Genomic DNA, 71622 nt, shown 5'->3' on the forward strand with positions numbered 1-71622 from the left:
ACTGGCCGCAGGGTATCCAAGAGACGGCGTCGATGTGTTTCCGCCCCACTCGGTGTTCTACGTCGAACTGCCATCTGGCTGTCTGCCCCTCTGGCTCTTTGAAACGACGGCCACTTGCCACAGGACACCCCACAGGACGCGTTCCGTCAGACGCTCAAAGGTGGCCGGAGCGTTACAGAGCCCGAATGGCATCACGGTAAACTGGTAGAGGCTGTTCTGTGTCCCGAAAGCCGTCTTCTCCTTATCATCCTCCGCCATGCAGACCTGCCAGTACCCGCTGGCCAAGTCTAGGGTGCTGAACCACCTGGCTCCCTCGAGTGCGTCTAAGTCATCCTCTATCCGAGGGATGGGATAGGATCGATTACCCCATCTCCAGCAATCTGGTCCTCCTGCCTCTGGGCCTCCAACAGTTTGTGGATCGGAAGCTGCCGAGGAGGTTGCCGGATGGGTGGCGTCGTCCCTGTGTTGATTGGGTGATGGACCCAGTTGGTTTGGCCGAGCTTGCAGTCCGGCCCAGTGAAGGCACCCTGGAACTCTACCAGCAGGCTCCCAGCCGTTCACGTTCGTTGCCGTCCAGATGGGCCGCTTCCTGGTCCAGAAGGTCTTGCAGGTGGGCGGGCACACTATTGCCCAAGAAGAGCCTCCCTGGCAACCGTGGTCCGCCAGGCTGCCCTTGGGGCTCCAAACGGAACCTTTGGCCGGGCAGGGCTCTGAAATCACCTCTTGAGAACTCTCCTCGAAGTCGATCACTGCGCCTTCTTCCACGGGGGCAAACATGGCCAGACGACTCCCCTATAGACTGTAACCGGGTCTCCCGTCGGGTTGAATACTCGCACCGGTAGGGCCCCCTAGCTGGCATGCACGAGGCCCGTCGTGACGGCCACCTGGTAATGGTCCGTGGCCGCCAGGCTAGGGTACACCATCCCCACTCCGCGGGCACGATCTCCACAGACTTTCCCAGACAGACAGATCGCCTCGGGCCCAGCGGAAATTACCACGCTCTTGGCCACCTGGACCCGTGCCACTACCTGCTTGCAGCTCGGCTCCTCCAGAAAGAGTGGGGATCTGCCTCGTGAGTTTGTACGCAGCTCCAAGGGGGATCCGCCTCATACAGATGCGAGCGGATCCCCGGGTGGGGATCCGCCTAATTAGTTTGTCTGCGGATCCGAGGGGGATCCGCCTCGATTGCGCCACCTGTCGCAGTTTCGCCTCTTGGGGACGCCTGCATCTCACTGTTTATCTCACAAACTCCAGCTAGCCCGTCTCAATTCCCCTCCTGACGACTGTGGCCGCGGCCTCGCTGCACTGCTGGCAGTACGCCATACCAGCCACGTCCCCGGCTCGCGAGGGTGCCCCGAAACCTGTCACGCGTCCGCTACCTCCCAGCAACACGCATTGGGGCCCCACCCCTGCGGCTACTGCCACGGCCCGGCCGCGCTCCGAGTGGGACGCTTCCTGAGCCACCGCAGCGCCCCAAGAGGGCGCCCCTATACTATTGCTAGTATTACAAGCTTTAGCTACCTCGCAGCGTGGCTCCAACCCCGCGGCAGCCGGGGTTGGAGCATTCTCTCGACCACAACAGCACTGCGAGAGGGCGCCCCAACGCTAACACAAGACATGAATGAACTTCCAACCGGCCCCCGCCAGGACCCCACTAGCCGCAGACCCACCCTGAGGGCGCTCCGACTGGAACGCCTCTCCCAGTGCGTCGCCGCTGCCAGAGGGCTCCCAAGGAACACCGGCGATGGGTGCACTAGTGATGGGTTGGGAAGATGTCGCCTGCCGATGCCCCGCCCCCTCCCCAGCGACTCGGGCGAAATGGTCGTGCTCCAAATGGAACTGCACCTTTCTCGCCCCATCGACTTGGGAAGGGGGAAGTCGCCTGGGGACTACGCAGACTTGGGTGCATTCTCCAGGGGACCTAACCCAAGATCCCCCACGCCGCGCACTCGATACCCTCCAGTTTCCGCCCCCTGCTCCTGGATAACTGTTCCACATTCTCCGCAAGGAACGCCTGCAGCTCGCCCGCCAAACGAGGTGAGTTCCACATCGCCTTCGCCGTCTGGGCCCCCGAACACGAGGCCCTGAGCTGGCCTGTGCTGCCCTGTCCAGCGAGTCCAGCACCCGACCCAAATCATCCACCAATTCCATGACACAGAAAAGGCAAAGAGTTTACCTGTTTTTTACGGTTATCCAGAGTCTCGCCGCTTTCACCAGTTGTAGCGTGTCCTACGGATTGGGCTCCGACGCTAATATAGACACACACAGCCACAGATCGCCGTTCTGGTCAAGAAACCTCTGTTTTATTTCTCTAGCGTTACCAACACTGTGTTTTAGATAAGCTTTAGGCCGGCGCTACAATACACATATAGACAAGATACTAAGAATTAACGTGAAGAAATCTTTCAAACATCGATTGTTTTTTCGATGCATGACGGATCACGTACATGAACGGTCGCAGTACTCCATCACGCATATTCTTACATTGGTGCGGCGTGGCAGGAACCAACGCCTTGCGTTCGTGTTTTTACCACAGCGACAACGAAATGCGAAAAAATCTTTTATTTCTAACTTGTCAATACAAATTGTAGGGTCTCAACGAAAAAATTGGGTTCAGCGGTCGGGAAATTGGAATCATTTTTTTGCCTTTGAAAGTTGGATTATCCGATCGTTATTGGGGTACTCAAACGTCGATGTTTTTACTTGTTGCATCTAGGCTTATGCCACTATTGCTGAGGAACAGAATGAACGATAATCAATGCGGCGAAGTGGTAATGGGGCGAAGTGACCAACACCCCACTTTAGCATTAGTGTACAAAGTCTATGGGGAGTGAAGAGAATTTTCAAAGTATTTCCCAATGACATTAGTAAATGTTTATCAGTCCAGAATTCGTGTTTTCCAGCATTTCTGTAATGACTGACTTTTATCGAGATGATATAGGCTTATGATGAGAAAAGTGGATTCGGGATGCAACATTTTTCCTTGCAAGATGCATCGTATTGCAGTATGAATTAATCACCACAATGCTGACAATTACAAATTAAAATTCCAAGTGCTAGTAATTTCGACTCGCCTGAAAATTATTGTTCTGATTGTGCCAACCTTATTTTCACCTTTGGTGATAGCCATTGGCTTGGGAAAACTGGATAACATGAAAAAACGCTACAAATTACGGCCCTGTTGTCGACATATTCGCACATTGTTGTTACTACATAATATCCGAAAATGATGTTTTTTCAGGAAAATGTCCACACATTGTTAAATGCATGAAAAGTAACTTGAGATCCAGGACAATTCATGTATTACCTCTGTCATGAAGATGATGTTTGATGAATGAAGAATACCCCGTCGCGACCACAGCCCGGCCATCTTGTCCTGAGAAAATACATAGCGGTTCGAATGCGCATGCGTGAGAACTAAATGATCGGCCGGCACATACCTGATAAAAGTATGTTGATATGACAGTATTCTTTACAATGGGAGTCAACTGTATAAGATTTTTCAATAAATATGCAATATTTCGGACCAGTCTCAGAGGGATTGTACACGCACTGTTATTACGGTTGTGTAAAATTTTACACAAGTTGTGTAAAATTTTACACAACTGCTGTTTACTATATGAACCTAGCAACAGTTGTGTAAACACTTCACACAACCCTGGTTGTGTAATTTTTAAACAACAGTTGTGTACTATTTCTTTACAATAATTGTGTAAAATAAACTTACACAACAGTTGTGTACTATTTCTTCACAATAATTGTGTAAAATAAACTTACACAACTGATGTTGAAATGATTTACACAACAAATGGTTAAATTTTTACACAAACGTTGTGTATTTCTAACTGAATTGGGAATGGCTAGTCGATATACACATGTACAAACAAAATGGCAATACAGAATTGGTTCAGATTTAAATCTTGTTAATTTTATTGACAATAACAGAGAAAATGCATACATTACCACATGACAAATCCCTTTGCTAGTTTTTCACAAACAGCAGTAAACAAATACTGTAACAGTGACTCTTCTTGTTTGCATATGTTGTTTTGACGAAAAGTTTAAGCTTTGAAAATTATTTTTTAAATCAGGTTTTGGTTTGGTGAAATTTGATCATCAAAACCAATGTAACAGGCCACCACATCAGTGTATTTTATGGCAATCCTGGAATGTGGTGTATCTATAAAAACCGAGTCTTTACATTTGCAAGTAAGCTGCTTCTAATATTACACTGGAATGCTGATCTATTTGAAATCTCATTTTAACAGTATGTACCTGCTGGATGGAGGGAAAAGGGCTCTCTTTAATAATACAACACTTTGAGTTAGGAGTGACTGTGCATCATGTAGTGCAGCCAGACAGTGTAATACTTTGGGAGAAAAGCACTTTTTATGGTCCCATGACGAAGCACTGTCAACACAGTTACCTCCAGCTCCCTGTGAGAAAAACGATTTTACTGTATAACTCTTCAAAACATGTAATGAAATTTAAAATACTGGTTCTGCAGTTACTACTCAAAATCACCTTTCCAAAAATTGAGTAACACTGTTTTTTTTTTTTCATGAACTCCACTTTTTTTATCAACTCCATCAAGTCAGTGATAATGGTGTCTCAAAACAACTGGCTTAACACATGTCTTTGCATCACCTTTCACCAATGCTGGCACTATCAAGGAAAAATCACAATTTCAACCTCATACTATCAAAATGCATGTGGTTGCACTGGTGGAAAACACTATAATGGGCTGTAATAAGGGTAGGCTTACATTCTGTTAACCTCAGTGATTTCAACAGGGGCAACACTTTTACCAACATGAATTTGGCCCCATTGTTCAGTTACACTTGTTCAAATGTAGTCTCCACAGTAGCCTGTCATGCTCTACCTTAAATGTATCCAGTATGTAAAATGACTAATGTATCAGGGCTTCTGATCAACAAAACCAATCTCACAATTTTACAGAGGTCTGACACACCTAAAAGTTTGATGACCTTTAACAGTGCATATCAGTAGCAGGCCGCATATTTGAAGATAATTTTGGGTTAGGGTTCCCAGAGTAATTTTTTTGGAGTCAAAAATACTCAACCAAATGGAAATTTCAGATAAATAAAATCTTGGTTATTTAAAGGCTGGTAACCAAGAAAAAATTTCACTCTTTTTTGTGAGCAGCTAATTGATATGACAGATGAAACAACATGGCGTACTGCAAAGTCTCAAATGGTGACTTCACCTAAGCACAGAGAACATGCACCATCCAAGGATGAGATTATGAATTAGACGAAAAATGAACACAGTTACTGAATAAAAATTGGCTTTCGAAACTGAGAGTACTGCAAACTTAAGGAAAATAGCATTCACAGTCCCTATATCCAGGACCCTAGCTAATCCTCGGTCAAATGTTTTGGCCATGTTCGAAAGTTAATCAGTGACACACCAGTGAGGGTACCAGGTGGCAATCCATAGACGACGTGCTGTAGCAGCTTCCACACAGCACTACACTGAGGCTGATAGTCTACATCCAGCACGTAGATCATCTTCATGCATGTGACAACTGCCTGAAGTACAGAGGAGCAAGCCACAGCCTTTCTCTCAACAACCATAAACACCTGGTTCGGCTTGAAGCGGGTTCCTCCGAGAAGCAAAATGAAAGGTTGTGGACGTTCTTTGGCAGGAATGGTCGCCATGAAGTGCTGGATATCTGTACCTTCCTGTTTAATAAGAAATAAATGTATAACAAAAATATTCATAATCATTACACAATGCCCAAAACACTTTTTTGTACAAAAGTATATACTTAATGTGCCTTTTTGGAAAAACAGCTTTAAAAATTGGTGATAAAATGGGCTATTTATGACTTCATCAACCAATCACAACACCATTTGTACGGGACTGAGTTTTATGAAACATCATGGTACAAATGTTCGTGACAATAGCTTTAAAAAAAACAAGTTTGCCAAGTTATGACTTTCAAGGAAAAACAAAGAATGACCATATGACAAATGCAAGTCATAATATACAATGGAGCAGCTTTTGGGCAAAAATTTCCAGACATGCCACCATTTTGTTTTCACAATTTAACTTCCTCTTTGTGACAGTGAAATTAAAATGTCTTACTGGTTTCATATCTATAAATGATCTCAGTGATTCTGCAGGGGTGCATCGTCCTTTCATTCCCTTGCTCCTCCCCACGAAAAGTAATGGTAGAACGCTCATGGCCAGTTCTTGACGGTCCTCTGATGAAAGAAATAGACAAACATAAACTAGACTTATGGCTTATTAATGCATTACATGTAGTATTGCCTTCTAAGTCATCCATTTATTTAATAATTCTTTGAACTAGATTTTAGCTCACTCTCTGTCAATTTCTCTATGTCAGTCCCTCCAAGGTCTAGTTGATCTTGCCACTGGATCTTCAGCACTTGGTTGTTGTATTGATAGATCTTCTGCGAAAGGGAAGGCCACTTGGCATACAACTGATTAGTTTCCTCAGAAATGGCGAGACGGAAGTCTTGTTCAATCTGAAAATGGTCCAAATAAAAGCACTCATTAATTAAACTATAAAAGATGGTCTTCCATGACAGGTGAGCTTTAATTATAACTATGTCAAACACACAACCCTCACTTTTTAGAAAAAAGGATATCCTTCATGCCTCATATTGACACATGTATAGCTCCCCTCACAATTGAAATGAGGTCATTAGGTATCTTGAAGATGAATTTTTCCCCAAAACTTGTCTTTTGAATAACTTGAATGTTTCCGGTTAAAACCAACAGTAATTTTCAAATTATTTTTATTTTCAATGGAAAAGTGTCAAGCACATGTCTTTAAAAAATATTTTTAATATAAGGACTCTAAAGGTCACTCACACTGTTTTAACACTGCAGTGTTGCCAATAGTCGACTCAATCATCCCTCTGCAACATTAACAAAGACCGTTAAATATGCAGCTTACGATTCCCGGATCCAGTAACCGAGGATACATCTCCAAAGTCTCAGCTGTGGTTGGGGTCTCTTTCTTAATCCAGTCTTGACGTCGTTTACAGGTCTTGGCCATATATTCAAATACTCTTGCCTTTGGCTCCACATTGTGCTTCATCCAAGATATGGCCTCTTTTACTGAAAATTAAGAAGTCACCAAGGGTGAGACTTGGTACCTGCCTGTTTATGTTGCGCTTCCCTTAGCCACCATTGGTGCTGTTTTGGTGTTAATTTGGTGCCATTTTAGTGCAGGCATTTTGAAGAAATTAGTGTACACTAAAACTACACCAGAGCTCTGCTATTATAGTGCACTTCTAGTGCATCCCTGCAAAACTCAACAGCATTTTTGCACTGGTTAGTGTAGTTTTAGTGTAGTCCCAATTATTTAAATTAGCGCCAAAAGAGCACCAGTAGTGCACTTTTAGTGCCAAAAATATTGGTGCAGTATTAGTGCACATTTAGTGTAGTTTTAGTGTACACATGCATAGTACGTGAACATGCCAAAAATATTGGTGTAGTATTGGTGTACATCTTTTTAATGTGGTTTCGATGTACATGTACTAACACTATGCTATTTTATTTTTCCCAAGCTCACATGTTGTACCAATTGACCTACATGCAATATGTGGCGGTGTTTGGCTACAAATAACTTTTTGGATACTGAAAAATGTTGAAACATGTCATTTAGATGTAAAATTTGAAAAAAAAAACAAATACATGAAATCACTGGTCTTGCACAGAAACCAAGTAAATGAACAACAAGTTGCACCATCCCTTTTCATAAAACCCAATTTTCTGCTAGCAGAAGTTTGGATTTTACTTTGCCGACGGCGGGGTGGTCCAAAAGTGGACAACTTGAAAATTGAAACGACCGTAGTGCTCCCTACTCTCAATTGAACTTTGGGTCAGTTCATGTTCGAGCCGTCCTCAGGTTTATCCTCGGATGCTTTGGGTTTACGCACGGTCCATGACCCGGATGAAGAAGTCGAGGTGTATGTGGTCAACCCCACGGACCACAATGTACGACTTAGGCATGGGCGGAAGTTGGGGAGGGCTGAGGATGTAGTAGATGTACAGGAAGTCCCGGTCTCTGTAGAGGAAGGAGCAGGACTAGGAGCCGAGGGGCATCTTCCAGAGTACTTGCGTGATCTGTTTACCAGATCTGCAGGGGAGCTGGATGAGGGGTAGAAAGAGGAGCTGAAGTCTCTGTTGAGAGAGTTTCAGGGCGTCTTTGCTGTCAATGAATACGACCTTGGAAATTTCACCGCCATAGAGTTGATACCTGCAACAGCGCGCCTATTAAACACAAGATGAGGAGGACGTCCATGAACTTCGCCAGTGAAGAAAAGGCTCAACTTGATCGGATGCAGGAAGGGGGGGTCATCAAGCCGTGCATGTGCATCCTACCCCTCCTCCCATACAAATGGCTGCAGTGTGCCTCTACCATACCCCCCCCAAAAAAGGGCAAATGCTGATAAAACTTTTTAAAGAAATTCTTTGCGGCCATTTTAGAATCATTACTTTGAACATATGTAATTTAATTTTCATGCCAACATCCATTTGTCCCCATTAACAAAAACACAGTTTTCACACATTATTATAATTTACATTGACAGGAATGTGACACCCGGAATGTGACACCCTAGAGGTTTAAACCTCCCCCCAACTTTGGAACAGTACCCAACCCCAACTTAAAAAGAAAGCTCTTTATCTTAATTTGCATTAGGAAGAATTTATTCTTATGTACTTGCAAATTTATCATCTCCACACCCAGACATAAACTTTAAGAGCTTTGGTGCGTAGTAAGGTCGCCATTTGATGAGCAGGTTGCTCCCACTTCCACGATGAAGCAGTTCAAACTCAGTGTTGATCTGAAACATCACAGAGAATGTAACAAATTGCATAGTAGGCTTTGGACTGCATGAAAACTTGTTTCCAGTTGCATTTATGAACCATGTGCATGAAGAGTCTTTTTTTGTTGACTGACTCTCACGTCTTCCACTTAACACTACTTGTCAAGTTGGGGTCATTGAAGATAACCGTGCACACTTTTTTAAAATTTTGTTGAAATTTTTAACAATTCTTAAACCTTCTGATTTTCCATGATGCCTTCATTTAAAAAGCTTGGAGGGAAGTAACTTCCTCAAGGTCACAAGTAGCCTCCAGTTTGATTCAAATTTTCCATGGGCCATGTTCACAAGTCACAAGCAATAACGATTTACCTACAGGCCTCAAAATGTTTCTTGACTGGCAAATTTTTGCAATTTGGGTGAATTCACCCTCAAAGCTCAAGAAACATTTCTTTTTTGCACTCCCTTGCACCTACTTTTAAAACCACATTTTAACCATAAGTTATGCTATTGCATGCAATACTCACTAGCTCAGGTGTGTCCCTGAATCTGGGGATGGTGTTGATGATGCTGGTTATTGATGGGCTGTCTTGGTCTATCAGTGCTCTACGGTAAGCAAAGGTCTCCTTCAGGTATTTGATGATGGTTCATATTTTCCCTGGTTGGTGGATGGTACTTCAGCCACTCCATCTGGAAATACAAGTTCATTGTAAAGCAGCATAAGTATAATTTGAATACAATGCCTATCATGTTCAAGCCAAATTGAATCCTCAGTTCTGATTTGTCAATCCATGCATGGAGTTACCAGTGTGTCTAATTTATTTTGTATTCTGCGCACTGCCTATAGCTCCTTAAACTCGATCTTTACTGGGTATACTTGCAGCTGTTACTGCAGTTATACAAATGTGATACAATTTCCAATTCTCATGCTTCATTGAGAAAATTTTAAGATATTAAGTACTAAATTGCAGTTTCCCTGGATACTGATGTAATGTTGACATAGAAGACTATGAAAGAAAGACCCAACATTTTGAAAACACTAATGGTGGCAGCAAACCAACCGTTCCCTTTTACTAGCTAGTTCTTAGCAGGCACGCAGTTCTGAGCATGCCCAAGACTGTCAACAAGGACCAATATATGTCTGCTGCCAGCAGTGTTTCAAAGTGTTCCATTCTTTTCTTCAGCTGTTGATGCTGCAGGTAGTGTTGCTTCTGTCATATGCTACTAAAACTCTATTATCCCACCTGCTCTAGCACTTCAGTTGTTGGGTTAATGCCACTGCTCTGCTGCATTTTTGGCTTCTTCCTGACAGGATCTTTCTGCTCCACTGACGAACTGGCTCTGTGGTTACCAAGGCTGACTCGAATTGTCTTGAGACGGTATTCTATAAAGACTTTCCCATTGCTGTAGTAAAGCTCCTTAATTCATGAACAGAATGATTAACACCTTATTCGCGTTTGACAGTGACAAGAGTGATATGTGATAGCAATATAACATGTCTAATGAGGGAGTTTGTACTTTTAGCTGTTTTCACCCAAAAGGGAGAAAAAAAGGGCTAAATCACAAACCATAGTCAATTCCTGAATATGCAACTTTTTGTCTTACAGTCTAGCTGTTTTCACAATTTTTCTGAGAGAGATATACAAGCAGTCTTACAACACTGCGATTAGCTGAAAATTAGCATTTATGAGTGTGTCAAAAATGATCAAAAATACTCAACAAGGTGCAACTGAATGAATAATTTTTAAAAAGTGGAAAAAAATGTGATTAATATGAAAAGAAAATGCTCCTCTTTTGGTCTTTAATTATTTTCCACTTAGAACTTTCTGATATAAAAAAATGAAATGAAAAAACGTCTGGTTGCCCCAAAATCCATAAATAGATAAAAACCTGAAATGACAACAGTGCTTAATATCTCACAATGAAAATGCAACAGTGCAGTTAATAAATGCATACTTACATGGCCTTCACTACCAGATGTTACATGGCCTTCACTACCAGATGTTAGGTCCTTGAGACTTGGATATTGTGTGGTGAGTGCTCTTGCTAAAGCCTCTTTTTGAGAACTGCGTGGATAGCTGTTAAAAATTTAAAAAGCCAAGCGTAGAAAAGCAGATTGTTGAAAATTTAAAAGAAAGACCTCAAACAGTTAAAAACAGTAGTAGGAAACTGAGAGTTCTGGAGCACACGCCCCTTTTTGCCCGGTTTTTGCTCAAAACCCTTAGTTTGCTCAAAACCCGTAGTACATCGACCTAAAAAACCGTCAAAACATTTTTGGTGGGGAAAAATGGGAAAAAATGGGAAAACCCAGAAATGACGTGAGCCCCGGTTTTTGATCAAAACCCTTGGGTAGTACATTGACCCAAAAATCTCGGGGATTTCCGCTCAACTTTTGACCCGGCGCCGCTCGCTCGCTCGCTGGCTAAACAACTCGTGACTGGCAATCACTCGCAAACAAGTCGAGACTTGTCCGTTATAAAAACGAAAAAATAAATAAACAAACAATAATAAAAATACATAAAAATAAATGGTAGATCAAACTACAAACGTGAATTGTTATTTTTGCAAAGACACGAGTAATTCGGTTGACTTGATAGATTCGTACGATTGCTCTCGTTGTTTTAATTCAAAAAGTTTACGCAAATGCATCGGTTGTAAAGAATGTCGCAATTGTCACGAATGTCAAGACTGCGTCAGATGTAAGTACTGCTTCACCAGCGACGATTGCGGTAGATGTATAAATTGCGTGGCTTGTTTTAATTCATACGACTGCAGAAATTCGAATGCCTTGGACAGTTGCGAGGACTGTTACGACTGTGTCAATTGTATCGAGTGTTTTGGTTGTACGTACTGCACCTGCTGCGTGAATTGTGACGAGTTGGAAGGAATGGATCACGTGGTGCTCGTAGACGGCAAGCATAGAAAGCTGAGGCACGCGCGAGAGAACGAGTCACTGCCCGATTCATCGACTAAACTCGACGCGGACTTAAACAAAATTTGATTAATTATTGAATACAACGCTGACGTCAAAATTCCGCCTGAATAGAAATGAAAAAAATTTTAGGAACTTACTAATAAATAGAACATGTCAACTCAAATATATATCGTCTCAAATGACCACGAACGTCTAAATGCCGGCAACAAAAACCCAAAAATTACCTATGGCCCCTCTGACTCTGAAAATTTAGTCATTTTAAGACCTACAAAGTGTTCTTCTAAGATCGCTTATCACCACAAGGGACAAAACAAACGACTGTTGATTATTAGGCTCGAAGATCCTTGTTACGGAGTCGACCCAGTTTATAAATATGGTACTAAGGAACCTACTGGAAAAAGATCAAATTTGTTATCAGGTGTCTCCCGAGACCGAGTCGTTGCTATTACGTGTAAATGATAAAGTTTATAATTATTTTGAAAAATTAACAGATAAGATGCTGGAAGATCTCCCCGTGATTACGCGTAACTCTTTTAAGGTGTCTCAAAAACTAGACGACATATCCGATAGGATCAATTATTTAGTTAAACCGGCTTATACCGATAAAAATAGGATGTACGTTAAGATCGGCTATGATGCCACATTGGTGGATTAAACATTGTAAAGAAATCGATTGCGCTCTTTTTGCGAACAAAAAATGCCAGGCGATCTCTTTGATCTCTCCTTAAGATATATAATATGGCGCCCACGGTTCACTTTCTTGCGGAGCGAGCGTTAGATATCGAGTCACGTCAGCTATGCTCACGGTTGAAGAAAAACCTTGCTTTTGGGAAGCGTTTGATTAAAAGCGAGTAGTTAGTGAAAATCAATTTAACCTCGGTTATCCCGGGGTTAAATTTTTTTTTACTTTAAATAAATAAACCCTTATATAAAATGACTGATGCGGAACTTTGCCACTTGTTGAATAGAAAGGAAGTACACATAATTGGGGCAACGAGAAATGTCCAACTGAGACCGCCTTGCGATCACCAAATAGTTGAAATAGATGAAAGATATGCGTGTACATATTGTGGCCAAATTCTTGGGTGGGTTTCCTCGTACACTCCCGCAGAAATGGGAGATCGGTACTTTAATCATCACGTTTGGAGGAAACCTAAGCCGCCAAAATCGAGAAAAACCCTACAAAAATATAACATTTGTTTTAAAAACGGCGAAGCGGGTGAAATATAATACAAGTTGAACCAAGTTTTAAACGGTAAAATCTCTCGAGGTAAACCGTTGGAGGCTTTAATTGCAGTCTGTTATCAAGACGTCACTGGGGAAATCGAATCTGAAGTTAAAGAACTTTTTCAAGTCTCGGATAAGCACTGGAAAAACGCTATGGAGAAGTTTAACCTTGCAAAACAAGACGTATAAAACGTATATAATAAAATGGAGACGCACACTTTTCACTTGACCGAGAACCCACAGACGTTTAAATTAAAAAACGAGATCAACAACACCAAAGGCGACAAAGTCCTCCGAGTAAAGAATATTCAGTTTGAAGCTGGATATTTTAACGTAACAAACGCCACTGAAATTGAGTGGGATACAAACTTGGACGGTAGGCCAGCGGGGGTACTTGGCGAACGACCGCCCGGTGTGCCCTCAGTGGAAAGAACGGATTCATCTCCCAATCCAGAATTAGTACAAACAGCTAAAAACAGATTGATCCAAGCAAATAAAAGAGGCGAGTTAGCGGAAGAAATCAGAATCATCGCTGATGAAATTGAGCAGCTAAACCAAGAAATCGCAGCTTTAGAAGATCAGTTAAACCAAAGACAACCATCAGAAACGCGAGTTCGTTTAGCTTTTGATCTCGACGATAAAAAAATTAAATCAGCTTCACTGCTCGAGGGGCAAAGACAAGCCGTAGATGAAATCTACGAAGGGAATCCACCAACTCGACCTACCACCACCACCAACTCCCCCAGGAGACCCAGAAGAGAATTAACTAAAAGACTGTTTTTGACGGGGCTAACTGGACCTATATACGACAGACTTTATTCGCGAAGCTCATCCGAACCATTACGTCAGGGTCAAAGAGGAAGCATCGTGGTATCTCCCGGTTATTACGGCATAGACTGGTCTCACTTTTTGTTAAACTTGATACCGGGCGTTTCTTTTAAGGTTCACTCGGAATCTAAACGGGTGACTTTGGCCATTACGGACCCCAATCTCAAGTTGCGACTAAACAAAGAAGTGTCCAAGCTCTTAAACTTACCCAAAATAAAACTTTTACCCAACGTTATTTACGAAGGCAAGTACGATTTAAACCCATTGAAACTCGCGTTTATTCATTGCAAACAATTATATACATTTGACAACTTTTATAACGGGCGGACTTTAGACTTGCTGTACGTGATAGCTACCGAGCCTCGCACCCGTAATCACTGTGAAACGCCTACAAAGTTAATCGACAGGAGCATCAGTGAATTGACTTTTTCTGTTAAAAACTACAGAGGTGAGCTCTTGAATAACATCGGCAAAATTTTAATCGAGTTAGAAATTTTTTAAAACGCGTAATTATAAAAGTAATAGATGACGACTAACATATACCCGGAGTTTTACTTTAAACTCGGCTGAACAAGCAGAAACAAAGGTTTACAGACTCAGAAAGATTGAAGAAACTAAATCTCAAATCCAAAGAGAACGCGACGCGAGGGAAAATAGCTACAAAAAGATAAAACGACGTTTAACCGCGCTCGGATACGTGGAATATGGAGTAGAAGCACTGGGGCGCCACATCGGCAGCCGTAGGCATTTCCGCCATTTTGGGAGTGATCACCGGTCCCGTTGGACTTGTGATGGAAGGAATCGCTATCGGTGCGTTTGGCGCTTACGCGATTCTAAAGTACGCCTCCCGTAGACTCACCCACAAAACTAAAAAACACGATCAAATTCGAATTTTGGCAGACGCTAAATTAAATACCATCGAAGAATACGTATCTCACGCGATTGAAGACGGTGACATATCCCAGGAAGAATTTGTCCTTATTTTATCCGAGCTGAAAAAGTTTCACGAGATGAAAAAAAGATTAGATCGCATACGTCTACAAAATTGGAAGAAAATAAAGAAAGCTCGCGAAGCAAGCAAGAATTTGAACGTCAAGTCAACGAAAGAGCAGAAGCGCTAGCCAACGAACGAGCAGCGGTTTTAAAAAGAAAAATCTTATGAAAAAACTTGGCGAGTAAGTTTTACAAAGTCGGTTGAGTACAAGCGTAGCGGGCACGACCGGAGCGAGTACGAAGAGAATCCACCCACTTATCGAGAAGCGACTATTCCCACGGCGTAAAGATTATTTTTAAAATTCTTTTAAAATAAATGGGAGGCAATTTTAGTAGTCTAAATATTAAACGAAGACAATTCATTTACAGCCGAGTTTCCAAATTTAACGCACGCGTATAAATTACCGAGAGTAACCACGGATGAAGCGGTCAATAGGTGGTCTGCTGAGGCGATATCGTTTTACCAAAATCAATTTAATTTCGCGGTCTATTGCGCGACGACGGCCTGCGGTGTGGGTTTTGATCTGCTGTCCGACCCTTATCCATACGTCTCGGCTTTATTTAACTTTCACGTGTATTACACCGTACGGAAAATATTTTACGACTGCGTGATGCCCATTCCAAGTGACGACGTATTTGACGCGTTACACAATAATTATGACCATCGGAAGTTTACTGACACGTGCCTTTTATACGGAGTAGACCCGAATAAATCTTAAAAACAAACAAAAGACACTTTGTCAAACGGATTAGGCACAGCTTACTACTACGACAATGGATACGTACCCGTTCCGGGTAAAAACTACGACGCGCACGACTTACACGTGACCAACGGTAAATATGCGGGATCGAAGTGGGACTTCGTTCCTAAAAAGTCTCGTTTGACGGATGTGGGAATCACCAAGGTAAACAAATCAATTCGAGCTTACGTCTACGCATTACGAGGGGCACAGGTGCAGACCAAGACCAGCGTTTTGGCCACCGGCACCGGATTAGACGCGTGACGGCAATTTATTACGATCGTGGAATCTTTAATTCATTCGGGTCCCGATCTCGAACAGTCGATCGACCAATATCAAGATTCGTTACAGTACGCAAAAACGCCGTTGAACTTCGTAGTTGCCCCAGGTTTGTACCTGGTGCCCTCGGACATGGACTTACGCATCGGTACGTTTGAGGGATACAACAATAATTTACAAGTCGCGACTGAGGATATGAAGACTGGGTACGTACCAAGTTTGAATAACGGTACGAGCAGAGCGAGTACGAGTACTGGCAAAGAGGAATTACCAGAACCGGCAGTGTTACTGAGAAAGCAACCAAAGCCTTTAGACGCCCACAACGAAGAAAAACTATCATTAACCGTTGGAGCTGTTGCAGTGGGTGTCGTTGGGTTTCATGTTATACAAGGTTTTCACTTAAACGGTTTGAATTAGAGCAAAAAAAAATTCACCCCAAATTTGGGATGAATTTTTATTTATTTTTCTTTTTTGTCCTATTTACCCATTCTTTTGCACGTATGTCAAAAGCAGAACACCTGCGCCCACGAACAAGGTCCAAACGTGTTCCGCCACCCATCCGACCGCTTTACTCGCTACGTTAAAAAAACCAACTAAAATGCTACCGATGATCCCGGGCAAAGCGTCTAAAGCCTTCAACCCAAGTTTCTTTAATACGTTTGCCAGGTTCCACAGTTGCCGTTTGATCCAATCGGTAATTCCTGGTTTGGAAGGAGGTTTTAGGCGTTGGTTCAGGAGTTGTTTCAGGCGTTGGCCATTATACTACTAACGACGGTACTTACCGCTAAACCAAAGGCCGTTAAGATGCTCACGATTGTGACGCCTTGTTCTCTAAATAAAATATTAATTCGTTCGCGTAGTGTCAAATCCTAATTCATGATCTTTTCGATCGTTTCCTTGATGCGATTAATTTGGTTTCTCAATTGATTGGTGTTTCTATTGATGACTTCTAATCTACCCCGTCTTTCGACTCGTAAGTTGTCCAATTGTCGTTGAAGTCCCGTACGTTCTTCTTCGGATGTCGCTTCTTCCAACTCGGCTTCCGAATTGTTGAATTTTTGCGTCTAACTCATCTAATTTACCTTGATTTAAAATTAATTCTCCTTTTACCGTTTGTAACGATTTATCTAAAGCGACGAGTTCTCTGTAATTTAACCCTTCGGTTTGAACGTCTATGTCACGGGTGAGGTCTTCCACGATGTCGTTCGCTAGATCTGCTTCTTGGGGTATTTCTACCAATTCTATGCTCTCGGGATGAAGTTTCGCAAGTTTACGAGAGACCCGAGCAGCTTCTTCTTTTGTTTTCCGGAAACGTAATGACGCAAGCCTAAAACGCGTCTTATAAAATCTGTGTTTGTTCTTTGTTTAATAGTACTTAGGCTAACAAATTTACTATGATCGTTGTCTTGGGTTAAAAGAACTTTTTTGCCTTCAAACTTTACGTACAAGCGATCTTTACTATCTAAATTATCTTTAATTTCTGTTTCGTAACCAGTTTCTTTTTTGATAGCTGTGTAAAAATCGTTCACTTTAGATTCACGCAACAATTGCCTAAGATCCATTAAGTTGACTTGTCTTGTTAGTTCTGTTTCGTGTAAAGGATCGACGTCTTTAATTGACTCGTTGTATCGCTTTTCGATCTCTAAGCCGCCATATATTTCATCTTCTTCGTCTGGCCCAACGTCAATAGGATGTGTAAAATTAGTGTCTTCTATAAAGGACGTTTCTTCTTGCGTTGTATCAAAGGTATCGTCCCATTTTAAGTTATCTTGGTAGTTTATTTCTTGATTTTCCAAGAGAGGTATTTCCTCGGGCTCGAATCCTCCTTTTGCCATTTCTTTTATAGTATACGGTTTTTTTTTAAGCGGCGGGTAGGCTCGCGGGTAGGATACCCTGCGCTACCAACCAACCCTTGGTAGCCAATGCGCCGCTAGACAAAGCGGTTAATTTTAATGCATCCTCGGCGGACAATCTATTTAGGTCTGGTGGTTTAATTTTAAATAGCTTACTCGATAGCATAGCATAACCGAGTGAGATTCCCGAGACGACAGCACCGTGATAAACCGTATTTGCGATTCCGTTTACGTCGATTGATTTAGCGTTACTCATATTTATATATAAAGAACTTTTAAATAAAGTGAGCAAAGCGAGCTACGACCAAAGGGAGTATTCAATCCATGTCTAAAATTGGTTCTTGGTTAGGAATTATCGTGTTACTCGCTTCTTGCTTTGGCTGAGCGCTAACTTGTCGTGAACTGGGCTGGACACTGCTCGACTTGTTTCTCCAAATTAAGTAGACCGCAACCCCCGCAATCCCCAGTCCGCCGAGTATCAAGTTTTTGTTCTCTGTAACCGTTTGGTAAATTTTATTTTGGTTGATCTCTTCGTTTGCTCGGTTCACCCGTTAGTTTCATCTTACCGAGTTGTTGCTTCATCTTCTTGTTATGCTCGGCTAACTTCTTACCTTGTTCTACGCGCTTCGGATTTTTGGCTCGTTCTACTCGCTCAGTAACTGACTTAACTGCTTTCTGATTTGGTTGCTCGAGTTCGCTTCGTTGTTTTCCTGTTGCTGATTCACTTCCGTTTCTGTTGACATCCTCTTTTATAATAATAGAACTTTTGTTGAATTCTAGGTGTTTAGTTGTAATCAACGCTGCTGTAAGTGGAGACAGGTAAACTCCATACTTGTAACAGATTTCGGTAAATAGTCTACCCATAGTTTGACTGATGATAGGGTCGTCGTTGAGGTCTTTAGTAAGCGCTTCTTCAGACTTTAAGTTGACGTTAAAGCCTAAAAATTCTACCGGAGTGGCTATTCCTAGTAGGCGAGAGTACAAACTTAAAATAGCGTGACCAAGGGTTCTGACAATCCTTTCCCAAACTTAACTTCGTATAAATTGAACAGCTTTTCTTGATCTTTGGGTGGCATAGCTTCAATTTCTTTGATCGTGTATTCTTTGCCGAAGTATTTTTTAGATTCACCCGACGCGGCTATCGCGCAAAGTCTATCCTTTACGTTTGAGGTTGATTCGTTGTTTGATTCGCTTTTTGAATCGGTGAGTATACTTTTGATGTCATCCATTTCAATATATACGTTCTAAATTTGTTGTAAGTATACTTTAGTCGTATGTACTCAACCGTATAATAAGTTAAGTTGACTGCGATAACAAATTGAATAACTAGTTGAACATATTCTAGCAGAGCTATCATTTAATTGTAACAAAGATAAATTTAACTATAACTGAGTTGACGTAACTCAGTTATAGCAAAAGGTAAGTAAATTAAAGCAAATAAATAACTAGTTAAGAACTAGCTTTCAAATCTTTATACGATGTAACAATTAACTTATCGCTCTTTTTAGCGAGGTTACACTTTACACAACAAAGAACACAATTCGATTTAATATGCCCGATTTTATTATTTAATCATTCAATAGTACAAAGATCGTTTTTATGTTCTAAGAATTGCATTTGAACTTCGCAATCTGGATAAAAGCAACGAGGGTAATCCTCAATTAGCCCGCAGCAAAAGTCTGTGTCAATAAACCGGTCAGGATCGAATCGGTTATGCTTCTTATCTGATTTTCTAGCGTTGCTAATCCAATTTCGAATCGTCACTTCAACTTCCCCGGTGCAGATCTTAATAATATCTACGTCTCTTATGAATACAGACCAATGACCCATTACATTCTATACAGGTGTTCTTTCTTCTGCCGTGTTCGCAGAACACATTTAGATCTTTGTCGTCCGTGCTCGCACTTATTTTTTTCTTGATTAGCTCGTACCTTAGCAATACAATCGTTGCAGTTTAAATTAATTTTACCACTTCTTTGTATAAAGAAGTTTGCCAAGTCCAGGAGACAACGGCACGCTTTGCATGTTTTCTTTTGACTTTCTATCATATTATTCAACAAACATAATTTAAAAATTTTTATCGTTTTTATTGAATTAAATAATTCGCCGGCGGTTCCGTATTTAATATCAACTTACTAAATCTCACGTTGCGTAGATGCCTTTTAATTTCCCCTCTCTTCTCATCAGGCACTACATCGTTTTCGTCCAGACATTGATCAAAGGACGATCTACCTTTACAATGAAAAATTGCCGTCCAAGCGGTATTCTCTCGGACGTCTTTTAGCACCGAATTGTACTTTTGCGTAAGTAGCCAACAGCTGTGGAGGTAGTGCCTACCCGAGAACGCCATCTTACTAAGGGCGCATGTATTGCTACTTTTGGATTTCTTTCGGTACTTAATAAACTGATCTGCTGCGCAATCGTCGATAATAAATAATGTATTTACACCATCGAATACTCTATGGTAGAGTTCTATGGTCGAATAGGTAATAAACAGTCTTCTTGTTTCTAAAGGTTTGCGCCAAGTCTCGATTAGTAACGACTTCGTATTCCAAGGTTAGATCCGAAATTTGATATTCCGCGGCAGTATCTGAAGAGTTAACCACTTTGTCGTGTCCGTTAAAAGTTAGTTGATACGTCAGAGGCTCTTTAAACCACGAAGAATAAAAGGGGGTATGATCCGTCAACATCGGCGTGTCCAGTGGAATCGCATAACGATTTTTAAAAGCGTCGGCAATTGCCTTGTCCTTACCGTCGTTTGCGGCAGCATTAGCATCGTCACCCCCTAGACGTATCTTGGCTACGTTTTCTTTCTCTAGTCCAAAATACGCCATATTTTTGGTCTGCGAAGGGGGTAACCAATTGTCCTTGAAATTGTGAAATACGTCCGCATCCCGGTAGCTTACGATTTTGTTTCCCTGGAGAGATTTTATTTCCGAAACCAGGTTTCTCGCTACGTTGTTATAAACCGTCCGGTTGTCGTCCGAACCGCCGTCTAGATCCAGTTTAAAAGCCAACTTTGCCGTACCGAGTACAATGACGTCGTCAGTGCCTAAAGCGGAGAATTTTACGTTTATTGTGTGACCCGCGTCTATAGTGCTCGGGTTGTGCGTAATTGTTACTTCGCGCCTTTCGCCTTTGATCGCGCGAGGAACTTTCAGTCTGCGACTCGGGTTAAGCTTTTTGGTGTACATCTTACTTTTATATAATAGCAACCTTAGTTTCAAAATGGCTAGTGCTTTATTGATGATTGGAGGATCGATAGTAAACGCCTTGGCATTCACGGGCTCAAATTTTTTATTTAGCAGTTTATCAAAAAGTAAAGTCGACGAAGAACGAAAGCGACACAACCTCGCGTTAGAACAACTGGCGCAAGCAAAACAAGAATGGGAACAAAAACGCGTACGCCTGTTAGACTTTTTGAACGAACGAATGCGACAAGAACGCGCGAGCCAGCAGACATTTGTAAACGTGAACGAAGCGTTGCGGGCTTATTCTGAATTGACCGGTAAGAATCTTATCCCGTTACCGCCAGAGCCTAAGTTATCCGATTTTTACGAACCTTCCGAAGATCAAAAAATTCGCGAGTTTGTTTGGATTATAGGTGGAACTGCGATAGTTGGATTGTTGGCTTATCGATACTTGTAACTTATTTTAAAATGGAGAGAGAATCGGTCGAACCTAATTACGCGCATCAAATGGATGTTTTGTATTTACCCTGGGACCGAGTTAAAAGGAAAACGTTTAAGTACGCTTTGACCGTAGTAGACGTGGGTTCGCGGTATAAAGAGGCAGAACCGTTGACCAGTAAAACTGCCGAGCAAGTGAGCGAGGCAATAAAGAAAATTTACGAGCGATCACCTCTAACCTGGCCCAAATTCGTAATGGTAGACTCGGGGTCTGAATTCAAAGGTGAGTTTAAAAAGTTAATGACAAATATAAAGTACAAATTCAAGTGGGTGAACCTGGGGTACACAGATCTCAAGGAATTGTAGAAAGGTTTAACCGCACTTTAGCCGAAAGGTTATTTGGCCACCAATACGCTCAAGAAATGTTAAACGTGGGTGAGCGAAACGTGGAATGGGTTGAACGTTTGCCTCAGGTCGTGAAATCGTTAAACGAGGAAAAAACGCGATTAATAGATGCCGTTCCTGCAGAAGCCGTCAAATCAGGCCGAGTAAAACAAGAACCAAGTACACCTGTAAGAACTACCCAAAGAGAACTTCCTCCAGACGCGGTCGTCAGGTACCTTTATTACCTGGGCGAGCAGGATGGAGGCACCGTCAGAAGGGTGACGGATCCGATCTGGTCCGTGAACGTCTATCAATTGAAAAGCGAACTAGTCAATTTAAACGAGTGAAAGGAAAACGCGTCGAAACGGGCCCAACTTTATATTACCTTTTAAACGGACCAAATAGGGGTTTCGTCAAAGAGGGAACTTCAGGTAGTACCCGAGGATACCGAATTACCGAATTAGCTTATGCCCGTAAGCTAACGTATCGATTCCGTTCGGCAATATATAGCGCTTTGTGTCCAACGGCGACTAACTAAGTTTATTTTGTGAAATGGTGAACACCCGATGTTTATCCGTTCTAAATAGTTGTTGTTTATTGCAATAATGCGTTTTGTCAGATAGCTTTTCTCGGTTACTACCTTGGAAACCCCTTTCGCCTTCTTTAAAGAAAAGTACTCGCTCTGCCCGTTGCTCGCTGGCGCTCGCTTTTGATCGACCGTCAGAATTGAATACATTTTCGGTCTGATACAAATGGCTTCTAAAATTGTTTTGCCACCAAATTCGTATTTCATTTTGCCTATGACTTTTTTATTTTTGACGCTGTAAAGCGGATGATCTGGCGGGTAATTACTAAAGTCAAATAAATTACGCGTTTTGTTTAGGTAACCAGTTAAATCTTCGGAGCTTCGCTCGATTTGAACTAATAGAAAATCAGTGTCCGTATAAAGTAAATTTACTTTTTCGCCAAAAGTTGATTTTAGTTCGTTGTAGTAGAAATCGTACATTAACGTTTTTGAATATCAAGAATACTTACACCGCAATAGATTGGCTTATTTAATTTTGTTTTGTTTCGGTACATCTCCACAAACGAAAGGGAACAGTCCTCAAGTGGCACCGTCGATTCGCAATTTGGTTTATACGGTTAATTTTTTGTATTTGGCGGCGTCTTGTTCGTCCCTCAGTAAATGGCCGTCAATTCGATATCTAACATTTTCCATCGTCTTGCCAAAGACCGAGTTGTTCATCAATTTAAAAAAGTCTTTCTCAAAATCATTTTTTGCTTTCTTGCGCAATTTCGTGTTTCTGTCAATATAGCTCTTCATCCACGGCTTTTGGCGGAAACGCAGTACCCGGTGAACTTCTTTGATCCACAACCCTAGTTTGAGATATTTTTGCAATATACGATAATGGCACACATATTTTCGTTTGGTGTTGAGAGTGGCCACTAGTTTGTCTACCGAGGTCACCTTGCTCGCCATTACCAATTAAATCATGTTGATAGCTCGAAAGCCATTCGTTTGGTACCGACATATTTTCGGGTGCAAGTGGAAAGTCATTATGTTTGTCATGGTGACGTTCCGGGTAATCTAAAGAGATCTCAAACATGTAACCGTAGTCATCGGTTAGTCGCAACTCTTGGATGTAATAGTAAGTAAATTTTTCTAAGTCTGTTTCCCAGGTAAATTCCCCTACGGGCAGATATTTGCTCATCGCCCAGCCGTATAAATTATTTGCGTCTAGGTACATGATCTGTGACTCTGGCTTATTTGGGTCGTAGTCAGGTAGTTCTGGACTACTGGCCTTTGCATATCGCTTTGCACCCACACTCGAGATACCACCTCTTTTTTCCCTTTCAAAGAACAAGTGCTTGTCAATGTCTGTCAGTAGTTCCAATTGTATACCCGAATGCTTTAACAATGCAGCCCACGACAGGCCCGGTGACGTATAATAGCTTGGCTGGGACAAGGCCATAGTGTTGTTTACAGACTTTGCGGAAGTTCTCAAAACCAGCGCTAACAATAGCACGTCTGTTTCCACGTATATGTCGTGGTAGTCGCCTAGGTTTTGGCAATTAAATTTTTCCCATACTGTCTCCGCACGAGCGTATTCTAGCTCGGTTATCCCTCCCTGCTTCAGAGAGCTATAGAAAGCGTCGATAGGTGGGAGCCGTCTCTCTTGGAACCGATCAAAGGAGTCTATATACTCATAGGGGTAAATTCCCTTTTCCAACAGTAAATTTGTCCTCCCTTCGGTCGTACTCGCTGCGCTTTTGTTTTCTGGAAACCTTTCGCAAAGTAAGTTAAAATCATCGGGGGAACAATTTTTAACCAACCGATCTAGCGAAGCCGCCATAAAATGAAAGGAGTCTAAAAATCTGAGTTGGCCAAAAGAAAACGAAATGTAATTTTCAGTATTTTTAGCGATCAACTTAATTGATTTCCCATAAAATTCGTGAGCGCCTTGCATGATTAAATGTGCGTCGTATTTCTCCAAGTTGTGTAAGATCACCGGAATGGGTGTTTGATCGGGCACTATTCTTAACTTGAGATTACAATTAGCGTGCGCTGGGCCTTGGTACTTCCCCGTCACGTGACAATGATCTCTAACCTTTCTAAATTGTTGATGGGCTTTTCGCAATCTAAACATTTCCACTCTTTGAACTCTTTTTCTTTGCCTTCAACTTTAACTATACGACAAAACTTGATTTTTTCTTCTTTTGTCTCTGGTGGTTTTGGAATATCACATTGACAGTGAGATTCACCCGCTTTCGCTCGATCTATAAACTTTTCGCAGATCCAACATCTATTACATTGTTCGTAAATTTTTTGTAACTCGGGTGACCAAATCAACTTTGCTTTGTTTTTAAACGTTTCGTTTATATTCTCCGTTTCCTGAGAAAGTGATTCTACAAAATTAACAGCCGCGTCTTGACCTCTGTAAGTCTTTCGGCTAGTGCAAACTCCATTGCATTTGACGACTGCGTATGAGTATCCGCAAGGCTTGTGAATCTGTGTTTTAACCGTGTTTGTGTCTGCTGGCGGTAACCTTTCTAAAACCGACTCAAAATCGGCATAAATGACAAAAGGCGCGTCTTGCTTATTTTTGAAATTTTTGAACTTGAGTATATTTTCACCCTCGGCCGGCATTTCAACTTTACATGTAGGAACGTTTAAGCCTTGGCAATCTTCTTTGTGGCTGGCTAACTTTTCTTCCGTTAGAAAAGGCGACATGCACTTGAAACACCAGTGTTTTTGGCCGTTGTGATGATCGATATCACCCGTCAACCGAGAAAAGTTTTTAATCCAAGAATAATGGTTCTTCTCGCCCTTGTTAAATAAAAGTGAATTGATCGGTTCTTCTGGCCGCTTGCTTTTGTGGAGAATGTAAAGACCGTCTTTTTTGGTGTAACCAAACACATTGATTGCCAAGCTATTTAGCGATTCGATACGTGGAATTTGTGAAATCGGTGTTGGAAAGCTTATGTTTGTAAAATTTAAACCATCTGATTCTGACCGGTAAGTCGAAGGTCGCTCCTTATTAATTTTATATTTTGGATTTGTTTCTAGCTGGCTTTTGACTCCGTCTGAATATAATTTTAAAGCTGCTCTCAACGCCATCGAATACATTCTTGATCTTTATTTTGGACGTTTATGATTGCTTTTTTGTGTAACAATTCCTTAGGCAACAGAATGTAAGAAGAACCCACTGGATTATATTTAACCACGTTGACATAAAAAGCGACAACTTTGTCAAAGATCCAACCTGAGCCTTTTTGTGTATGAGCCTCCACTTGTTCGATTTGTTCTTGGCGTTGCTTAGCAAGTGCATTTTTAACACCAGGTTTATTTGTTACTACGTCTTGATCACTCTGAAAGGGAAAGGTGCCGTAGTCAATCGTTCCGTCAACTTTTTCCAATCTAAACTGCACTTTAAGATGTGTTTGTAATTTGTAACTCCCGATTTCTTTGAGTTCAGCTAACGCTGTTTTCTCTATCAACTGCTTGTAAAAATCAAAAAAATGTATTAAATCGTCTTCATAGAAGCGAGGAATCAACTCCCAATTACGAAAATTATCTATAAAACGCTTTATATGTTTAATGTCTACTTCCTCGAGTTCTTTAGGTTGTGTATAAGCTTTAATCGCAACAATAAAGTCCTGTTTGACGTATCTGTCTTTGTTTGCAGAAGGAATATTCCATTTTTGTACCGTTTTCAACAGCTGCCGATATGACTGACGCAGGAGATATCTAAATTGTTTTTGATCCTCTTTGATAGCGTTTATTAGTTCAAATCGTGTATGGTGTTTATTTTTAGGTGTCGGTAATGGGATGTTATACCGCTTGACAAAATCTTCTAAAAACGCCTTCTTAAATCGAGTAAAATATTTTAGTATTGGTCTGTGTAGAAGGTTGCTCATGTCTCTATTTATATATAGGTTTCTAAAATTTTTATCATTTTTTCTATCGACTTGACTTGACATGTTTTTAATATATAGGTCATTTATTTAAGGCGGTTTGTTTTGCTTTGAACAGAGCCAAGGTCACTAGTTCAGACCGGAAAAGCAAGGGGAAATCCCTTTTTGTTTGTGCAGGCCGGTGCCAGTCACGAGTTGTTTACAACTGGAGTCAAAAGTTCAAGGTCAGTGAAGTGGAAATCCCCAGCGCTAGTCACGAGTTGTTTAGCCAGCGAGCGAGCGAGCGAGCGGCGCCGGGATCAAAAGTTGAGTGGAAATCCCCGAGATTTTTGGGTCGATGTACTACCCAAGGGTTTTGATCAAAAACCGGGGCTCACGTCATTCCAGGATTTTCCCATTTTTTCCCACCAAAAATGTTTCGACGATTTTTTGGGTCGATGTACTACCCAATGGTTTTGAGCAAAAACCGGGCAAAAAGGGGCGTGTGCTCCAGAACTCTCAGTTTCCTACTACTAAAACACCTGATGTAAACTACACCCCAAATAAAAAGGGTCGGAAGTTTTATACTCCCCTAACCAGGACTGTTCAGGGAAACCCTGCTCCAATCTTTACCAGGGAGCATCAGCATTTCATTGGGGGTGCCTGCTTTAAATAGTGTATGTTGTTTTTCTGGCAGGGGGCACCGAAGAGGGGGGACATTGGGAATTCGTTGGGAGGGGGACATGTGCCTCCTTGGGTACCCCCCCTCCCTATGGCTACATCACAGCTTTTTACATACAAACATATCTGCTTTTCAAAGGACACATTTGCATGTACATGCACAAGTTGGGAGTATAACTAAATTATTCTTCTGCCTTGATGTAGAAGTACCAGCATACAGATGAAAAAACTTGTGTAGAGCAAAATAGTACATGCACAAGTTGGGAGTATAACTAAATTATTCTTCTGCCTTGATGTAGAAGTACCAGCATACAGATGAAAAAACTTGTGTAGAGCAAAATAGTACTTACAGTGACCCAACCTGATTAGTCAGGTTACTTGTCACTATCTGTACCAACTCCTTTCTTGTCGAGGTTGCGATTTCTTCTTTTTTCGAGCTCAGCAAGAATTTTGCCTCCATTCTTGTGAGTACTAAGGATTGCACTGATGTTGTAATCCTGAGAGGAAATTCAAAATGGTAAAAAAGTTTTCAACAATCAGTTTGTAAATGTTATTTGGCTGTGATTTGCTAACACTCAGCACAACAGATATGAAATTCTGTTATGCCTTCTTTACTCCAGTCAATCTACAATAACATGGGGTGATCAATAATTGTAAAATCTCTCACTACCTTGTGTGCTTTAATTAAAATTGTCTCCTATAAATCAGATACATGTACCGTAGGATCATTGCCACAAAATTTCAAGGAGAACTTGGGGCTGCTGACATCTTCATTTGGCACTGTTGCACTAGATGTATCAGTAATTGCTGCACTGCTGCTGCTTCCAGAGACTAGAGTCTGTGGAGATTGGCCAAAACGATCACTCTTCAGGGCTATCATCAACTGCCTCCTTTCACCGAAGAGAGTGAAGCCACATTCTTTGAAGTCCTCTTCTGTCATTGATGAGATGACCTCCTCACTGTCAATGCCATTTTCTTACAAAAAAAAATACAATAAATAAGAATTTCCAGTCAAATAATTGAGATGGGCAGTACAAATACTAAATAAAAATTAGTATTTGCAAATTATTCGCAGTAAACTAGGTGTGCAAATATCATTTCCTCTTTTGCCCTGATGGCAGCTAAGACTGCCATAATACACTTTTAAAGAAAGTAAACTAAACTGATTAAAATTTTAAAATGGGACGGTCTATCTGAAAATTCACGTACATGTGTGCCCTTTTCTAGCTGTCCCTGCTGTTTTTTGAATGATACCTGTGAATTCAGCTTGCAAGTGTTTTCAACATATTCAAACACAATAAGGTGCATATGCCCCCTAATTATGAAAGGCTTTAATAAAATTTTGCAGTTCCTGCAGCTCCCAAAATTTGTTTACCAAATTGAAAACCATGATTTGCTACATGTGTGTTACGTGTTTTTCAACCGATTAGTAGTGTTTCTAAATGTTTAAAGAGCATATTATGTGAGATCATGGGTGTCCCGGCTGGCACTGCATGCACTTCAGCAATGCTTGCAATGCCTTCTGCATGAAACAATTCTTTAAATGTCTTCTAACTGCATGGAAATTAAATGCAAAATACATGCATGTGCTTCCCGCTGGCAATCTGCAATGCACGGACAAGAAAATAAAATTTAAGATTTTTAAGATTTGGACCAAAAAATATATTTGCATGCTCATATTTTTACCTCTTTTTTTGGTTGGGTGATGGTTCTTCCTATTAATACGCAATATATCGGAGCTGAATGTATGTGTTGCTGTCTTCTTTACTCAGGGTGTGTAATCCTGAATACGGGAGAAAATGTTGAAGGTCACCAGCCTTGATAATACTGAATGCAGGGGGATTATGAACTATCACTGGGTACGAATGTAAGTGTGGAACAAAATCTCCAGTTGAACATCTTTTTATCAGGAAATGTGCCTCCTGTTCACCATGTAATCCCACTAGCACAGACGAAATTAGCCCAAATGTAGGCACATGGTCATCATCATCAGAGACATCAACAACGATATACAAGTTTGATCTGTACGCAGTTCCAAATATTTCAACTTCGTTGGCAACAAACACTTGTGCTATATCCAGTCCCAGTTCTTGTACAGCTAGACCACCTTCAAGGTTTTCTACTCTAACAGTCCCACCACTAGAACACTTGAATCTTGTGCTGATTCCACTCTGCCATGTAGCACAATGATGAAGTTGTATCTTGGCGGCAACTGACTTGCAAATGTTCCTAAAATTTGCATTTACATGCCCTATCTTCTTGCTGAAAGCATTCTTTGCTTCGTATTTGAAGCACGATGCATTTCCCAAAGGCCCGGTTCTTAGAATACATGTTGCATAGTGTATCATGTGGTGGTGCTTGTTGATTAAGTTGATGTCTGGGAATAATTCTTTGAAATGAGCATGATGCTGAACAATTAAATGTTTCAGATAGTAGACATGGGATTTGCGAACAGGAACAGCAAGAACAATGTCAGTACATCTCAATAATAGTAAGATCAACTCATAGTAGCGATTTCCCACAGGCACCTGATCTCCAATAAGAAAAGGAAACATTCTTAGAAGGCAGGCCATCTGTGCTGCTTTTTGCCCTAGTTTGTGATCACCTTCATTCTGTAGTCCTGGTCTTGTAAGGTTGACACTTGGTTTGTTCTTCCTCTCCATGAATGGATATGCAAAACTTTTCACCCGTGCATTGAATTGATCCACTGTCATAACATTGTCTACTAATAACAGCTGTCTAAGAACAAGCTTTACTTCAAATGGTGCCACACCCTCAAAGATGTCGTGCATTACATCAAAATTACAGTTTGTTGTAACATGGAAGTAACGGAGCTCATTTAAACAACACTTCCCTCTTACTCCTGTGACAGAATTGCCATTTGGCAGTTGAGCTGCTTCATCTGCATGCCTATCATGAGATTCTATATTGCGCAACTCAAACTTTTCTTCCAGAAATTGTGTCTGGGCAGTTTCTCTCGAACAGAGACACATCCGGCAAAAATTGTTAGCCGAAGGACTAAGAAAATTGAAAACATCATGCACTGCAACAGAGTCACCAACGACACGAGTAAGGGCAGCTCAGATGCACATTGGTCCACAATCTTTCACTTCAACCATACAACCCATATCTGACTCAAGCTGATGTAGTTCATCCTTTAACTGCTTCAATATTGGTTCAAACCCATATGTCTTCAGGTCAAGAGAATGACATACTGCCACCAAGTGAATAGACTGCATGTCTCTGTTGTACACCTTGGGCAAATTCTCAATACTGAAATAAAATAACCCTAACTTGTGAATCACTCTTTTTGAGCCTAGTGGGTTTGCTACCTCTACATCATCATAATAGAGTTGGATCCTTAATGTGTCTGGGTGGCCATCAAACCCTCCTTGTTCAATAAACTGTTGTCCATCCTTATGGGAAGCCAGAAATCCTTCTTCAGTAGTCTCCTCACTTTCTAACAAAGCTCGAAGTGACGGAGATGACAGAATTGCTGTTAATGTTTGTATTACTGATACATATTGAAATGTCTCTGTTACAAGTTTTTGTTGTACAGTGCCAGTATTTTTATCTACAAACTCGTCATACCTGGTTCCAAGAGCTATGGCTTTTGAGGGAACTAACTGACAGTGTTCCAGGAAGAATTTGTTTTGTTGGTCAACTGTTTCTAACCCTTCAAATGGATTTGAAACCAGGTCAGATTTTGCCAGAAGTTCTTGGACATCATCTGAATTAACATCCACGTTTTTTTCACCTAGTAATTTTAAAACTTGATCTTTCAGAACTCCTATGTTTTCCGTCATCAATGATTGCGTTGTGTTTATGTAAGCATTAACAGATGTAAGGGTGGTGCTTGCATGTCCTCTCATATGCAAAATGAATGATGCAGCCTTTTGTTTAAGCACATTCAAGTTAATATCAGGAATCTCTTCAACTTCAACATGAACCATATCTTCAGCATCTTCATCACTTTCCTCACTTGAAAGGTCACTGACTACCCGTTCTTCGACAACAGGTGGCGCTGCAACAATTCTAACATTCTGGTGGTGGCGTTTTATGTGACGAAGAAGTGAATTTACCAATTTAAATGTTTGTCGACATCCTTCTTGACCGCATATCAAGTCATTGTAGTCACCCAAATAATGAAAGTTACGCAGATATAAGGCAAGCTTTCTTGAATCTTTAAAGTGATGTGTGCATTTGAAGCATGGGAGTGGCATATCTGTAAGCTCTGTTCAGTAACCAGTAGTGACAACTTCTCCTGGCTTATTTTTTCCAAACGAACGTGTCCAGTAGTTCTTTCTTCCTATGTTACTGTTGAATAAAAAAGGACAAGATTTGGGCTGATGCAATTTGTTTTTAAGTATGTGGGAGTTCAATGGTGCAACGAAAGATGATACAGGTTTTTTTGTTTTTTTTTTACAATTTTGGTCCCTATATAGGCCCAGTCTATATTTGTTGTGCTTTCTCCCCTTCACTGCACACACCATAAACAAAGTCTATTACAAGTTCATGTACATGGTGATGACCAAAACCAAATGCCAGAATTAAACTGTGTATGGGTGTTTTTTTTTTTTTTTTGAGAGGGCAAATTTCATTTGATCAGACAAATTTCAGTGCATTTTTTTTTGCCAGAATCCAAGAATGAATTGCAGATCTAGGTTGGAAAAAACCACCTGCATCGTTCTGTGATGTGCCATGGGAAAACCAAATGTGACGTGATTTGGGAGAACCATCTGAATTATGCAAAGAATTAGGTTTTAAAAGTTACAATGCCACATGTTTATAGCATCAATTGGATTTTAATATTCACCAACGTCAGTACAGCATAGCTTTTGTTAAGGCCACTTTTTTTTCAATGGAAAAACAAATGGACGAAACACACTTTTATACTGTACATGTCCTTTGATTAGTGTACTCGTGCACTGTTACCATGGTATGCCGTTGTTTTCATCTGTTGCCAACTGCATGCATAAGGCCATTTTCCCAGCCTATAGCCCAAGGTGTTGCGTATAACCTAATGTTACGTGTGGGCCCAGGCCTATACCTGTATACAGGCTAGGCATATAATAGGCCTGTCACGTAACTGTCTCTGACGTTACCCTTACCCTAGACCCAGACTAGGGCCAGTCTACTTCTATTCCTATATCACGTCTATTGCAAAATTGGGGGCATACAGGCCCATGCCTACTTCTTTATGAACTTCACGTCTCTCAAGCTGAGGGCATTAACTCACCCGAGAAAATCAGAAATCCACTATTTCAGCGCATCTCCAGCCCTTCCTTTTTCGTGAAATTTTGGCCTCAGTATTTCTCACGTCCTGACTCTATCTGCCCCACCGTACTGCAGTGATGCACTCCCTCTGAAAATAATTCCACGCATGCACAGATATATTTCAATGTTGACCGCTTCGGTAGCTGTTTGCGGATTACAAAAGGTGGGTCGCGTAGTAGTGTTGAAACCTCACCCGGCCGACCCACTTTTTGTAATCTGCAAACAGCTGCCAAAAAATTACAGGTCAGCATCAAAGTGCACTTGCGCATGGAGTACGTTGCTGCAGTAGGCATGGTAGGCCTATTAATGAATGGCAGAGTAGGGATCGACACGAGAAATAGAGGTTTAACACTAAATTTCACAAAAAGGAAGAGCTCGAGACGTCCCGAAATTGTGGATTTCTGATTTCCTTCAGTGAGTTAGCCTAATGGCTCTTAACTTAAGAGATTTCAGGATGGGGTCCATAACTTAAGAATTTTTTTCTGCACTCCCAATTTTGCTATTGATGTGAGTAGGCTATAGGCCTATATAGGGCCAAGGTATACGGGAGTACAGGATACAGGACTAGCCTTGTAGGCCTAGTATCTGTGCATGGCTACCCTTCCCCGGCCAAGCAACTCTTGCCCACTGGACTAGCCTATAGGCCTAGGGCCTGACGTTACACAAGTTAGCCTATATAGGGCAGGCATGATAGGTAATGCAACAGTTGTTTGGCCATATTTTTAGGCCCTAATTATTAAGGCTATAGGCCTAGGCATGATAGGCCTAGGGCCTAGGCTCAGGCCAACATCGTGTTTGAACTAAAGGTCCGGAATTGTTCTCTTTTAATGGATTAAACGCTACACATAAGGCAACATAGGCTACAAAATACACAAAACCAAGGTCTAAACAACGACATTCCAGCACAGTTTACGCGCGGCGTAGGCCTTGGTCTAATGTTAACACTTGCCTGCACGTTAGCCCTCTTCGGCCGGCAGGCGCGGCCTACCCCAAGTTAGACATTTGAACATGTTGAAGTGGGTCTGGACCGTAGTTTAACCACAAACTGAAGAAGCCATCCAATGCACCGACATGCTGATTGCTGAACTTACCAAGAAATATCCCCTCGATCCTCTGAACCTGAGCTGCATCCTCAAACGTTTTACGAAGCGTCTCTGCAACTCCAAGTGGTAGTTGTGACATCGCGACGTGACAAATCAACGCCTGTACATGTAATATGTACGTGTGTACGCACAGTATACCGCGCGGCGCTCGCCTATATATTATGCGCACACGTAGTGCAGTGCAGTTAAGATGGCGGCCATCGGAGTTTCTCGTCGAGTGTATGCAAATTAGCTTACATCGAACTCTCACTTGTGATTGGTAACTTTTCAGACACATCAGCCAGCGATTGGCTGCTTGAAAGTCACTCCAATGTGGAGTGACAGTTTGAGCGGGAAACCGATCGTCTGAACAATGAAGGCCAGGGGCCAATTTCATAAAACATGTAAGCGCAAGTTATGACTAAAATGAAAGAGTACTAGAATTAAAATTGCATATTAATTGCGTGTAGCGATTCCACGATTTTGAAATTTGTTTTCAAATTAGTTCAAAACCCAAAGACTTTTCTAAACTACGTAACAAAACTTGTTAAACTTTTTTCTTTCTTTTTTATGTGTGTTTGTGGTCATTTGACATCTTATGAAATAAGGTCGCTCAAAAATCGGATGGAGTCCACATTTCACTCTAAATATCGAGCGGAGGAGAGTCTCACCCGGTGAAGAGTGATTACCTGGAACACAGTTTTCACTCGAAGTAGAGCAAATTCCACTCCAAAGCGAGCGAATATGAAGTCACTCGGCAGAAAGAGTGAAGTTTTCACTCTTTTGCATTTAGAGAGTACAAATATTGTGATTTTGCTGAAGAAAACCTTATGATGCCGATGAATTATTCAGGATTACCTTTGATTCATGCCCCATCAGCCTGAATGTCCCGCGCGTAACCGCTAACCAGCACAGAGGACGCGTTGGAGTCATGAACCTCATCCTCGTTCACCGAGAAAAATGTTTATATGTTACGTTGCATGCACACAGCGATCGTGGCTCGCGTGTTTAGCATGCATTTGCACAAAAATGTGAATGCGGGCTTACCGAGGACAATAAAGCGTAATCACACTCGCAACGAACTGGACACGACATAAGTAATGCTGAGGAAACTTGCGTATTTTTTATTGGTAAAAGCTGCCGATATCTTGGGGTTTGGGGATTTGTAAATAAGTCATTGTATATCGAAACAGACAATTGGAAAAGGCAACAACATTAGCTGCGAAGTGCAACTGCGGTGTGCACGCTCGCAACTACACAGGACACTACATGCTACCAGCGTTGTGCAAGTAAATGGGATCGGTACATATTGTTATCTGGCGGTCATTCGATCGAGTATGTGTGCAAGTTCGGGGAAAGTTCGGCCCTGTCAATCACAGATTTAAAAAATCTCACACAGTGTTTAAAACATTTGTGCTGTAAGTTCTTTTATTTTGTAATTTCCTTGTCACATTTTGGTGTCATTTTTGGTGTCAACTGTTACCATCAAGTTAACGAGCGGTGGACTAAGCCTTAGGGGATGTTCGTTTGGTGTAAGTTTACCACCGCTCTGTGATTAGGTAATTGATCCAAATGCCAATAAATATAACACTTATGCCAATACAAATGATACGGGACTGACTAAATTTCACGGTGACCAGTGATTTCTAAGGCAATTATATGATTGGTTTATTCAATGTCAGTGCTCAGTTATCCGTTAAATACAACAGCAATTAACTATAAACAAAATTATCCTCACGGGAGGTAGTCCTACGTGGCCAACTGCACCACGAACGTGATTAATCAGCCTTATCCTTAACCTACAACAGAATAACCCTCTCGGTGATCAGGGTAGACCTCACAATAACCAGGTAACCCTCACAGTGATCAGGGTAACCCTCAAGTATAAATAAATAATCTACTAATGGCTTATAACTGATAAGTCTTGACCACACAAGCGAATCCAATCTTCGTAATTGTCCAACACAACTGGGTAGACTTATACAACAATAATCTCTACTGCCTTACAAAGCAAAACAGTTCCCAAACTGCAAAAAGGTTTAAGGTGACCTAAATAACCCTCACTCTCTTCAAGTTATTACGAAATAACACAGGTAAGTTGATTAAGAAGGCAATTATAATAGTCCTCACCAGACTCTAACGGAAACCTGCACCCAGTAAACCTCAACGAGGAAAGCAAGCTCCCAGACCAGGACCGCAACCAACCGTCGCTATGCCAACAAGCATGGAACAACGGCCCACAATCCTTCCAGTCTAAGCTTCGCTAATTCCCAAATTAACTGGTTCATTCGGGCTCCTTAACCCTATAATCTACCACTTCTTAAATAAACGAAACTGTCTAACGATTCCCCGATCTTCAAAGAGATCTGATATAATTGGTAGCTCCGGCAACTGGGAACAAGCACCACATTAACCGATCGCACCAGGTACACTTGAGATACATCCCCAACCACCAGCGGTGGTACGTCAGATTTACACTCGAAACTCAGAACACCACACAACTCCACAGAGCTCTAGTTAGCACGCTGCCATCTTGAGAAGTCCCAGCAACCCACGCAGCCAGCGCCCTAAGGTAACGGGCGCCTCTGATTGGTTGCCGCGCGTATGTTTAATGCATAATTTAGACGCGCCTGAATTATTAATGACCCAGACTAAACAAAAGTCTGCACATCTACCCTGTTTTGCAACAGTGTATAGGCTAAGTGTACAGGATTTAATGTTAGAATTTCTGGGTTTTCAGATAGAAAGTACAAGCTCCTTTTTTCCATTAAAGAATGCAATCAGCGGAAGATTATGAAGCAAGTAGAGGACTTGCAGAAGAGGGGGATTATTGGACCGTCTGACAGCCCCTGGGCTGCTAATGTGGTGTTAGTCCGAAAAAAAGGACGGGTCACGTCGACTTTGTGTTGATTATCGAGGCTTAAACAGGGTGACCATCAAAGGTGAGTACCCTGTGCCTCGGATTGACGAGACACTCGATGCTCTTGCGGGTGCGGAGTGGTTTTCGACATTAGACTTAGCTTCGGGATATTGGCAGGTGGCCATGGACGAGGATGCCTGTAGGAAATCAGCTTTTGCGGTCCGAAATGGCTTGTATCAGTGGAGATGCATGCCTTTCGGCCTCTGCAATGCCCCAGCCACATTCGAGAGGCTGATGGACAAAGCAATGGCAGGCCTTCAGTGGGACACCCTGTTGATATACCTGGATGATGTCATTGTATTTGGCAAAACGGTCAAGGAGGAGATCGAGCGACTGAGAGTTGTTCTCTCCAGGTTGAGAGAAGTTGGTTGAAATTGAAGCCAAGTAAGTGCTTCTTGTTCCAGAAGCAGGTTAACTATTTGGGACACATTGTGTCGTCCAAGGGTGTAGCTACAGACCCTGAAAAGGTGCGAGCTGAGTGGCCGACACCTAAGTGTGTGAAGGAAGTGCGAAGCTTTGCTGAGCTGGCCTCACCGTTGCATACTTTGACTGAAAAGTCAAGAGAATTTGTCTGGACCAAGGCTTGTCAAGAAGCATTTAAGGAGCTTAAACGGAAGTTGAGGGCAGCTCCTGTTTTGGCTTACCCTCTGCCAGACAGTGACTACATCCTAGACACGGATGCTAGTGGAGTTGGAATAGGGGCAGTTTCGTCCCAGGTCCACGGATGCAAAGAGGAAATTATCGCCTATGCCAGCGGCAAATTGAGTAGAGCTGAAAAGAACTACTGCGTTACGCGTCGGGAGTTGTTGGCGGTAGTGGTCTATTTGAAACAGTTCAGGCAGTACCTGTATGGTAGGAAGATTGTCCTTCGACACTGACCATGCTGCCCTCCGGTGGTTGCTTAATTTTACGAGCCCCGAGGGCCAGCTTGCTAGATGGCTTGTTATCATCAGTGAGTATGATTTGACCATTCAACACCGACCTGGACAAAGCATAGGAAATGCCGATGGGCTGTCCAGGAAGATCTGTGAGCAGTGCAGTCGGCATGATGATGATGAGGAGGCAGTGGAGGTACCTCAGGTAGCTGATGAGTTTGAGGGTGCTGAACCTCCTGGTATTTTTGTGGGTCAGGGAGAGTTGTTGCTGATCCAGGAGTTCCAAAGGTTGAGATGAGGGGCATTTTTTCCCAAATTTGTATGCTGAGGGATGCTGTTGGGCAAGCACAGCTGAAGGATCCCAGCATGAGTTGGATTGTTAAATCTAAGGAGGAGCTGAGCAGTAGACCTCTTTGGGAAACTGTTTCAGGCACCTCGGCTGCCCACAAAACGCTATGGTCCCTCTGGGACCAGCTGCAAATGCGCAATGGGGTGCTTTGCCGAAGGTGGGAGTCTGACGATGGGAAGTCAGTCACGTGGCGACTGGTACTTCCAAGGAAGCTTCAAGAAGAGGTCCTTCGTGAGCTTCATGGTGGTCGGACGAGCGGTCACTTGGGTGTCACAAAGACACTGGCCAAGGTAAAAATGCGGTATTACTGGCCAGGAATGACCGCTGACGTGAGGTCTTTCATAAGACAGTGCAAACTTTGTGGAAGGAGGAAGTCTCCTGTAAAGAGGAGAGTTTCCCCCTTACAACAGTACGTGGTTGGAAAGAGTGGCTGTGGACTTGCTGGGGCCACTGCTCCGGAGTGACAGTGGCAGTTCTTGGATCATGGTGGTCGGGGATTACTGCTCCAAGTGGATGGAGGCATATCCCCTTCCCGATGCCAGGGCTGAAACAGTGGCAAATAAATTTGTCATGGAGTTTGTCTGTAGGTTTGGGATTCCTTTGGAAATGCACTCAGACAGTTGTGGGTAGGACAGTTTTTCCAGCTTGTTTGTGACGTCATAGATGTATACTTTTCTTGGTCAAGAGAGGGAGCTCTTGGCGCGCCAACATCGTCACATTTCTTGTTAACTGAAGAAAATCGTCAAAGATTCCTTTGATTTTGCTTCATATTTGAGACGCCCAATGTTGTCAGTACATATAATTGCTTTGGGATTTAGATAAAGGTTTAGAGATTATTGTGTATAGAGGGGAGTAATAACTACGGTCATTAGACATAGTTACTTTGGGTCAACTTTTTGGGGTAAGATTTGGGTAAAATTAGCGATACACGTTTTATAGATGTGACATAGTTCTAGACATCAATTGCTTCAGTTTGCTTGGCTTACTGTCAACCAAGGTTAATTTCTGGTGGCTTGCTAGGTCACGTGTACATGTAGTTGTTAATGAGGAAATAATTCACGGACACAATTCCATCAGTTTGGGGATCAAATCAGTCAGTTTAATTCATTTAGTTTTCATTGTAATTGATTCATATGTGCCCAAGTGTATTTTGGCATGATTCTAGAGACTTACTGTATTTTCTGGTTTGTATTACTTGCAGATTGAACCGTACGTACATACGTAGTCATAGTTGGTACTGGTACAATACAAGGGTGAACAGTAATTCGTCATCAAGGGAGTTCTTTTTGTCGTCATCCGTCACTCAGACCAAGGGACAAACTTTGAGTCGGCTGTCTTTGCTGAGATGTGTCGGGTTTTGGGCATATCCAAAAGTCGAACTAAAGCGCACAACCCAAAGTCCGATGGACTGGTTGAGCGATTCAATAAGACTTTGACCAACATGGTTGCTGTGATGATTGAACCAAAGAGGAAACAACGTGACTGGGATGAGTGTCTGCCATATCGTCGATCGCACCACGATCCGGCGTATCCTCGTTTTTTGGGCAAAGTGACATTTTGCTACATTAATGAAAATATGATTGAAATGAATGATTTAACCCAATTACAAGCTTGTCAGGTCTTTAATTAAAGAATTATAGAAACTAACAAAAAAGTCATTTGCGGAAAAATCAGCCACATTATTTTCACGAACCGTCGCATAAGTTCACATCTCAATGCCAATCTAAGAAAAAGAAAACGATCGTCTAACAAAGAGACGTATCCCGATACGTCTCGTGCAGAAAACAAAACAAGCCACTTTTATTGTGCGCCCTCTGTCAAAATACGACGTTTAGCTCACGTTGAACCTCGTACACAGAGTCGAACAATAATGGTACGGTACGGCCTAGTAAGCCTATGCTTAGTTTTGCTTAGTACGAGGGTGAGAAGTTGACTCTGGTTTTACCGTGGTTGACCAGGCCTGGCTTCGCGGCGAAATGGCTGAAAACAGCACCTTGCCCCCCAAAAAGGCAGCTTTAAACAGCAGAGGTAAGTACGTCATAGGTAAAGACCACTTTCAATAATCAATGCTTAAACATGAATGAAAGTAATCAAGTTCTATGGTGAAAAAATCTCTGAGCAGGCCAAGCTTTAGCCTACCACGGTAGGCCCGTACTACTAGCCCTTAGACTAACGTTGTCGGAAGTTGATTAATCTTTAACGTTACATTTGAGTTTGACAAATATCGTATTTTTAAATGTACTTGTGAAATGAGCAGAGTGAGGTGTGGCACACAATGCCGTACTGTTGGTAGGCTCACCCTCCCATTACAATGGTGCACGTTAGGCCTTTGCCTGGGCCCTCATTAGTCAAGGCTAAATCAAGACACTACATGGTACAAGATGGGATTTTCCCCTAAGTATCATGTACTTATAGCAGTTAGTTGCCAGATGACTATTAAATATGTCTTCTTTGTGTTTCTAGGTCATGTGATGTTTTGATAGAATGGACTGACAGATCAGGAAATGTTGTATCATCCAAGGATTTGTCATTCAATAAACCACTACGTCACAATCAGCATGTGCGGATGAAGTGGGGGAAAACCTGGTGGAGGGGCAAGGTGCTCAATTTTGAGCAAGGAGGATGTAACGGTAAGTCATGAGTGGATTTTTATTAAACGATTTATGTACATGGTCACCCCGGCCTGAAATGAATATCAATGTGTCTTCTTGCAGATCAAAATTAAGCCATGGGTACATAGAGTTCACTGAAGTTCAAGTCATATACTGATTGCACACTACAAAGCTATTATTAACTCTAAACGGGAAGTGCATTTGACATGTTTGATAATAATTCAATGAAAAAATGCAATTAAAAGAATATTAGGGCCTACTGTTGACACATGCCTTTAAATGTTTGTCTTTAGAATCATCTGAGGGATCATCTGAGGAATCAGGGAACTCAGAAGACTCTAAGGATGACTCCGACAGTGACTTGGATGATGTGCCACTGACACAGCTGAAGTCATTAACTGCATCCAAACCCAGTTATTGTCCCATGACACACCATTATTTGTCCTCAATGCTATTGATTAAATTTCAAAAATATGATAGCGCACCTGTTGTATGTGTGGTTGGCAAATTGCCTAACTTCTTGTAATGTTTTTATACCCACAAATTTTCTTGTCACTTGCAGAACCGTTTGATGGATCCTGGGGTATTAAAGCTTCAGAGGATAACATGGACGATGTATGATCAGCACAGCTTCAGACAAGTCTGGTTTCTAATAAAAGTGAGTGACACTGAAATGGGTTTTGTTTTGATGTACTTGAAGTTTATTCCATGAATACATAGCAAGCAAAGGGTAGATGAAGATCCCATATGTATTGAGGACAAAAAATTCAAAACAAATCGTGTATAGGGAAACTGACTAGGTGCTGGTAAATCAACTTGAACACAGGAAAGATGTGCAAAGAAACTTGATGAGAGCTGGAATTTAACCTGCGACCTCTGCTTTACTGTACCGGCACTCTACTACTGAGATCAGTTAGTAGGGCGCTGGTACATTTATTTAGATGTCACAGGTTTGAGTCCCACTCTATTCAATGTTATTTGCACATCTTTCATATAGACACTTTTTTAGATTGATATTGTTCCATATTCTTACAACTAGCATTTTCCTGACCATTTGACTTTAGTTATTGATGGAGAAAGTCTGTTCATCACCCCCGTGATGGAATCACACTTTTGCAGGGCCAACACAGGTTATCAGTATCTATCTGTCACCAGACTTGAACATAAGTAAAATGTACAGGTTGTATCTAAATGAGCATCATAACAGTAGCAGAAAAGCTTCTCTAGGCTTCTACTCAAAAATCTTCAAAAAGATGAAACTAAAGTTTCACACACCAAAAAAAAAAGATCTGTGCGGTGTATGTGAGGCATACAGAAAAGGGTCAGAGGAAGAAAGAAAACGAATAGGTTTCGAGTATGAAAAACATATCCAAGAAAAATCCAAATCTCGAGAACTGAAAGATGAGATGAAGAAGAATGCAATAGCAAATCCTAATACGTTTGTCGCATCGGTGTTTGATTTGGAACAGGTTTTGTGTTTGCCTAAATCAGGCAGAGGGGAGTTGTTTTACAAACGTAGGCTATCATGTTACAATTTCACCATTTGCTTGGTGATGTCATAATTTCTTGAAGTCCAGTCACAGTTCTGTAAACCAGGTTCAAAAATTAAATTGAATGCATGTATTATTATGTAGTCAATGTTACACATACCGCCTTTTATTATCTTGTTGGCCTAATCACTCATGAAGATTTACATTTTAATGGGTTTGCAGGGGCAATAAAAAGCTGTTTATTATACTATCGTTTATTTATTAGAATGACCTCGTGAAACAATGGATAATGCAAAAACAAAGTGCAAACTTAAGCGCACGTTCTGACTTGCGCATGCGTATTGTGGATCGGCCGCCACGCGTGACAAGGGAAAGTGTAATATGCTCTTTTCACAAACTGACGTATCTGCATACGCCACTTACGCGTTAAACGAGAGGATCGAAAAGAAAATTCCACATACTGACTTTTCACTTTGACAAAACAAATTCTCTAAAACTGCAATGAAAAAACAAGAAGGAAAAGTAGCCATCGACTTTCTGGTGCTGGAAATTAACGAACGAAAATGCAACCATTTTCAAATCGATTTTTCTCACAACACTGTGAACTTCAGATACGTCGGTTCGTGGTACGATCGACGATATGCATGCTTTGCATATCAGTGCACTCCCCAAGAATCGACTGGTGAGTCTCCGAATATGATGATGCTGGGGAGGGAGACCAGGTTGGCAGTGGACTTGGTAATTGAAGGTTCTACAGTGGAGGACCCGGTAAAAACAGATTTTGCACGAGGGTTGAGGCAGAATCTGCAGGAGGCTCATAGCAGAGCTAGAGAGTGCCTCAAACAAAGTGCCAGGCATCAAAAGCGGAACTACGACCGCAAGGTGCATGGAGGAGGGCTGGTGGAAGGTCAGTTCGTCTGGCTTTTCAATAGGTCCAAGACGAAAGGGAGGTCCCCGAAGTTAGAGCTTCGCTGGGATGGACCATTTCTGGTGGTCAAGAAACTCTCTGATGTAACTTAGAGGATTCAACGGAAGCCTGGAAGTAAGGCTTTTGTAGTTCATGGAGACAGGCTCAAACCATACACTGGCGAGACCCTAAAACCATGGCGATATGAGCCAAAGGTGATTGCGGAACCCTTGATGCAGGAAATAGCTAGGGGTCCCCAATCTATTGGGTTAGAGCTTGTACACGATGGAGTGAGTAAGGTTCGTGGAAGAAGTGATGAGCCTCCTGAGGCTCAAACAGTTGGTCCTTCCGGATACAAGGACGAGAGCAATGGCCCGACACGAGCTCCCACAAGGTACCCTCAGAGGGAACGCCGGCTCCCGGCACGATATAGGGAGGATTTGGGGAAACTATAAATTGTGTTAAAAGTTCCTCAGGGGGAGAGATGGCCTATAATCCCAGGGTAGTTTGAGGAATTAAATTGATGAGGATGCTCTTAGGTGTAGGCGAGACCTCATCAGCTGGGAAGGGCCCAGCTGAAGATGAAAAGGCCTCTCACTCAACGGTGAGCAACCTGTCTCGTGTGAGCCGTTCATCAATATCCCCGATCATTCGCTTGACTGGGAGGCCCCGTTCCATTCTCGACCTAGTGAGGAAAAGACCTCAGGCTGCAGGTTCCACAGGGAAAAGTTCCGGCCAAGGGACAAGCCAAGAGCCGACAAAGACAGCTACCTTCGAAGAAACAGGTGGAAGTCCCACAAGAGAAGCTTTGATTTCACTCTCCCCAACCCCCATATCACCTCTGGTCCGCTGCCCAACAGGGGAGTCCAACGAGCAAGAGAGTCCAGCCAAGAACACAGACGCTGAGCACTCGACAGTGTCTGACCAGCCGCAGGTTCCTCATAGTGTACCAATCTTTCGCCATGGGGGTAATCCTTGCTCTATTCTTGAACTGATGAGGAAGGAGCGTCAGACTCCCGAGTAACCCAAGTCAATGATGCCCATGAGCTCAGGTACAGAAGCCAGCCCAGAGCATGAGGAGAAGACTGACAGAGACGAGGAAGGGAAACCAGCGAAGAGAATGAAGGTTGCAACCATAGAAGAGAAGATCTTCCGCAAAACCTTCCTCGATGGAAGGCTAAATCGAGAAGAAGTCCACCATCAGGCATACCTGAGACCTGTCGATGCTAATGAGTATCTCACAGTTGCAGAAGACAGCACTTAGTTTTTATTTGCTTCTACCTTTTGTCTATGACTAGCAAGGAAAAGCACTTTGTAAATATGTTTCGCTTGTGTTACAGGTTAAAGTTAACTTATTTCTTCAGAGTATTTTGAAATTTGAAGTGTTGAGGATCACTAAAGGTTTTGGTACTAATTAAAGTTTATTTTTATGTCAGAAAAAGAGGACGTTTTAATTGTATGAATAGCAGGAGAATTTTGAGGTATATTATGAACTTAGTGGAGAGTGTGCTTGTGAATAAATTATGCTAATTGTAACGAGGTTTATTAGGTAAACCTCAGGTTTGTTTTGTATGAAGTGAGTGATTTCCACATTGTGTAAGTAATGTATATCTGTACTTATAACTGGTGTGAGGTTTATGGACCTCATGGCAGGAGTTATAACTGTATAAGGTTTATTGATCTTGTTGTTTTAATTGTATAATAGAGCCCTGTTTCTTATAGTTTTAGATTAAGCCATTTGGCCCGGGACCGATCAAGCTTAGCTGGGGTCTGTGTGACGAAACGGGGGTAGGTATGAATGCCAGGCTAAGTCATGAATTATTAAGCATTGTGTTGACCAATCAGCGTTGCGTAGAGGACTAGGTCTGGGCGCTTGCGGCGTGCTTAGAGCGCGCACAATCAGTTGGTGAGTTTTGCTGCTGGGCCGCAGAGTTGCAGGATCGTGGAGGACGCTGTCTACCGTTCTATGCTGTGAATGCGCGAGGTATAGCGTGGACGCTGCACCAGGGGCGCTGCGTGTAGTGACTATATCTGGTAGGTTTAGTAGCGAACCGTATTGGGTCTAGATTACTTTAGTGATAGAGCTGAGTGTCGTGAACCTAGGCTGGGAGCTAGTGGTCTTTGCTGTTGGATTGCTTGTCGTCTGTAAGCACTGATAGTGGGGTGACGGCTGGAAGGCAATCTTGTCATTGTGCTAGCTAGCCTTCAGGTTTACTTGATGTACTCAGATCGCTGTGAGGGTAATTTCCCTTTCGTTAGATCGACCCCCTTTTGCATGACACTGTGTTTTATTTGTGTGAGGGCTATCACTATTTAGTGAGGTAACCCTTGGGTTGTAGACTAGCTGTGTTTACGTTAGTCGGGTGGTTAGTTAACCACGTGAGGCATATTGTATTGCCTTGTGAGGTGTATTGTGTACATAAACCTTGTGTGATTTATATACCTTATTGATTTTTATTGCAATAAATCAAATACTTGATTATTGTCCTTGGAAATCCTGTGTCACTGTGAGGCTTATTTGGGTTTCCCTGTGTTTCATTACTGTATTGCCAGATAAACCCAGTCTTTCCTAATTGGTGGTAAACTTCCACCCAACGAACTGCCCCTAGGCTTAGTCCGCCGTTCGTTAACTGATATCCCCCCTTGTGTCAGGGTAGCCGCTCACCCTTGCTCAAGGTTAATAAATATATGTGACCCAGCGCGAGTAAATGAGGCGTATTGCGGCATTACCGAAATGGCTGTACATGCAAAAATAGGCACGAGGGTCTAAAAAGTCGATTTTTTTTAAGCAGAAAAACGTACCTTGATATGTCTATTTTCCTGTGGTGTCTTTTTGTCCGGTAAATTTTGACGATAAAATGTGTTTTTATTATGTTTTCTGAGGCATGTCATGACCAGAGCTTATCCAGTTTGGGAGGATTTGGCCGATAAAGAGCTCAATAATAAGTGTTGTTTGACGGCTCGTCGTAAGCGTTACGAACGTCCAAGCACGCAATTCTTGGCACCGTTGCAAAGGAAATTTCCTGATCTATAAATATAATCAGGTCAGAAGGTCAAGAGTCACCTCTAGGCCAATGAAACAAAGCGAAAGTTAATGTAAACAACCTTGATGTTGTTGCCATGCTGTGCCATAAAGTTGCGCGTCATTGGTTGATTTTGAACATGTGATTGGTTAATGTATGCTGATGTCATTTCTGCGCTCGCGCAGTTGACACAAAACACACTGCGCTTGCGTAATTTTATGCACATTAGGGTCTTTAACATAACAGTTTCCCACGGCCGCGGTCAGCCACGAGAACGGTTTTTGTCAATGACTGATCGCAGTCTAGTCATGGATTCTCAGGAAAAGCGTATATCGGAGCTGCTTAATAGTATCCAGGGCTGCAATTTACACGCAGCAGATGAAGACGGTGCCGAGTGGAAGAAACTTATTGCCGATTATTTCATACACAATACATCGAGCGACTCTGAATCTGAATCTGATTATGATAGTGATACCGAGAACGACGAGGCGAACGACGAGCGCGAGGCGAACAGTGACACTGGTGCTGACGACGATGAACGAGAGATCGAGAACGATCAGCATGACGAGGTGCACAGCTTACATGTACCAAATCCGCAAATCCCACTTGTGTGTTTTGACATTGACGATGGCAACACCAACACTGACCAAGAGTTGCATGTTGGAGAAAGAATTGCATGCGAGGAAGCCAACAATTCAGTCAGTGAACATTATGAAACTGAGAAAAGAAAAGTAGAAAGCTTTAAATGTGCCTCCAAAAGTGAAGCATGTCATCAAGCCTTCAGCAGTGAAGCAATTCTGGCATCGCGTCTGGAGCTTCGTGTGTTTAACGAAGGTAGCCTACATTGATTATCGAGAACCTACACTTGCACATTATTCTTTGGTTGTAACTTGTATAATGCTTTGGGCGATTTTATTTTATAAGCCATCATTTCTTTTGGGTTTGATTTCTTTCAGATTCAATTCCATTCATGTATCTTGTTTTTTTTGGTGGGGGGGGTTCGAGAAGGGTGCAAGGGCACTGTATTCTACCCGAATAAAAATGGCTTTGTCTTAGTCTAGAAAAAAAGTTTCATAAATGCAAAGCATATTGAAGGCATTTCCGTTGATGACTAACGCATTATTTCATTTTCTGAGAGTTGATATTGACTTAAGCTTAGCCAGGCATGCCAGGAATGATGAACTGATTTATTTTTTGCATACTGTTGTTTCATTTTGGTTAGATCCAAAATCCATGTAAACTATGTAGGCTAGGCTGAATTTGTACATCTATTTCATAGAGTTATTGAACTCAGACCTTGTGAATCCTAGCCTAGCTTTCTTCTAATCGCCAACAGCTTACATTACGACCTTGGAGAATGCTGTCGCTGGCTAAAGATCTCCGAAAATTCAAAATGTAGAGTTCACAATGTAAAAAGCAATCATATCTGATTTCTGAATTTTGAAACAAGCTATGTTGAAATCTGTAAAAGTTTTGCAAGTAAACTACTTTAGCTCATCAGCTAATCGCCCTAATCCTTTCTGAGAAGACACCATAAAGGCTGCATGATTATTACGCAAGTTCAGCTTGGAACTGTATTGACCTGTGAATAACTTAAAAATCTAACCCATTATGTAGGGAATAGAATTTTGAGAGACAGACTTTGTGTGCTTTAATCTAAATTTATTGCCATAGCTCAGGTACCAATCTAAGTGACTTCTGCTCTAAATATTCCGTTTCAGCTGAGAAGGACTTGCTTGTGATGGGGGCCATCCAGGGACATACAAACCGCTCCAAAATGACGACAGCACTCAAACATACGCCTTCAACCAGGAAGCGTGCCCACACTGAGTACTTTGTTAGAGGGAAAAAAGTGTGCCGAGAACGTTTCATGTTTATGTTTGCGTGAGTAATTTGATTAAATCTGCTAAAAACTGTTGTCATACTTTGCATTACTTCTTTTCATAGCATGTACAAAGTGCAGAAATGCACACTTGTTTGGTGAAAACATTTCCTTGTTCAGCATATTTCATCCATTCTTCCTCCTTCTCCTTTCCGTGTCCTTTATTAACCCACACTCTCCCTTTCCTCATCTGTCTCTCATTTTGTTCCTCGTTTGAATAACTTTTGTCTCTACCTGTGTATTTTGCATTTTTATAAATTCTTTCAGCATTAGCAAAAATAAACTATCAGCAGTGCAAGCGCACTACCAGGAGAATGGCATCAGCTCTAGAATCAAGACTACCAAGAGGAAACAACGTAAATCAGCCCTGTCATTCGAAGATATCCAACGGATCGTGGTGTTCTTGCAGAACTACGCCTCAACGCATGCTATAATGCTCCCAGGCAGGGTTCCAGGCCACAAAAGGGACGAGATCCTCTTGCTGCCAAGCAATACTACAAAAGCCAGTGTACACCGAGTGTACAAGAACATCATGAAAACGGGTGGTAAGTGTTGTTAATGCCAGCGATTCACAGTACTGTGCCACCAAGCATCACTAATGCCTTTGCCAATCACAGTGCACATTTGCATTGTTTGAACACGATGACACTACCTGAATGTGCATTGTGATCAGTCAATGAGTTACAAATGCTTTGTGGCCCAGTATTGTGAAGCGCCCATATTCTGTGTAAAATTTTACCTTAGAGGAGTTGAACTAGTATTACTTAAGACAGGCAACTACATGTACATGTAGCACTATCAGGTATTCGACACAACTACTACACTCAACGTCCTAGGCCATATTTACATCCATGCATGACACATTCTCTCATTTTGCAGGATACAGAGTTGTTGCCCCTACATCCTTCAGGGACATCTGGAGGGAGCTGTGTTCGCACATTATCATCACCAAGCCAATGACAGACCTGTGCCCCACGTGTCAAGAAAACAACAGCTCCATCATAAGGTGACCTGCCAGGGTGATCATTGTAATAACAAAATTTACATGTTTAGTCCTGATAATACATGCACTTTGATTGCAAATAAATGTACATGAAATTTTTTCAAAGTTTACCATCACTACTGCTGTTACGAGGTCAGCGAACATGAGTGAAGAAGAAAAGGGAGAAAAGCTGAAGGAGCAAGAGAAGCACCTTCTGACGGCTACCAAGCAGCGTTCCCACTACACGTCACAAGTTCAGCAAGCCAAAGCAGCGCTGGATGGTCAGCGCTTTGATACTGCAGACAAGTCATCACCCCCTGCAACTGCACACTACTCATTTGACTTTGCTCAGCAAGTTCACTTTCCCCATAAGCCTCTTCAACCAGGGCCGATATATTTCCTAACGCCTCGGAAGTGTCTAATATTTGGTGTATGTGCTGAAGCCATCCCGCAACAGGTGAGTCCTCTGAACCTCTGGTAAACTGCCATCAAACGACCCTCCAAGGGTAAGCCATTAAAATGAAACTCTTCTTTGTTCCTGTGCAACAAGCAAGCACTTTGTGCCTCAATTTCTCGATGAAAAAATATGGCGACTTAAACTTTACAAATCGAAGTCAAGATATCTTGTGCTCCTTGCTTTTTAAAGTTAGAACGTAACTAACACAACCATAAACCAGAAAAACCCCAGACTGGTTTACAATGCCCTTTTCTCAAAAACTTGGAACGAACCTTGGCTTGTAATGCCGATCTAGATTATGGGCTTATGCATGTCTATACATGTATGTTATTTTCAGATAAACTACCTGATGGGTGAGAGTTTTGTCATTGACAAGGGATCCAATCTGGTTATCAACCTCCTTCACCACTTCTTTGGTCAACACAGTTTGATGGAAGCATCGGTTAATTTACACTGCGGCAATTGTAGTGGCCAAAATAAAAATAGGTTTCTTCTTTGGTACATGCCATGGCGGGTGATCAACAGCCACCACCACTCCATCACACTCAACTTTCTCTTGACTGGACACACCAAGTTTGCACCGGATTGGTGTTTTGGTCTGTTGAAGAAACGTTACCGTGTGACTGATGTGTCCAGTCTAGATGAGTTGTGTGATGTTGTGCGCACAAGTTCACTGACCAATCTTAATGTACCCCAATTAGTTGGGAAGGAGGATGGCAGGCAGTTTGTTCCTCAGTATGACTGGCACTCATTTCTTGGCCCCTACTTCAAGACTCTTCACGGTATCAAGAAGTATCACCACTTTAGGTAAGGAATTCTAAAAGTTAAAAAACATTGATAAGATCCTCAAGATACTGTAGCAGAAACTAAAAGATTCTAAGATTCCTTTTAGTGTCTGTAAGAAATGACTGTCCCTAGAGTTTTGCAGACTTAACAGCTCTATGTGTCAGCAGAAACCTGTGGAACTCCTTGCAAGAAGGAATTCATTGTTTCCAATACATATTTAATTTTGGAAAACAGTATCAGATTTGGCTCATTTTGCAGAGAGCGGCATCTGTATTGACGATGATTTTTAACTTGAACCAGTGCTGCAAATGTTTTGATAAATCATTATTTACATGTCTGTTGAGAATGAAATAATTTACAATACATTTTTTCCAATTTCTTCCTTCCCCTGTTCCAGATTCACGTCAGATGCACCAGGCTGCGTGTATGTCAGAGAATTCGCCGACTCAGAGGAGGAGCGTTTTCATCTTCTCAAGGCCAATGCAGTGCCTCCTCGTGAGTTGCCACAAGAGAGGGGCATACCTGGGCTTTCTACAGCCAGACAGTGGTACCTCTACAACAACATCCGTCGGTTTTGCTCTGATTCTACCAAGGATATCACATGTCCCCTTCCAAGTTTGCCGCGACCACAGGCTGTACCCGAGGAGTAAATCCAGTGAGCAGTCCAGCATCTAATGCCAATCTAGTGCCAAACATTTTTGTTTCTACCCAAAATTGTGTACATGTATCTTATTTTAAATGAGAAATATATAATTATAAATACAATTGAAATTCTGCCATAGGTGACTTACTGGTAATCACACAACAGTCATTTCTTACAGATATTTGCTTTCACAGGGATGACTCATTTCCTAATTTTGACCAAAATCCATGTTTTGTGACCCATTTGTAATGTTATTTTAACTAATTTAATTTGTGCAATACGTTTTCCATATTAAGGAAAAAATCCTCTGTGTGTGTATATTAAATGTGGTGTGCAAATGTTTAAGAATGTGCATGGTCTCTATGGAGTTCTGAATGTAAACAGAATTTTACCCAAAATGGCTCTTTTTAAGTGAGAAAGTTATAAATATTGCAATTCACGGCAAATTTGATTTACTTCATTAAATTCAACTTTTGGTTATCATACACCCTGCTCTTATCTAGTCATTGCTTGCAGCTCATTTGCTTTCTCGGAAATGACTCATTTCTAATTTTCGACAAAAAATCGTGTTTTTTAACCCATTTTAATGCTATTTCAGTTATTTAATTTGTGCAATATGTTTTCCAAATTAAGGAAAAACTTTTGCTATGTGTGTGACTTAAGTTTGGTGTACATATGTTTAAGAATTAGCAAGGTTGCTATGGAGTTCTGAATGTAAACTATAATACAACAAAGATTAAATGTTGCCAAAACTTTAACAGCCTGTATCTCCTTAATTTGATTTTTGAAATGTCAGTGTCATGTGACCTAAATCCAGCTGTATCTTCGTAACCGTGTATCCTATGAAGATGACTGAGGTACCATTTTAATCCTTAAACCATGCCCAACATGATTATATAAAAATCAAAATTTTCATTTTTAGCTCAAAAAGCCTCATTTACTCGCGCTGGGTCACATATTCGCCTACCAGGATGATCAGGTAAATGTAATGAATGTAATGATGATGGATTTTACATGATACTTAACCCATCGCTGACTGGAGATGGCAAAAGCCGCCGTGAAAACTGAGATTTCACAGTTTTATGTGGAAGGAATGTGGAAGTGTGTATAGAGCCGCATGCCACCGAAAATGAGCCTTTTCACCGTGTAAAAGGAAGCGTGCAGGGCACGCAGGGCCATTTACCGAGAATGAGCGGTTTAGATATTGCTATGGTGGAATTTTCCTTTAAAATATTACTATCTTTGTCACATTTTTCCTTCATTAAAATATGTCATGGAAACATTTGCTGTCACTTTTTCACCAGAATGATGATGGCAAGTGCAGACCAGCAGTGTGTGTCATCATGGATGAGAAAAGTCTACCCACATCAACATCATTCAAGTTGATGGTCGAACGGGAACAAGTGTGCTGCTGTGGCGATATTGTAACAGCTTTCGCGTGCTTTGTGAGTGCTTTCTACGTCTTTCATTTGAAGTACCCCTGTAACACACATCAAAACACTGGAATTCACGCAGATCGCCTTACTAGGTATTAAGGACAAACGTCCCAGTTCAGAAAACGGTACTCACTTTGATCTCAAGGTTGAACAAGTTCACACAAAGAATGAGGATTAAGATGCCCCAACCCAGTGACCCAGAGTCAACTTGTTTATTGTTGTTACTTGTTAAAAACAAGTTTTAATGTTTGTAAGTTTTAAATACAAGTTTTAAAATTGGGTGGCGCGGCAGAGATCTATGTCGGGAACTGGGGGTATAAGGGTTCTGTTAATGGACATGTGTAGTACTTCAGGTTTGGATAATGATATTAAATGTGAACTAGGTAAGGTTTTCGGTAACACCATGTACAAGGAAGAATCTCTCCTTGAGTGTGTGGTTCTGAGAAGAACTAGTGGTGAACACTTGACGTTACAAACAGTATCATACGCTTCGGAACATCGTGATTCTTCCTTGTACATGGCGTTACCACAAACCTATCCTAGTTCAGTACCTCCACCATGCATAACTTCATTGCATACATACATGTACAGTCTTGATTATGTTGTGAATTAAGATGTCTAAGAGTTTATTAATAGAGCAACTAAAGAACTGTCATTAAAACAAGTTTTAAAATTATGTGACATGTGGCGGAGATCCTTGTTGGGGACTGTGATGGGGGGTATGGGGTTTGGGGAATAAGGTGTTGTTTGGAAATGACTTCAACTTGAAAAACGGGGGGGGGGGGCTTGCTGACACCACAAGGCAGAATGGCCTGTACATGCTTGCAACTTCATCCCACATGACAAATTACCAGCTTTTGATTTTTACTTAATCTCTAACTTTCAGTGTGATTGATTTTACCTTGAATGTCAAATCCTTATTTAAAAAAAAAATTATTAAATCATTCGTCCTTCGGTCAAAAAGGTTAAGCATAACCACCACCAGGGATATCGGCTCATGGGCCACACACGCAAACCATTTCATAAGGATCCTCCAACCGAAGGTCTTTTGATGAAACACGTGTAGCACATGAGGTTTGCAGAATATTACATACATCATGTACATTGCATTTTGATGTAAAGTCCCTCTACCATAATATATGTACTGGAATATTATACAAGTTCATTTTGCCGTATCAAAATGCATTTCTAGCAATATGATAGTATGGGTTGATGTTTATTGAGATGTAAAAAGAGTGGAAAGATTTATTCAAACCTCATTAATTTTGAGATAATAGAGACTTTTTTTGGGGGGTGCTATTAATCCCATTCATTTGTTTTGTATGTAGCTAATACAGGAGAAAGATTGTAGACGCTATTTCACAAATGAGTGGAACTTGGTTTTAAGGAAATGGGCACCACATAAATTCACAGATAGTTCACTGGCTCAAGAGAAAACAATTTTAAATGTTGTGGTTATGGACATAAACTGTGATATTTTATTTAAACCTCAACATAAATGTATATTGTTGTCATTGCACTTGACATGTTAATACATGTAAATAAATGTACATATATATGTTATTCCAGTGTACATATAAGAAACAAGTTTGAAATTTTGAAATGTATTTCAAATTTGAACAATGTTAATATACTGTATTATTAAAGTGTGATGTCAACTTCCAGACTTCAATTGAAATATTGAGTCCTGTGTTGTTTGTTTTCATTTCTGGAATTGCGTTCAGTGTGACCAACCAACATAGTTTCAGCATAGTTCAATTAGTCAGAAGACAAATTAATTCTTTTGCATTACTAATTAATTTTTGTGCATTACCAATTAATTTTTGTGCATTACTAATTAATTTTCGTGCATTACTAATTATTTTTTTGTCATTACTAATCATTTCAGAAATTAGTCAAATAAGACACTTTTTCATGACTAATTATAATAAGTCAAATTGCTGGTATATGACTACTTATTTATTGGTCAAATAAAACAGTACCCATGACTATTTTTTATTAGTCCAATGGACTAAATAAAAATTTTCAGTGTGGGTCAGAGCACTTGTGCCCACAGTCGGCTCTACCACACACATAACACACACGTGCTGGCGCTCAGCGCTGCATGCATAAGCCATGCGTCGCTATCGCTGTCGTGTTTTGACACAGCTCTGCTTCGACGATACTTGCCTACAATACAAAATGTAACATCCATTTTCCCCCCTCTCTGTCACCCTTCAGTACACATGATACAATAATACAAATGTATTGTTCTGGGTTGAGAGTAAATTGAATCACAAAACCAGCAATGTAAATGTTCATAGTTGAACGTAACATTTTATTGCATTGTTAACCATGGAAGTTCCTACCTCCATGTTGTTAACCAAAACTAATGCAGCAGCTGAACTACACTGCTGTTCTGGGCAAGTTTTTTCCTGTAATTTCAATCAAGTCACAAATCATTAAACAGTAGCTCGTTAATTATCAGTGAATTATGACATTAATTTTGGTCAATTTGCATGCATTTGCACACATACCGGTAACTACCCAGTTTGAAACAAGTTTTAGTGGTGGGGTCATTTAAATTACCAAAGGAAGACTCCACCCCAAATTTCATACCAATATCTCATTCGCTTTATCCAGTTAATGGCAATTTTGTATATTGACTAAGGTCTAATCTGCGTAATCTTGACTTAAATATTAACAGTTTTGCATTAAAGTCTGTATTTGCGGTCCCATATCTCACAGAATATATGGCAAGTGAGTGTGCAATTTTTTTAGGTGACGAACTCTCTAGCGTCTTTCATTTCCTGAAACAAAATAGACAAGGATGCATTACTTTTCAAGTTATTTCGATGTAAAAATGGCAGAAATATGGACAAGTTCAATGTGTAGACAGTTGATTGGCATCACAAATTGACACAGGCATTTTTGTGCTGTCCTCACCACTCTAGTTGGTTTGCCACACAATGATACTCATGGAACTGTGAGGTACAGTTGTTTGGCAGCACAATCTGTACTCTGATATCTCCCCTCCAGGGGTAGTTAATGCAGTGCACAAAATGGCACAGCTGTGCATTTTTGTGCTGGTGACCGACTGACCCAAAGAGTGACTCTTGCATAGGAGGGTTAAAAGTTAAGTGACCAATTGGTGCAGATCAAGAAAACTCTGAGAGACAGTTTGTAATAGGTGGCATCGCCAAGGGTGTAGGGACATAGTTTAGACATACATGTACATGCAGGGCCTATTAAGCAAAATTCTTGCACTGTTAGATTTAGAGTGGAAGCCATGGGCAAAATCATGGGGCTGAAATGTCGCAGAAAACCCTCATGACCACTCGACTGAATAAATGAAAAACGTTCTCACTTCTCAGCGCATGGTCAAGGACTAAGAAATGCCAGCGGATTCTTCAACACTTTTAGGTGTTTAATCGTATTGCATTTTCTCCCGTTAATAAATATCAGTCCCCCACCACAAAAAAAAGGCTGCTGTAGTTATATTACTGTTTGTATTGGAGTGAATATAGACTGGTCCAGTTAGTGCCGCCCTTGTGCACATTGACCAATTAGAGCCACATAATTTATTTTGTATGATAGTTTGTAATTGAACTGTTTATTCCTTCAGTATTGGACGTCCCCACTTGACACGTAAGCTTGCTTTTAGGAGGCATTCACCGCTCAATCCCCCAATAGCTATTCTTCTCATTGTCATTACATTTTCTTAATGTTAATGAAGCGACACGACGATCGGGGATGCCCCGGGTCGAACCCCTCCTTAAAAGGGATTCAGGTCTACAGCATCAAAGGGACCCGACAGTCACACACTTGATATGTTACATCAGAATTGTATTCGCTGACCAGGAATTCCCAAGGGAAAAAAACCCTACAATGGCACAAAGTAGAAAAAATAAAATCGCTATGACTTTTCCATAAATAAATTAATAAAATAAAATTCCACTATTGATACACATGTAATGGCACACACAAAAATAGTTTCATGTCCCTTGACATCTCAAACCGGGAAATAATTAATGTATAGTTTCCTCACCCACGGTGACGACCACTGAATTTGTAAGTCAATGTGCACAGGAGCGACACACCGGTACGTACGGCACACTATAGACTGTGAATTCAATGTGTTGACAGAGAGAAATTTTAAGGCCCCCCGACCAAACAAAACTTTCCATTGCTGTGGCCAGGTCAATTGAGGGCGCTGTGCACGTGACAACTCATTCAGTGTACTTTATTAAATTAGTGCATTGTTTTAGTTGCCAGTCCAGAATCCCTCCGTTGATCATCATTATTTTATTCTGCCACAGCGAACTGGAACCCTGGGTACCCCCCTTTGACCCAGTACCCCGGCATACCCTGGTAACATTTGGCGACCCTTGCCAGCACAGGGCAGACTGATGGGAACGGCGAGGGCCTGAGCATGCTGATACGTAGCTGAGGGAGTAGTTTGACCATCGCAGTTACACCAGGAGTCAGTTTAGCAGAATGACGGCCGCCAAGTCACTCATAGAGTTTGAAAAGGAGGTGAAGGCAGGGCTGTACCAGCTGCAAGAGCAACTGGTGGAACTAGTCAAGTCTTTGGACATTGAAGATGGCACTGCTGGAAAAGACCAACGAGGACTCATCCGCCATATCCACCGATACCTTGACAGTTCGGAAATCGAGGAGAGGGATGATGGTGGGTTGGCCCTCTTCAAGGTACTCAAGACAAAGCTCGATGGCCTAGCTACCCCTACCAGACTCTGAGAAAAGTGGAGGAAAAACGACCACCTTGACCGTAACCGAAGCAGCACTGAGACGCGGACTTCAAAATTCTGGGGCAAATCGGATCAGCAGGCCAGCCAGATAAGCTTTCCTTCTGCAGTTTAGCCGAAAAAATTGAAGATGGGCTACAGAAGGGGCTTCTCCCATCGAGAGATAATCTCTTCGGTGACCTGTGCAGTTACTCAAGGGTTACCATTACGAAGCTACCTGGAGGGACGAGCGGAGAATACCTTTCCCCAACCTACGTCGAGTCCTCCGTGCCCATTTTCGGGAGAAGGATGCCATTGATCTGTACCAGGAATTGGCTGCAGCAACCCAGCAGCCACGAGAATCGGCTCAAGATTTTGTTGTCCGTGCCATTAGTCTGCGTCAGAAAATCCTGTTCGCCGCCAGCCAAGAGGACCAGTCCCACACTACACAACGACCAAGAACTTGTCAAGAACACTTTCCTGCAGAGTGTTTGGACGGGGTTAGCCCCAAATCTCAAGGGAGAAATGAGGCAATATTGGGAAAAAACCCAAATCACTGACGAGGAGCTACTCGAAGGTCTAGAATGTGGTGACTAGTCTGGAGGAGAAGCGTCTTCAGAAGCGAGCGTCGAAAGTTAAGGTCAGCAGCATCGCTTCTGATGACTTGCAGAATCCTGATGGTGTGGAGAATTTGGTCAAGGAGATAAGGAGTTGAAAGGCATCGATTGCAGTACTGCAGCAGAACAAGGATCCAAAGAAACAAGACAGACATACCAGAAACAGCAGAAAGCGTCCATCCTGTTCCCGGTGTGAAGAAGCAGGAAAGCCAGAGGGTGCAGTCATTGTTTCAAGTGTGGAAGCACCGAGCACTATGCCCGTGGATGGCAGGGAAACGACAAACAGCTACTCCTGAGGGACGAGAAGTAGCTAGCAAACCAGTAAAGTCCCTAAGATGTTTTGGATGTGGGAAAAATGGATTTGATCAAGAACATGAAACTTTGTTTAGACTGTCATGATACTTCGTACTGTTTCCAAGGGTTGCCAGCGCAACAACTGGAGTGAGCACAAGGAAAAATTGTTGTCAGTTGCAGGAGTTAAATCGTACAGCTCATGCCGGGAAAAAGAACTGCAACAGAACTATGGTATGTCATATCACACCAAAACACCACGACAACCTCATAAAACTAGTCGGCCAAAAATGCAAGGCCCTCTGCACGATAGAAGGGGGGCCCTCTGCGGTGTTGTGGGGCACCGGGTCGCAAGTGGCCATGGTCTCTCAGAATTGTTGGAGAGGAATGTGCCCGGGCTGACCTTCGGAGTACCAAGGACCTTGTTGACCCAGATTTCCAACTCACAGCAGCAAATGGGACACCCGTACCATTTGAGCGGTGGACACCTTTACGACTTTACATCCAACGGTGAGGGACACACCCAGGAAATGATTGTCCCATTTCTGGTCACCAGGGATGACGTACCTGAACCAATAATTGGATATAACGTAATTGAGGAGATTATTCACCTGTCCTCCAGTGACGACAGTCTTTTGGGATTGTTGTCAGCAGCCTTTCCGAAGCAGACAAAAAGGGGGGGTGACCACCATAGTTAACCTCATCCGTGAGAATAACCCCAGATGATTTTGGAGTAACAAGGACAGGAAAGTCACCTCTCACCATCCCAAAGAACCGGACTATTGAAGTCACCTGTATTATTCGCACTGGTCCCCTACACTAGACAAGAGTTACGGTGTTCGAGCCGAATATCCTGGGCAATTTACCGGATGGCTTGCAGCTTGACGAGTGCATTGTCCAGCTGAAAAAGGGATCCACTAGCCGTGTGAAAATCCCAGTGAAAAACCATACATACAAAGACATCATCCTTCCGCCACGCACTTTGTTGGGACATTTACGACTGACGCGCTCAGTTTGCTCTGGTGGAATAAATCCACTACCCAGCATGAATAGTGTCACAGTTGGAGACAGTGAGAGGGATGACGCACTGACCCCAGAGAGTGAACCATCTGTGTGGGAATCATTTGACCTGTCCAACCTGAGTGAAACCCAGAAAGAAACGGCGTTAAAGATGTTGCAGGAAGAATCTTCAAGTTTCGCAGAAGCTGAGAGCGATGTGGGGTCCATCCCAGAATTGCAGATGAAGATTCACTTAACAGATGATGTCCCAGTACAGCGTACCTATCAGTCCATCCCACGAGCCCTCTAATCAGGAAGTGAAAGCCTATCTACAGGATTTGATAGAAAGGGAATGGATTGTAAAATCCCAGTCGCCTTACGCATCACCTGTCGTGTGTGTGAGGAAGAAATGCGGAGAATTGCGTCTCTGTGTAGATTACTGCGACCTCAATAGGAAAACTATTGATGACCGCCACCTGATACCTCGTATTCAAGACGTCTTAGATGGCCTGGGAGGAAACCAATGGTTCAGTACCCTTGACCAAGGCAAGGCTTACCACCAGGGGTACACGCATGAAGGTAGTCGGCACAAAACGGCTTTCGTTACCCCCTGGGGCCTACATGAGTGGGTCAGGATTCCATTCGGACGTAAGAACGCACCGGCCACGTACCAACGTTGCATGGAACACCTACTGGATGGACTCAATCACCAAATATGTGAAGTCTACCTTGACGATATAATAGTGCACAATGCAAGTTTCGAAGAACATGTACAAAATCTTCGAACTGTCCTACAGAGGCTACGGGAACACGGAGTGAAGATGAAGGCGAAGAAGTGTCACCTTTTCCAAAGCGAGGTACGGTACCTGGGCAGAATCATTAGCAGTGAAGGCGACAGACCCGATCCCAAAGAAACAGCGGCACTGCAATCCCTGAAGACAAAGACACCACAAACCATTGGTGATCTTCGAAAGCTACTTGGCCTTACGGGGTACTACCGCCGCTATTTGAAGGACTACTCCAAACGTGCCCGGCCCCTATTTGCACTGATCACACCAGCACTGTCTACTGAAGCCTCGAAAGCCAATGGAAGTAGGGTGAAACAGAAAAACAACATGAGGAGAAAACAAGGGCAACTTTCATCCAAGACGCCGATCCAATGGCTGCCCCAACATCAACAACTAATGAACTCATTCCTAGATGAACTATCAAGTCAACCGGTGATGAGCTACCCAGATTTCAGTCTCCCGTTCGTGCTACATACTGATGCGTTTGAGGATTTTCAGTCAAGTAAAACGTGTGTGTTTCCATTTTTATATTAAACTATTTTTAAACTTCTCCATAGCGTTTTCCCAGTGCTTATCCGAAACTTGAAATAGATCTTTCACTTTAGATTCGGTTTCCCCAGTTGTGTCGTGATAACACACCGCGATTAAAGCCTTCAACGGTTTACCTCTAGAGATCTTACCGTTTAAAACTTGGTTCAACTTATATTCTATTTCACCCGCTTCGCCGTTTTTAAAACAACTGTTGTACTTCTGCAACGTTTTTCTCGATTTTGGCGGCTTGGGTTTCCTCCAAACGGGGATGCTTGTAATATCTATCTCCCATGTCTGCTGGGGGTGTGCGAGGAAACCCATCCAAAAATTAGACCGCAATGTTTACACGCGTATCTTTCGTCCATTTCAAGTATTTGGTGGTTACAAGGTGGCCTCGGTTGACTTTGTTTTTGAGATCCCGCTATGTGTACTTCCTTTAGATTCAACAAGTGGCAAAGTTCCGCATCAATCATTTTATATAAGGGTTCATTTATTTAAAGTAAAAAAAAAATTTAACCCCTGTTAGTATAACCAAGGTTAAATTGATTTTCACTAACTTTTCTTTAATCAAACGCTTCCCAAAAGCATGTTTTTTCTTTAACCGTGAGCATAGCCGCCGTTACTCGGTATCTGACACTCGCTCCGCAAGAAAGTGAACCGTGGGCACCAAAATAATATCTTTAGGAGAGATCAAAGAGACCGCGTGGCATTTTTTATTTGCAAAAAGAGCGCGATCGATTTCTTCAAATGACTTATCCACCACAGGAGGCATCATAATCGATCTTAACGTACATCCTTACTTTTATCGGTAAAAGCTGGTTTAACTAAGCAATTGATCCTATTGGGTATGTCGTCTAGTTTTTGAGACACTTTAAAAGAGTTACGCGTACTCGCGGTTAGATCTTCTAGCACCTCGTCCGTTAGGTTTTCAAAATAATTATAAACTTCGTCATTTACACGTAATAGCAACGATTCGGTCTCGGGAGATATATGATCAAATTTGATCTTGACCAGTAGGTTCCTCAGTACCATATTTGTAAACTGGGTTGACTCCGTAACAAGGGTCTTCGAGTCTAATCAACAGTTGTTTGTTTTGCCCCTTGTGGTGATAAGCGATCTTAGAAGAACACTTTGTAGGTCTTAAAATGACTAAATGTTTAGGATCAAAGGGACCATAGGTAATTTTTGGGTTTTTGTTGCCGGCATTTAGACGTTCGTGGTCAATTGAGACGATATATATTTGAGTTGACATTGTTCTATTTATATATATATTTTTTTTTAATTTTTTTCTCATTTTTTATTCGGGCGGGAATTTCTACTTTAATTAAATTTTCGACGTCAGCGTCGTATTTAATAATTAATCCAATTTTATATAAGTCCGCATCGAGTTTAGTCGATGAATCGGGCAGTGACTCGTTCTCTCGCGCGTGCCCCAGCTTTTTATGCTTGCTGTCTACGAGCACCACGTGATCCATTCCTTCCAACTCGACACAATTTACGCAGCAGGTGCAGTAGGTACAACCAAAACATTCAATACAATGAGCACACTCGTAACAGTCCTCGCAACTGTCCAAGGCATTTGAATTTCTGCAGTCGTATGAATTAAAACAAGCCACGCAATTTATACATCTACCGCAATCGTCGCTGGTGGAGCAGTCCTTACATCTGACGCAGTCTTGGCATTCATGACATTTGTGGCATTCTTTACAATCGGTGCATTTGCGTAAACTTTTGGAAATTAAACAACGAAAGCAATCGTACGAATCTATCAAGTCGATCGAATTTCTTGTGTCTTTGCGAAAATAACAATTCACGTTTGTAGTTTTATCTACCATTTATTTTTATGTATTTTTATTATTGTTTTTTCGGTTTTCTTTTTAATAATGGGCAAGTCGAGACTTGTTTGTGAGCGAGTGCCAGTCACGAGTTGTTTACAGCCGGGGTCAAAAGTTCAAGGTCAGTGAAGTGGAAATCCCCGGCGCTAGTCACGAGTTGTTTATAGCGAGCGGAGCGTGCGGCGCCGGGGTCAAAAGGTGAGTGGGAATTCCCGGTGAGTGCGATGGGTGAAAGGGGGTGAAAAGGGCGTGTGGTCCAGAACTGTCCCTCTCCTACTACTGGCCTAAATAGAACCTTTAGCGAGGAGACAATGAGAAGGTACTGTTTTAGCCGTGGGAGAACACCCCTAAAGAATATTCTAAAACCCACGAAATCAAGTAGGGACTGAAAACTCAATCCACAATGGTATTGTTGCAAATGTATTTAATTATATACATACATTCTTTAGACGTTTGCTTCACTGAAGTTATTTTTTGTTATTTGTTCATGTAGGCCTAAAGAAATCAATTTAATTCAGATGCTAAAAACTATCAAATCGTTTCGCTGCCGTTGAAATTTCTTAAACCAAACATTCAAGTACGTTGGTGACTGTAGTATTTTTTTATCTCTTCGACGTTATTAGAACACAATGAGGTATTCACATGTCGTCTCCCTGGTCACTTCAATTGCATGCCTTGTGACAAGGAAGCCGTGGGAAACTTCAGCTACGAAACTGCAACAATATATGGGCCAAAACTGCGAAAGACTTTAATTTCAAAAATGCCTTCAGAGGAGGTGGTTGATAAATGGCGTAAAAAGCAATTCGCTCACATTTGATATCGCTCTGCCACAAAGACAACAACCTTAGCGACGAGACAACGGTTAGGCTTAATCAAAAGTCACTGCAAGCTCAAGATCAAAAGTTCGCATGAAGATGTTACTGTCTTCTCAGTTAAACCAGTCCCATGATGAGGCTACTTATGTTATGTTCCACTGAATCTGAAAAGATATTTTTTCCTTGCAACCGGGCTCCTGGACTCTGCCTGAGCGTATTTTGTCTGTGTTGTTATGGAGTGTATACAATTTCGACGAGTTTGAATTGTACTCACTGTATTTGTATTTAGGTATTTTAATGAGCTTGATATACCTGAATTGTATATTATGTAGCTCTGTATTTCATGTAATTTTATAAGCGAGAAAAATAATTTCCCTTCGGGGATGAATAGAGATTCTAATCTTATCCCTAAGTCTTCACAGTGATTCTGCATCCTTAAACCAGTCAAATAATGTTACTGTTCATGCCTCACCGAACGATGTAACAAAGAAAAACTTCTTAATCTTGGCCAAAGTGCATGTACACGTAACACATCCACCATCCTGTCTCCCCTTAAACTCTTAGGGCGTAGTTGTGTTAGTTTGTATGGTAAATTTCCATCCTTCAACAATCCAGCTATCACGACACTGTTGTGTAAATTTTCCTGCACTGTCCGCAAAGAAACATAGTGTAACGGACAATTGTATACCCCTTTTCATGTTTTATTGCCATGTTAATCTTTCGTACGCCGCCGGCGGCGCTGGGGGCCGCCGGCGGAGTGCCCTGACCTGTTTCTCTTGTGCTGGGTGCGCACCGGAAATTGGGTTCTATTTTCGGGGCGTCGTGGTTTGGCGGGCGCGGGAGGGAAATTGGAAAAGTGCCAGGGCGGCCTTGAAATTGTTATACATTGTGTTACGCTGTTTCTGTTTTTAAAATTTTTTTAGCAGTTGTTGTTGTTCTGACGGCCGTTTTAGAGGGTCGTGCACCGAGTTGGTTGATGAAGACAAATAAATTCATTGTTGGAAGTCCTGTATTCCCTCTCCTTTCCGTTACTGGGTTTTGAGGGGCAAGATCACCGAGGTGTACGCTACATTTGGTGGCAGCGGCGGTATTTTCTAGGATTTCCACTGACGCTGAAGCTGATGGCAAGTCGCATGGCGTCCACACGGAGCATCGCCGAAGCCATCGACGGAATTTCCAGGGACATTGAACGGCTTGAACGCTCCCTGACAGAGAGCTCCCGACGGGGCACGTATGGTTCCAAATCTGGACATAAAAAGCAGCGGCTTTTGTCAGAGACACCAAGCCTCTTTACGGAGGACGAGTTGGACCGGCCAAAGAAACCTCGTAGCCTGCGAAGACACCAGAGACAACTCGCTGAGGACCTTCGTAAACAGTGGCGGGCAGTGTGTAGCGAGTCAGACAGTGAAGGTGAACACCTCTCTGATGCAACTGTTTATCAGCTCCCAGTGTGTCCTAACGGGATAAGCAGCGGCCGTACGCCTCGTCATGCGGGCAGTCACACGGCAGTGCACACGGCCACCGCTATTAGCGGATCCAGTGCTGCAAAATGCAGTTGGCCAGCACCCAAGCGAGGCATGCACCGGAGCAGTACCGCGGGTAAAGGCCAGGGAGTACGATGGTGCCTCTTGCATTGAGGATTACCTTGTTCACCTTTCGAGAGTGAGTGAGATCAATGGCTGGAGTGACAAACAGCGAGCCAACTACCTGCTGGTGGCGCTGAAGGGGCCTGCATTGGAGGTCGTCTGCTCATTGCCGAAGGAGGTACTTTCGTCCTATGGCGAACTGGTAAAGGCCCTTGAACGTTGTTCTGGAACAGCAAGCCAGCAGATCAGACATCAGGCCGAGTTGACATCTCGAAGAAGGCGTCCGGGCGAGACCGTGGCTGAACTTGGGCAGGCCATCAGGAGACTGGTCCGACGTGCCTTTCCTGATAGCGGGACGACCTTCCAGGAGGACTTTGCTATCGAGATGTTCAAGAATGCTCTGGACGGTCTTGAACTGAAGCGCGCCCTTTTTCAGGGAAAACCGTCGACACTGGATGAGGCAGTAGAGATCGTGGCCGAGGCTGAAGCCTGGTGCAAAGCTGAGAGAATTGGACGGTTCAGACCCTTGACAGCAGAGCTCAACGAGGAAAAATCCCTGGGCCCCTCGGGCAATGAGGACGTAGCGGCAATGTTGCAAGAACTGTTACAAACACAGCGTCGTGGACAAGCAAAGAAGGAGAACTGAGACAGGAAAGCTACCCTGACGAAAAGGGATCGTTTCTCTTCTTTTTCAAACATGGAGGCATTTCACTTTGTATTGACGGAACCAACTCAACTGGTGCTTGTCGAATGGTCAGTGGCAGGGGTCGAGAAGCAAACACAACAATGAAGGCGATAATAGAGCAAGGCAGGCCTCATATTTGTCTTTTTGCTCTAAAAGACATCCAGGCAGGAGAGGAGCTGAGATATGATTATGGTGACAAAGATGTGCCATGGCGAAAAAAGTGACCTGGAATTTGACGAAGAAAGAACCATTTCTCGTTCCGAGAGACTCAGGCAGCAGAAATTATGCACACCTCTACTACGGGCATCAGAAGCATGCATCACTGACACCGACTATCAGGGTTTTTCGGTGCAGTTTATAAATAACTACATTGGGCGGGGAACATTTGCAACCAGGAATCTTCTGAAAGGAAAATTCTTACTGGAATATAGAGGGGAGCTGATCACCCATGCTGAAGGAGCAGCGGGCGGTGTCCCAGTCAGACGGGTGGTCACTGTAGAAGAGGAACTACCGTCGGAGGGGAGGCTGTACTTCGGAGGCAGATGGTTTTCCGCAAGCAGAACTCACACAGCTGGCCTGAGAGAATGTGAGCCGCCGGAGGAGTTCCGTCGGAGCCCTAGGGTGGACACAGCAACCGAAACGGAGGCCGTATTAATGAGGGAGGAATTCACCACGGTTACACGTGAGACGCTGGAGGAGCCATCTGGCCTGCGCACGTACAGGGAGACCGAATCAGTCGGCCTCAGAGAGCCACGAGATATTTGGTGGCGAACCTGGGACAGAGACAGTCTAAACGGCGAATAGGCCAGATAAACAAGTGACTATGCAGTGGGTAGACCTCGCTGACTGTTGTGTTCTTGTTTGATTTGGGAACCAACTTGGGGCCTAAATCAACGCTAACCAACATTCTTGCGGACACCCAGGTAGGCCTAAGCCTTTTGAAAATGAGTGAATATTAACATTGTTGTTTTGTGATGATTGTTTGACTCAATTTCTGTGTTTCTTCTAATTGTGTATAAAATTCTCCTTTTAATCAAGACAGTTGTTTTTCTAAATTGAGTGAATCTTAGAATTGTGCCCTATTCTGGAGAATAGGCTTTTTTCGTAGGAGTACAATATTCTCCTAGTAATGGTGTTCATCTTTATAAATACACATTGCGCTGTGCAATCCTCGGAGTATTTTTTTCTTTGCAGTTCTTCTGGAGTTGCCTTCCCTAACTGCAAGCGAGTTTCCTTTAAAATTTGAAGTAAAACTTAGTTTTGGATGGAAACAACGTTGAAACTGGAGCAATAATTATGCGTGTGTCATTTGTAAGGTCACTAGGGGAAGCTATGTTCGTTTGTACTCTGCTTGTATTAATGTAATGAATAAACCTGTGTATTGAGTTTTTCATTAGACTATTTGCTAGAAACGTAAGCCTAGATGTATTGTTTTGCATAAGGTAAGTTCTGCCTTTTGTAAAGTTCCGTGGTTATGGACTACGTACATGTAGTTGGCCTTGCCTTAATATAAATATTAGCATATCTGCAAACTTCAATTTAACTTTCCGACTGCTAATTAGTCATTTACTCTATACACTATGCCTCTGAGATATTTAACGTTAGCAGCTTAGCCTTACACCTTTAGAGACAACGCTTTTGTAAGTTTTCGTATGTACATGATAGAGATGTAATATCCTGAAGTCCTTTGTACACGCGAACCTTTAATCTGTATATGAACCACATGTACACTGTAACTGCCTTTCTGAATTGTAGTAGTATTAGTCGTGATCTCACAGACTACCTTCTGTGTACGTTCTCCGTTTACTTGCATTGCAGATTAAGTCTTTTTTCCCAACCTGCTTGTAATTGCTATATACGCGTCACTGAAGTATTAGGGCTCAATTCATTTCCAGTTGTCATGATATGCAAAGCAATTTATTTTTGTTACCGAGTTTTGTATCATTTGAACTTGGCCACCTAAACATTGTATGTATCCTTTGTTTATTTTAAGTCTATCTTGTGCAGACTCCACGAGGAATATAATGCGAGCCTATCTATGTACAGTACAATAAATGCCATGATGTATTGCCAGTTTGATTGGTTGCGTTTGCTTTGAGCAGAAATCAGGAGATGAGGACGCGCCTTTCTATTGCCCGAAGTGGAAATCCTCTAGGATGTCCAGGAGAGATCTCGCCAGAAGAACACCTCAATCGGCGCAAAATACCGAAGCACATAATGACAAATTCCACCCAATGCTTTCTTTAGACAAACAGGTGTTGAACCACCGACTAAAGGGGCTGATTCTACTGATAAGGACGTTAACTCCCCAAAGAATCTTTTCCTACCAAAAGTAAGGTTCCATCAGTGTCTCGGCAACAAAGTGGTCTAAAATAAAACCACTTTGAAAAAAAAGTAAAAACCAAGATATGTAAGCAATAGAGGGACATTCTGTACCAAAAATTCATTCAAGCAACATAGCGGGTACCTTTTTCTTATCTTAATTTGGCAAGAACGACGATCGCTGCGGGCCGTCCGTCGCTGAGCCCAGATGTTAAACCTCACTGGCAGGAGCCCCAGTTATCTCCAACAAGAATACATAAGTTCAGACACACACGCCTTCGATATTTTATCACCCTACGACCTGAATTATCATCAGAGTTCTCCCGGACGAGGAAAATTGAAAAGTAAAACCTTGGAATAGACAATATGTTTAAACGATTTAGTTTACATTTACGTACGTGTACAGCTTCATATAGTGTGGTTAGCCCACTAATGCAACTGAGGCAAAAAACGGCTGTAGGGAAGGTAACGGCCCTTCCATGAAAGCAGTTGTTAAGTGCAAATTCCAGAACTATTTCCAATACATTTTAACACTCCCAACGACAACGCTGGAAAATGATGGAGAGATATCCGATTCAAGGTAGTCAGAAAAGGGAAACCTGACCACTCAGGTCTCCATGGCGAAAAGCGTCACATAAGACTCTGTTATTGTCTAAAAACTAAATAAGAGGGTAAAAAATATGGCCCGGTGTATGTATTTGCCTAAAATGACAGATGAGCACAGTACAGTACGATCCTTGCCCAACATGGCTTTTAGCAAGACTATACGGCACCTCTACGGTATATACTGTAGGTATGATTGCCCAAACCTCACTCGCTTTGTTCAAAGTTTCAACTGTTGCAGAAACGGTAAGACATATTGTGCATGTACAAGATGCACAATGCTTTATATTTGTAATTTACAGTGAGAAAAAGGACCAGCTTAAAGGTTCAAAATGATGCTTCAAGAAAGAAATCTTTTTAAGAAAATTCACATTTGGGTTTAAATAAACTACCAGTATAACTCCTTTCTCTTGCCCATTGCAATCTTTAGCAGAGCTGAGTTAATGTGAATTAAAATAAAGGAGCTAAATTCTAGCGTCACAGAAAAGATAGACCAAAAAAAGTCATATTGAAGAAATGAATTGAAAATTCACACGTTTTCAAAGCTCTACCCAAAAGCATAATGGCCATCTAAGGTAATTATACTCTGAAAATATATGCAGCTGATAATCACTTTTGAAACTTTCCTTGAGCACTTATCTATATCGATCTCCCATACTTTAGTGCAACATCTGCACATCTGGCCTGTGTATTTGAAATGACACCGAACAGCTAATTGTAAACTAAATTGGGGACCAACAGGATTTGGCTGGGAAATACAACAGTCATTCTCTCTTCTACTGGTAGTTATCGAGTATAAATGAAAGCGCAAATCTGAAATATATTGACTATCAAGACCGTGGCTATCTCATAGCATTGCCCAACTACATTGTAATGTAAATCCGGTAGAGAGCCGTGTGGTGTGAAAAACCCGATTCGTTTTAAACTGGTGTATGATAATTTATGTAACCCGTATAAGATCAATCACAGAATGACGTCTCATTTTCGTTATAATCTAAGTGAATCCCCTAACTGTGTTGACAAGGATAAGGTGCAAGAGTAATGCCCGTGTCAACTTTCATGTAGGCCAAGTGAAAGTTCACAAACACTTCTGCTTGCTTTTTAAATGATGAGACTCGTGACTGCAAGTGTCCGAAGTCCAAAGATGCAATTGAGGAATTCAGTTGACCTAGGTGGGTACAGACCAACAAAACCGCTCAATCTAAAACTTTCCAGGTTGGTAACAGTCTGTATGGACAAGCGGTCACGCCTTTCACGATTGTGCACGGCTGACCTGCGGTGCCCCCCAGCTCTGTAGACTCGAGTCCATAAACAGAAGAAATATTGATGCAAGACAGTCACCTTCAAATCCTTTATGACTGCACGATCTTCTCACAGTGTAACAGTAAGGTTAATACATAGTAAACGAAATTAGATGTATCTAGTGGGAAAATACCCGTGGCAACAATCAGCACTGATAAATACTTTTGCCGAGATTGTGGACGTAACAGTGTATAAAACTGAATGTGACATTGCTTGTCGGTTCACGTAGCTAAATACAAAAGCTGGTTATATATTCAAGAAATATTAGTAAAGTGATTTACATGTTTAAGCCAATTGAAGGAGCATTGTACGTACATTTTTGGTACTATCAATGTTATACTACAAAATGGGAAATATTTTGCTTGGTTACTTGTCAACTCCGCCTTGTACACAAAGTGGTGTAAACCCCTTAAGGTAAGGGAAACGAAAGAAAAATGTAGAGGTACGGGTTATATTTCGAGAATTTTGCCAAGAATGTAATAAAAGCTCAGAGCATCACTGTGAACACGTGAACTGTCATACAAATAATGCTACAACAGACGCATTTTATACAATCCCAGTCATCGCTTGTGTGAAATTTCTATGGCGAATATTCACGTGACCAACAGTTGGGGTCGACTGCTTGGAAAACCATAATTACTCTGGCAATTGATGTCGTACCACCAATGGTGTGTGTAAGATATCAAAACAAAAACCTTACAAATTCAGACATTACTTTCAATGTTGCCAATCATTACGATGTAATTTAACATGCATGCGTTACTGAAGTACTACAGAAATTGGATAACCTTTAGGTGTAAAGTTTTACAGGAACGCTTTTATACCCTACCCTACAGATGGACAATATAATCCAATGTGGGCCAAACAAACAAGGGAGACAAACCAAACGAAACAAGTGTAAATCAATGCCAACATCAAGAGTAAATAAATGGCAAGCATGAAAGCAGAATAACAGATGAGAGAATCAGATCCCGATTGATGAATTGCATAATTCTTAATCATTGACATAGTGTTCAATTGGACATACCTGTTCACCCCCATCACTTTTTATTGTACTCACGAATGTATGCTGCTAAAAAAAAGCTGGGAATAGGATTTGCGTTTGTTCTTGAAATATCCCAGTTTAAGTGTGCGTCGCCACACCCCTCAGTGGGAGCAGGACCCATTAGATGTGTTGGATAAATATTATGGCAAGGGATTCAATAAGAAGCTAACTGTATATGATTTATCAGGCTAGAATCTTGTCTACAGATCTTGAAAGAAGGTGATCTTTGTAGTGGCTTTGTTGGGACCACCGACTTGTACAGTTTAACAGTCACTAGCTTTCATTGTTGCGGACTCGATGCATCTACTACTTTTGCTGGGGTACATCATCCTTCAGCAAACCAGCTGCTTCTAATGCACAAGGCAAAAACGGTACACCTTAATTAAACTAAATAGAAGAGCGTACCTCCACAATTGCTTTTCGTCGCGCGTCAAACAGCGCGTCAGTTTCGTGCTTGTCAGCAACGAACTGAACTTACATTGGTGTGTGCAATTATTTTGTGCCTGCTTTGCGGACGTTGTACAGGTAATTACAGCTTGCAGTAGCACCAGTAGCCAATCAGCGTATCCTGGCAGTCCGGCTTCTGCCAGCTTCTTGGAGCACCTTGCGCGCCCTCTGCGTTAGCCTGAGAGTACTCAAACGTTCCTCTGTTGCGTTGCAGTAAGTGTAATTTTGGAAAGGAGCAGAATAAATCTCAATGACCAGCAGTCCAAAAGATACGGACCTCCCGCTTTGGAAAGTGAGTAAATTGTTAAGGTTGCATGTCGTGCAGCCCAAAGTTAACATGGAACAATTTAAACAAGGTGATATGACAGAATCATGCAATGTTAATGAAATATTACCCGGATAATATATATATCTTAGACGATTCATGATACCAAAATTCTATTATTCTATAATACTTGTATTTGTATGACTGGTCCAAAATGTAAAATAATAAAATAATGATTTTAGGGCATCCATACATAAATTGTTAGCAATGAGCCATTTACCAATTTTGTAAATTCCAAACTAAGGTTTTGACTTGCTTCATTTACATTAGTGCGCAAGGTCGTATTATCGGCAAGTGAACAGAATGTCATACTGTGGGAGGGGCACAACAGACCACCCTGGGCCCGGATCTCTGCTGGTGTTATTGCTATTTAATTTCAGTAGTAGACAGCCCAACAGCGGAGGCGACGACAAACATGGGGAATATAAAGAAAAGAACCACAACTTAAGTTAATTGTTCCTTCTAGGTGAATGGCAGGAATTATACATGTATAATCTGAATGTATTGAAATGGCAGTTTTGACCCTAAATGATGAAATTGGAAATGTCCTGGAAAACAGTTTATCTATTCATCCTTCCAAATTGATTAATTGCCAAGAAAATTAAATTCACACTGTGGACTTCCTCCTGATGGAAATAACAAAGAGTTCACCCTATTGTCATTATCCAATCCTAAAATTACATGTACATTGGAATAAAGACTACAAATCAATGTCCCTCAAGTACTGGGAAGATTACTCTTTAATTACTTTGTAGCTTAGAGATAGAATCTAATATAATTGAAGCCCATTCTTTCCAAACAATTTCAAAATTAAAGCAATAATCATCTCCAATCCTCAAGTACATGTACAGTAACTTCCTTCAATCAAATGATCTAAACTACATACCCCACATAATTACTCCACCACAGACCCTACTCAAAGTTTTGGTCTCGGCACCATTAACGTCGATATATACACGTATATGCAAACCATATTGTCTGAGCACACTGCTATAAGGCCGCCATTATTTTACCGCTCGAAAGTAACAAAACCATTTGCCCAATTTACCCATAAAATAATGTATTTATACCCTTCCCACGATGTCTAACAATTTCTCTACTCCCCTGGAGACCCATTCGATGATTTACAAGAAATTTTGCAAGCCCAAGAAGAGTGAAATTTACCTATTTTAATTTCAGTAGTAGACAGCCAACAGCGGAGGCGACGGCAAACATGA

General features: G+C 42.0%; 3 protein-coding genes and 1 long non-coding RNA gene across 8 annotated transcripts; 2 read left to right on the forward strand and 2 right to left on the reverse strand.

Moving 5' to 3' along the window:
* Positions 1-3906: 3906 nt before the first annotated feature.
* LOC110983922 (uncharacterized) lies at positions 3907-11004 on the reverse strand. 3 transcript variants are annotated; one of them, XM_087131837.1, is made up of 9 exons: positions 10810-11004; positions 10070-10243; positions 9353-9515; positions 8723-8846; positions 7863-8271; positions 6950-7113; positions 6350-6515; positions 6112-6230; positions 3907-5705 (listed from the first exon to the last, which is right to left on the reverse strand). In XM_087131837.1, exons 6-9 carry the CDS (start codon positions 7091-7093, stop codon positions 5379-5381), a joined length of 756 nt encoding a protein of 251 aa, XP_086987963.1. In that variant the 5' UTR covers positions 7094-7113; positions 7863-8271; positions 8723-8846; positions 9353-9515; positions 10070-10243; positions 10810-11004; the 3' UTR covers positions 3907-5378. The 3 variants fall into 3 exon arrangements, with proteins under 3 accessions (XP_086987963.1, XP_086987962.1, XP_086987964.1); XM_087131836.1 differs by lacking the exon at positions 10810-11004 and having other exon boundaries at positions 7863-8846; positions 10070-10338; XM_087131838.1 differs by lacking the exons at positions 7863-8271; positions 8723-8846; positions 9353-9515; positions 10070-10243; positions 10810-11004 and having other exon boundaries at positions 6950-7852.
* A 13358-nt stretch (positions 11005-24362) lies between these two features.
* On the reverse strand, positions 24363-33321 carry LOC110990636 (uncharacterized). Its single transcript, XM_087131839.1, has 3 exons — positions 33138-33321; positions 27488-27744; positions 24363-27266 (listed from the first exon to the last, which is right to left on the reverse strand). Exons 1-3 carry the CDS (start codon positions 33226-33228, stop codon positions 27144-27146), a joined length of 471 nt encoding a protein of 156 aa, XP_086987965.1. The 5' UTR covers positions 33229-33321; the 3' UTR covers positions 24363-27143.
* A 3897-nt stretch (positions 33322-37218) lies between these two features.
* Positions 37219-41621, forward strand: LOC110990637 (uncharacterized). 2 transcript variants are annotated; one of them, XR_002599899.2, is made up of 3 exons: positions 37219-39300; positions 39736-39902; positions 40178-41621. It is a non-coding gene; the product is annotated as an uncharacterized LOC110990637 (long non-coding RNA). The 2 variants fall into 2 exon arrangements; XR_002599898.2 differs by having other exon boundaries at positions 37219-39902.
* A 714-nt stretch (positions 41622-42335) lies between these two features.
* Positions 42336-50812, forward strand: LOC110986725 (uncharacterized). Of its 2 annotated transcripts, none has more exons than XM_087131840.1 (7): positions 42336-44315; positions 47026-47188; positions 47454-47731; positions 48066-48192; positions 48322-48625; positions 48963-49432; positions 49809-50812. In XM_087131840.1, the coding sequence occupies exons 2-7, from the start codon at positions 47046-47048 to the stop codon at positions 50059-50061; spliced, it is 1575 nt and encodes a 524-aa protein (XP_086987966.1). In that variant the 5' UTR covers positions 42336-44315; positions 47026-47045; the 3' UTR covers positions 50062-50812. The 2 variants fall into 2 exon arrangements, with proteins under 2 accessions (XP_086987966.1, XP_022104563.2); XM_022248871.2 differs by lacking the exon at positions 42336-44315 and adding an exon at positions 45281-46138.
* Positions 50813-71622: the final 20810 nt, after the last annotated feature.

Source organism: Acanthaster planci, unplaced genomic scaffold, assembly GCF_054643075.1.
Source record: "Acanthaster planci isolate LZ-2023a unplaced genomic scaffold, COTS_SCS Contig18, whole genome shotgun sequence".
NCBI classification, from domain to species: Eukaryota; Metazoa; Echinodermata; class Asteroidea; order Valvatida; family Acanthasteridae; genus Acanthaster; species Acanthaster planci.

Bases quoted from the DNA above. Each gene is read 5' to 3' on its own strand.
- LOC110983922 (XM_087131837.1), bottom strand. From the start codon at position 7,093: ATGAAGCACAATGTGGAGCCAAAGGCAAGAGTATTTGAATATATGGCC. The intron at 6,516-6,949 runs GTAAGCTGCATA...GACCATTTTCAG, and splicing joins GGTTACTGGATCCGGGAATC to ATTGAACAAGACTTCCGTCT. The intron at 6,231-6,349 runs GTGAGCTAAAAT...TTCTTTCATCAG, and splicing joins CATAGAGAAATTGACAGAGA to AGGACCGTCAAGAACTGGCC.
- LOC110990636 (XM_087131839.1), bottom strand. From the start codon at position 33,228: ATGTCACAACTACCACTTGGAGTTGCAGAGACGCTTCGTAAAACGTTT. The intron at 27,745-33,137 runs GTAAGTTCAGCA...TTTTTTTGTAAG, and splicing joins GATCGAGGGGATATTTCTTG to AAAATGGCATTGACAGTGAG. The intron at 27,267-27,487 runs GTACATGTATCT...ATTTCCTCTCAG, and splicing joins TTTGTGGCAATGATCCTACG to GATTACAACATCAGTGCAAT.
- LOC110986725 (XM_022248871.2), top strand. From the start codon at position 45,457: ATGTATGCTGATGTCATTTCTGCGCTCGCGCAGTTGACACAAAACACA. The intron at 46,139-47,025 runs GTAGCCTACATT...ATTCCGTTTCAG, and splicing joins GCTTCGTGTGTTTAACGAAG to CTGAGAAGGACTTGCTTGTG. The intron at 47,189-47,453 runs GTGAGTAATTTG...AAATTCTTTCAG, and splicing joins CGTTTCATGTTTATGTTTGC to CATTAGCAAAAATAAACTAT.